The sequence below is a fragment of the Pimephales promelas genome, chromosome 11 (genome assembly GCF_988280905.1).
Source record: "Pimephales promelas chromosome 11, fPimPro1.hap1.1, whole genome shotgun sequence".
NCBI lineage: Eukaryota > Metazoa > Chordata > Actinopteri > Cypriniformes > Leuciscidae > Pimephales > Pimephales promelas.
In genome coordinates, this window is record NC_142779.1 from 35,304,120 (window position 1) to 35,373,917 (window position 69,798).

General features: G+C 40.7%; 6 protein-coding genes and 1 pseudogene across 7 annotated transcripts; 4 read left to right on the forward strand and 3 right to left on the reverse strand.

The window, feature by feature from the left end:
- Positions 1-25,364: 25,364 nt before the first annotated feature.
- Positions 25,365-27,739, reverse strand: LOC120492351 (zona pellucida sperm-binding protein 3-like). Its single transcript, XM_039690599.2, has 8 exons — positions 27,159-27,739; positions 26,552-26,670; positions 26,371-26,474; positions 26,114-26,291; positions 25,859-25,976; positions 25,696-25,778; positions 25,519-25,610; positions 25,365-25,446 (listed from the first exon to the last, which is right to left on the reverse strand). The coding sequence occupies exons 1-8, from the start codon at positions 27,702-27,704 to the stop codon at positions 25,379-25,381; spliced, it is 1,308 nt and encodes a 435-aa protein (XP_039546533.2). The 5' UTR covers positions 27,705-27,739; the 3' UTR covers positions 25,365-25,378.
- A 3,448-nt stretch (positions 27,740-31,187) lies between these two features.
- On the forward strand, positions 31,188-33,603 carry LOC120492354 (zona pellucida sperm-binding protein 3-like). The gene is made up of 8 exons (XM_089117340.1): positions 31,188-31,832; positions 32,284-32,402; positions 32,480-32,583; positions 32,679-32,856; positions 32,994-33,111; positions 33,195-33,277; positions 33,355-33,446; positions 33,518-33,603. The coding sequence occupies exons 1-8, from the start codon at positions 31,275-31,277 to the stop codon at positions 33,583-33,585; spliced, it is 1,320 nt and encodes a 439-aa protein (XP_088973466.1). The 5' UTR covers positions 31,188-31,274; the 3' UTR covers positions 33,586-33,603.
- Positions 33,604-35,756: 2,153 nt separating this feature from the next.
- LOC120492347 (zona pellucida sperm-binding protein 3-like) lies at positions 35,757-38,042 on the reverse strand. The gene is made up of 8 exons (XM_089117338.1): positions 37,453-38,042; positions 36,914-37,032; positions 36,733-36,836; positions 36,490-36,667; positions 36,235-36,352; positions 36,076-36,158; positions 35,908-35,999; positions 35,757-35,840 (listed from the first exon to the last, which is right to left on the reverse strand). Exons 1-8 carry the CDS (start codon positions 37,996-37,998, stop codon positions 35,773-35,775), a joined length of 1,308 nt encoding a protein of 435 aa, XP_088973464.1. The 5' UTR covers positions 37,999-38,042; the 3' UTR covers positions 35,757-35,772.
- Positions 38,043-41,186: 3,144 nt separating this feature from the next.
- On the forward strand, positions 41,187-43,398 carry LOC120492353 (zona pellucida sperm-binding protein 3). Its single transcript, XM_039690601.2, has 8 exons — positions 41,187-41,781; positions 42,059-42,177; positions 42,256-42,359; positions 42,446-42,623; positions 42,761-42,878; positions 42,962-43,044; positions 43,154-43,245; positions 43,317-43,398. Exons 1-8 carry the CDS (start codon positions 41,236-41,238, stop codon positions 43,382-43,384), a joined length of 1,308 nt encoding a protein of 435 aa, XP_039546535.2. The 5' UTR covers positions 41,187-41,235; the 3' UTR covers positions 43,385-43,398.
- Positions 43,399-47,062: 3,664 nt separating this feature from the next.
- Positions 47,063-49,338, reverse strand: LOC120492350 (zona pellucida sperm-binding protein 3-like; annotated as a pseudogene). Its single transcript, XR_016145615.1, has 8 exons — positions 48,747-49,338; positions 48,241-48,359; positions 48,059-48,162; positions 47,801-47,978; positions 47,546-47,663; positions 47,384-47,466; positions 47,217-47,308; positions 47,063-47,144 (listed from the first exon to the last, which is right to left on the reverse strand). The product of XR_016145615.1 is annotated as a zona pellucida sperm-binding protein 3-like (transcript).
- A 2,692-nt stretch (positions 49,339-52,030) lies between these two features.
- On the forward strand, positions 52,031-54,478 carry LOC120492355 (zona pellucida sperm-binding protein 3). Its single transcript, XM_089117337.1, is given in 9 exon segments — positions 52,031-52,624; positions 53,167-53,285; positions 53,364-53,467; positions 53,562-53,739; positions 53,877-54,006; positions 54,008-54,058; positions 54,060-54,160; positions 54,233-54,324; positions 54,395-54,478. Coding segments are annotated over 9 exon segments (1,389 nt in total). The 5' UTR covers positions 52,031-52,078; the 3' UTR covers positions 54,463-54,478.
- Positions 54,479-57,125: 2,647 nt separating this feature from the next.
- On the forward strand, positions 57,126-59,431 carry LOC120492349 (zona pellucida sperm-binding protein 3). The gene is given in 7 exon segments (XM_089117341.1): positions 57,126-57,719; positions 58,110-58,228; positions 58,306-58,409; positions 58,498-58,675; positions 58,813-59,097; positions 59,185-59,276; positions 59,345-59,431. Coding segments are annotated over 7 exon segments (1,392 nt in total). The 5' UTR covers positions 57,126-57,173; the 3' UTR covers positions 59,413-59,431.
- The last annotated feature ends 10,367 nt before the right edge of the window (positions 59,432-69,798 follow it).

The following is a 69,798-nucleotide window of genomic DNA, read 5'->3' on the forward strand; positions in this document are numbered from 1 at the left end:
ACTCTGGATTCTGATAGAGGGCCATGAGACTTAGACCTGAGTGCAAAAATGGAGGCTCTAGCCCCTTCCAGAGCTGAGATATTGAAACTCAAAAATTCGGCCCGAAAAAACAACAACAACAGTGGTACCCCTTACGTTTTTTTTTTTTTGGGCGAAAAATTAAGTTTCTCCAATCTTCCCAAAACTCTGGATTCTGATAGAGGGACATGAGACTTAGACCTGAGTGCAAAAGTGGAGGCTCTAGCCCCTTCCAGAGCTGAGATATCGAAATTCAAAAATTCGGCCAGAAAAAAAAAACGACAGTGGTACCCCTTACGTTTTTTTTTTCTAGCAAAAAATTAAGTTTCTCCAATCTTCCTAAAACTCTGGATTCTGATAGAGGGCCATGAGACTTAGACCTGAGTGCAAAAATGGAGGCTCTAGCCCCTTCCAGAGCTGAGATATCGAAACTCACAAATTCGGCCCGAAAAAAAAAAACGACAGTGGTACCCCTTACGTTTTTTTTTCGAGGGCGAAAAATTAAGTTTCTCCAATCTTCCCCAAACTCTGGATTCTGATAGAGGGCCATGAGACTTAGACCTGAGTGCAAAAATGGAGGCTCTAGCCCCTTCCAGAGCTGAGATATCGAAATTCAAAAATTCGGCCAGAAAAAAAAAAACGACAGTGGTACCCCTTACGGATTTTTTTTTTGGGGCAAAAAATTAAGTTTCTCAAATCTTCCTAAAACTCTGGATTCTGATAGAGGGCCATGAGACTTACACCTGAGTGCAAAAATCGAGGCTCTAGCCCCTTCCAGAGCTGAGATATCGAAACTCAAAAATTCTGCCCGAAAAAAAAAAACGACAGTGGTACCCCTTATGTGTTTTTTTTTTCGGGCGAAAAATTAAGTTTCTCCAATCTTCCCAAAACTCTGGATTCTGATAGAGGGCCATGAGACTTAGACCTGAGTGCAAAAATGGAGGCTCTAGCCCCTTCCAGAGCTGAGATATCGAAACTCAAAAATTCGGCCCGAAAAAAAAAACGACAGTGGTACCCCTTATGTGTTTTTTTTTGGGGGGCGAAAAATTAAGTTTCTCTCATCTTTCCAAAACTCTGGATTCTGATAGAGGGCCATGAGACTTAGACCTGAGTGCAAAAGTGGAGGCTCTAGCCCCTTCCAGAGCTGAGATATCGAAATTCAAAAATTCGGCCAGAAAAAAAAAAACGACAGTGGTACCCCTTACGTTTTTTTTTTCTAGCAAAAAATTAAGTTTCTCCAATCTTCCTAAAACTCTGGATTCTGATAGAGGGCCATGAGACTTAGACCTGAGTGCAAAAATGGAGGCTCTAGCCCCTTCCAGAGCTGAGATATCGAAACTCACAAATTCGGCCCGAAAAAAAAAAAAACGACAGTGGTACCCCTTACGTTTTTTTTTTTGGGGGGCAAAAAATTAAGTTTCTCAAATCTTCCTAAAACTCTGGATTCTGATAGAGGGCCATGAGACTTACACCTGAGTGCAAAAATCGAGGCTCTAGCCCCTTCCAGAGCTGAGATATCGAAATTCAAAAATTCGGCCAGAAAAAAAAAAACGATAGTGGTACCCCTTACGTTTTTTTTTTCTAGCAAAAAATTAAGTTTCTCCAATCTTCCTAAAACTCTGGATTCTGATAGAGGGCCATGAGACTTAGACCTGAGTGCAAAAATGGAGGCTCTAGCCCCTTCCAGAGCTGAGATATCGAAACTCAAAAATTCGGCCCGAAAAAAAAAACGACAGTGGTACCCCTTACGTTTTTTTTTCGAGGGCGAAAAATTAAGTTTCTCCAATCTTCCCAAAACTCTGGATTCTGTTAGAGGGCCATGAGACTTAGACCTGAGTGCAAAAATGGAGGCTCTAGCCCCTTCCAGAGCTGAGATATCGAAATTCAAAAATTCGGCCAGAAAAAAAAACGACAGTGGTACCCCTTACGTTTTTTTTTTTTGGGGCAAAAAATTAAGTTTCTCCAATCTTCCTAAAACTCTGTATTCTGATAGAGGGCCATGAGACTTACACCTGAGTGCAAAAATCGAGGCTCTAGCCCCTTCCAGAGCTGAGATATCGAAACTCAAAAATTCTGCCCGAAAAAAAAAACGACAGTGGTACCCCTTATGTGTTTTTTTTTTGGGGGGCGAAAAATTAAGTTTCTCTCATCTTTCCAAAACTCTGGATTCTGATAGAGGGCCATGAGACTTAGACCTGAGTGCAAAAGTGGAGGCTCTAGCCCCTTCCAGAGCTGAGATATCGAAATTCAAAAATTCGGCCAGAAAAAAAAAACGACAGTGGTACCCCTTACGTTTTTTTTTTCTAGCAAAAAATGAAGTTTCTCCAATCTTCCTAAAACTCTGGATTCTGATAGAGGGCCATGAGACTTAGACCTGAGTGCAAAAATGGAGGCTCTAGCCCCTTCCAGAGCTGAGATATCGAAACTCAAAAATTCGCCCCGAAAAAAAAAAAAACGACAGTGGTACCCCTTACGTTTTTTTTTTTTTTGGGCGAAAAATTAAGTTTCTCCAATCTTTCCAAAACTCTGGACTCTGATAGAGGGCCATGAGACTTAGACCTGAGTGCAAAAGTGGAGGCTCTAGCCCCTTCCAGAGCTGAGATATCGAAATTCAAAAATTCGGCCCGAAAAAAAAAAAACGACAGTGGTACCCCTTACGTTTTTTTTTCGAGGGCGAAAAATTAAGTTTCTCCAATCTTCCCAAAACTCTGGATTCTGATAGAGGGCCATGAGACTTAGACCTGAGTGCAAAAGTGGAGGCTCTAGCCCCTTCCAGAGCTGAGATATCGAAATTCAAAAATTCGGCCAGAAAAAAAAAACGACAGTGGTACCCCTTACGTTTTTTTTTTCTAGCAAAAAATGAAGTTTCTCCAATTTTCCTAAAACTCTGGATTCTGATAGAGGGCCATGAGACTTAGACCTGAGTGCAAAAATGGAGGCTCTAGCCCCTTCCAGAGCTGAGATATCGAAACTCACAAATTCGGCCCGAAAAAAAAAAAAACGACAGTGGTACCCCTTACGTTTTTTTTTCGAGGGCGAAAAATTAAGTTTCTCCAATCTTCCCAAAACTCTGGATTCTGATAGAGGGCCATGAGACTTACACCTGAGTGCAAAAATGGAGGCTCTAGCCCCTTCCAGAGCTGAGATATCGAAATTCAAAAATTCGGCCAGAAAAAAAAAACGACAGTGGTACCCCTTACGTTTTTTTTTCGAGGGCGAAAAATTAAGTTTCTCCAATCTTCCCAAAACTCTGGATTCTGATAGAGGGCCATGAGACTTAGACCTGAGTGCAAAAATGGAGGCTCTAGCCCCTTCCAGAGCTGAGATATCGAAACTCAAAAATTCGGCCCGAAAAAACAACAACAACAGTGGTACCCCTTACGTTTTTTTTTTTTGGGCGAAAAATTAAGTTTCTCCAATCTTCCCAAAACTCTGGATTCTGATAGAGGGCCATGAGACTTAGACCTGAGTGCAAAAGTGGAGGCTCTAGCCCCTTCCAGAGCTGAGATATCGAAATTCAAAAATTCGGCCAGAAAAAAAAAACGACAGTGGTACCCCTTACGTTTTTTTTTCTAGCAAAAAATTAAGTTTCTCCAATCTTCCTAAAACTCTGGATTCTGATAGAGGGCCATGAGACTTAGACCTGAGTGCAAAAATGGAGGCTCTAGCCCCTTCCAGAGCTGAGATATCGAAACTCACAAATTCGGCCCGAAAAAAAAAAACGACAGTGGTACCCCTTACGTTTTTTTTTCGGGCGAAAAATTAAGTTTCTCCAATCTTCCCCAAACTCTGGATTCTGATAGAGGGCCATGAGACTTAGACCTGAGTGCAAAAGTGGAGGCTCTAGCCCCTTCCAGAGCTGAGATATCGAAACTCACAAATTCGGCCCGAAAAAAAAAAAACGACAGTGGTACCCCTTACGTTTTTTTTTCGAGGGCGAAAAATTAAGTTTCTCCAATCTTCCCAAAACTCTGGATTCTGATAGAGGGCCATGAGACTTACACCTGAGTGCAAAAATGGAGGCTCTAGCCCCTTCCAGAGCTGAGATATCGAAATTCAAAAATTCGGCCAGAAAAAAAAAACGACAGTGGTACCCCTTACGTTTTTTTTTTCGGGCAAAAAACTAAGTTTCTCCAATCTTCCTAAAACTCTGGATTCTGATAGAGGGCCATGAGACTTACACCTGAGTGCAAAAATGGAGGCTCTAGCCCCTTCCAGAGCTGAGATATCGAAACTCAAAAATTCGGCCCGAAAAAAAAAACGACAGTGGAACCCCTTATGTGTTTTTTTTTCGGGCGAAAAATTATTTTCCCAAAACTCTGGATTCTGATAGAGGGCCATGAGAGTTAGACCTGAGTGCAAAAATGGAGGCTCTAGCCCCTTCCAGAGCTTAGATATCGAAACTCAAAAATTCGCCCCGAAAAAAAAAAAACGACAGTGGTACCCCTTACGTTTTTTTTTTTTTTGGGCGAAAAATTAAGTTTCTCCAATCTTTCCAAAACTCTGGACTCTGATAGAGGGCCATGAGACTTAGACCTGAGTGCAAAAGTGGAGGCTCTAGCCCCTTCCAGAGCTGAGATATCGAAACTCAAAAATTGGGCCCGAAAAAAAAAAAACGACAGTGGTACCCCTTACGTTTTTTTTTCGAGGGCGAAAAATTAAGTTTCTCCAATCTTCCCAAAACTCTGGATTCTGATAGAGGGCCATGAGACTTAGACCTGAGTGCAAAAATGGAGGCTCTAGCCCCTTCCAGAGCTGAGATATCGAAACTCAAAAATTCGGCCCGAAAAAACAACAACAACAGTGGTACCCCTTACGTTTTTTTTTTTTGGGCGAAAAATTAAGTTTCTCCAATCTTCCCAAAACTCTGGATTCTGATAGAGGGCCATGAGACTTAGACCTGAGTGCAAAAGTGGAGGCTCTAGCCCCTTCCAGAGCTGAGATATCGAAATTCAAAAATTCGGCCAGAAAAAAAAAACGACAGTGGTACCCCTTACGTTTTTTTTTTCTAGCAAAAAATTAAGTTTCTCCAATCTTCCTAAAACTCTGGATTCTGATAGAGGGCCATGAGACTTTGACCTGAGTGCAAAAATGGAGGCTCTAGCCCCTTCCAGAGCTGAGATATCGAAACTCACAAATTCGGCCCGAAAAAAAAAAACGACAGTGGTACCCCTTACGTTTTTTTTTCGAGGGCGAAAAATTAAGTTTCTCCAATCTTCCCCAAACTCTGGATTCTGATAGAGGGCCATGAGACTTAGACCTGAGTGCAAAAATGGAGGCTCTAGCCCCTTCCAGAGCTGAGATATCGAAATTCAAAAATTCGGCCAGAAAAAAAAAAAACGACAGTGGTACCCCTTACGTATTTTTTTTTTGGGGCAAAAAATTAAGTTTCTCAAATCTTCCTAAAACTCTGGATTCTGATAGAGGGCCATGAGACTTACACCTGAGTGCAAAAATCGAGGCTCTAGCCCCTTCCAGAGCTGAGATATCGAAACTCAAAAATTCTGCCCGAAAAAAAAAACGACAGTGGTACCCCTTATGTGTTTTTTTTTCGGGCGAAAAATTAAGTTTCTCCAATCTTCCCAAAACTCTGGATTCTGATAGAGGGCCATGAGACTTAGACCTGAGTGCAAAAATGGAGGCTCTAGCCCCTTCCAGAGCTGAGATATCGAAACTCAAAAATTCGGCCCGAAAAAAAAAACGACAGTGGTACCCCTTACGTTTTTTTTTCGAGGGCGAAAAATTAAGTTTCTCCAATCTTCCCAAAACTCTATATTCTGATAGAGGGCCATGAGACTTAGACCTGAGTGCAAAAATGGAGGCTCTAGCCCCTTCCAGAGCTGAGATATCGAAATTCAAAAATTCGGCCAGAAAAAAAAAACGACAGTGGTACCCCTTACGTTTTTTTTTTTTGGGGCAAAAAATTAAGTTTCTCCAATCTTCCTAAAACTCTGTATTCTGATAGAGGGCCATGAGACTTACACCTGAGTGCAAAAATCGAGGCTCTAGCCCCTTCCAGAGCTGAGATATCGAAACTCAAAAATTCTGCCCGAAAAAAAAAACGACAGTGGTACCCCTTATGTGTTTTTTTTGGGGGGGCGAAAAATTAAGTTTCTCTCATCTTTCCAAAACTCTGGATTCTGATAGAGGGCCATGAGACTTAGACCTGAGTGCAAAAGTGGAGGCTCTAGCCCCTTCCAGAGCTGAGATATCGAAATTCAAAAATTCGGCCAGAAAAAAAAAACGACAGTGGTACCCCTTACGTTTTTTTTTTCTAGCAAAAAATTAAGTTTCTCCAATCTTCCTAAAACTCTGGATTCTGATAGAGGGCCATGAGACTTAGACCTGAGTGCAAAAATGGAGGCTCTAGCCCCTTCCAGAGCTGAGATATCGAAACTCACAAATTCGGCCCGAAAAAAAAAAAACGACAGTGGTACCCCTTACGTTTTTTTTTTTTGGGGGCAAAAAATTAAGTTTCTCAAATCTTCCTAAAACTCTGGATTCTGATAGAGGGCCATGAGACTTACACCTGAGTGCAAAAATCGAGGCTCTAGCCCCTTCCAGAGCTGAGATATCGAAATTCAAAAATTCGGCCAGAAAAAAAAAAACGATAGTGGTACCCCTTACGTTTTTTTTTTCTAGCAAAAAATTAAGTTTCTCCAATCTTCCTAAAACTCTGGATTCTGATAGAGGGCCATGAGACTTAGACCTGAGTGCAAAAATGGAGGCTCTAGCCCCTTCCAGAGCTGAGATATCGAAACTCAAAAATTCGGCCCGAAAAAAAAAACGACAGTGGTACCCCTTACGTTTTTTTTTCGAGGGCGAAAAATTAAGTTTCTCCAATCTTCCCAAAACTCTGGATTCTGTTAGAGGGCCATGAGACTTAGACCTGAGTGCAAAAATGGAGGCTCTAGCCCCTTCCAGAGCTGAGATATCGAAATTCAAAAATTCGGCCAGAAAAAAAAACGACAGTGGTACCCCTTACGTTTTTTTTTTTTGGGGCAAAAAATTAAGTTTCTCCAATCTTCCTAAAACTCTGTATTCTGATAGAGGGCCATGAGACTTACACCTGAGTGCAAAAATCGAGGCTCTAGCCCCTTCCAGAGCTGAGATATCGAAACTCAAAAATTCTGCCCGAAAAAAAAAACGACAGTGGTACCCCTTATGTGTTTTTTTTTTGGGGGGCGAAAAATTAAGTTTCTCTCATCTTTCCAAAACTCTGGATTCTGATAGAGGGCCATGAGACTTAGACCTGAGTGCAAAAGTGGAGGCTCTAGCCCCTTCCAGAGCTGAGATATCGAAATTCAAAAATTCGGCCAGAAAAAAAAAAACGACAGTGGTACCCCTTACGTTTTTTTTTTCTAGCAAAAAATGAAGTTTCTCCAATCTTCCTAAAACTCTGGATTCTGATAGAGGGCCATGAGACTTAGACCTGAGTGCAAAAATGGAGGCTCTAGCCCCTTCCAGAGCTGAGATATCGAAACTCAAAAATTCGCCCCGAAAAAAAAAAAACGACAGTGGTACCCCTTACGTTTTTTTTTTTTTTGGGCGAAAAATTAAGTTTCTCCAATCTTTCCAAAACTCTGGACTCTGATAGAGGGCCATGAGACTTAGACCTGAGTGCAAAAGTGGAGGCTCTAGCCCCTTCCAGAGCTGAGATATCGAAATTCAAAAATTCGGCCCGAAAAAAAAAAAACGACAGTGGTACCCCTTACGTTTTTTTTTCGAGGGCGAAAAATTAAGTTTCTCCAATCTTCCCAAAACTCTGGATTCTGATAGAGGGCCATGAGACTTAGACCTGAGTGCAAAAGTGGAGGCTCTAGCCCCTTCCAGAGCTGAGATATCGAAATTCAAAAATTCGGCCAGAAAAAAAAAACGACAGTGGTACCCCTTACGTTTTTTTTTTCTAGCAAAAAATGAAGTTTCTCCAATTTTCCTAAAACTCTGGATTCTGATAGAGGGCCATGAGACTTAGACCTGAGTGCAAAAATGGAGGCTCTAGCCCCTTCCAGAGCTGAGATATCGAAACTCACAAATTCGGCCCGAAAAAAAAAAAACGACAGTGGTACCCCTTACGTTTTTTTTTCGAGGGCGAAAAATTAAGTTTCTCCAATCTTCCCAAAACTCTGGATTCTGATAGAGGGCCATGAGACTTAGACCTGAGTGCAAAAATGGAGGCTCTAGCCCCTTCCAGAGCTGAGATATCGAAATTCAAAAATTCGGCCAGAAAAAAAAAAACGACAGTGGTACCCCTTACGTTTTTTTTTTCGGGCAAAAAACTAAGTTTCTCCAATCTTCCTAAAACTCTGGATTCTGATAGAGGGCCATGAGACTTACACCTGAGTGCAAAAATGGAGGCTCTAGCCCCTTCCAGAGCTGAGATATCGAAACTCAAAAATTCGGCCCGAAAAAAAAAACGACAGTGGAACCCCTTATGTGTTTTTTTTTTCGGGCGAAAAATTATTTTCCCAAAACTCTGGATTCTGATAGAGGGCCATGAGAGTTAGACCTGAGTGCAAAAATGGAGGCTCTAGCCCCTTCCAGAGCTGAGATATCGAAACTCAAAAATTCGCCTCGAAAAAAAAAAAACGACAGTGGTACCCCTTACGTTTTTTTTTTTTTGGGCGAAAAATTAAGTTTCTCCAATCTTTCCAAAACTCTGGACTCTGATAGAGGGCCATGAGACTTAGACCTGAGTGCAAAAGTGGAGGCTCTAGCCCCTTCCAGAGCTGAGATATCGAAACTCAAAAATTCGGCCCGAAAAAAAAAAACACCAGTGGAACCCCTTACGTTTTTTTTTCGAGGGCGAAAAATTAAGTTTCTCCAATCTTCCCAAAACTCTGGATTCTGATAGAGGGCCATGAGACTTAGACCTGAGTGCAAAAATGGAGGCTCTAGCCCCTTCCAGAGCTGAGATATCGAAACTCAAAAATTCGGCCCGAAAAAACAACAACAACAGTGGTACCCCTTACGTTTTTTTTTTTTTTGGGCGAAAAATTAAGTTTCTCCAATCTTCCCAAAACTCTGGATTCTGATAGAGGGCCATGAGACTTAGACCTGAGTGCAAAAGTGGAGGCTCTAGCCCCTTCCAGAGCTGAGATATCGAAATTCAAAAATTCGGCCAGAAAAAAAAAAACGACAGTGGTACCCCTTACGTTTTTTTTTTCTAGCAAAAAATTAAGTTTCTCCAATCTTCCTAAAACTCTGGATTCTGATAGAGGGCCATGAGACTTAGACCTGAGTGCAAAAATGGAGGCTCTAGCCCCTTCCAGAGCTGAGATATCGAAACTCACAAATTCGGCCCGAAAAAAAAAAAACGACAGTGGTACCCCTTACGTTTTTTTTTCGAGGGCGAAAAATTAAGTTTCTCCAATCTTCCCAAAACTCTGGATTCTGATAGAGGGCCATGAGACTTAGACCTGAGTGCAAAAATGGAGGCTCTAGCCCCTTCCAGAGCTGAGATATCGAAATTCAAAAATTCGGCCAGAAAAAAAAAAAACGACAGTGGTACCCCTTACGTTTTTTTTTTTTTTTGGGCGAACAATTTAGTTTCTCCAATCTTCCCAAAACTCTGGATTCTGATAGAGGGCCATGAGACTTAGACCTGAGTGCAAAAGTGGAAGCTCTAGCCCCTTCCAGAGCTGAGATATCGAAATTCAAAAATTCGGCCAGAAAAAAAAAAACCGACAGTGGTACCCCTTACGTTTTTTTTTTTCGGGCAAAAAACTAAGTTTCTCCAATCTTCCTAAAACTCTGGATTCTGATAGAGGGCCATGAGACTTACACCTGAGTGCAAAAATGGAGGCTCTAGCCCCTTCCAGAGCTGAGATATCGAAACTCAAAAATTCGGCCCGAAAAAAAAAACGACAGTGGTACCCCTTATGTGTTTTTTTTTCGGGCGAAAAATTATTTTCCCAAAACTCTGGATTCTGATAGAGGGCCATGAGAGTTAGACCTGAGTGTAAAAATGGAGGCTCTAGCCCCTTCCAGAGCTGAGATATCGAAACTCAAAAATTCGCCCCGAAAAAAAAAAAACGACAGTGGTACCCCTTACGTTTTTTTTTTTTTGGGCGAAAAATTAAGTTTCTCCAATCTTTCCAAAACTCTGGACTCTGATAGAGGGCCATGAGACTTAGACCTGAGTGCAAAAGTGGAGGCTCTAGCCCCTTCCAGAGCTGAGATATCGAAATTCAAAAATTCGGCCCGAAAAAAAAAAAACGACAGTGGTACCCCTTACGTTTTTTTTTCAAAGGGGCGAAAAATTAAGTTTCTCCAATCTTCCCAAAACTCTGGATTCTGATAGAGGGCCATGAGACTTAGACCTGAGTGCAAAAATGGAGGCTCTAGCCCCTTCCAGAGCTGAGATATCGAAACTCAAAAATTCGGCCCGAAAAAAAAACAACAACAGTGGTACCCCTTACGTTTTTTTTTTTTTTGGGCGAAAAATTAAGTTTCTCCAATCTTCCCAAAACTCTGGATTCTGATAGAGGGCCATGAGACTTAGACCTGAGTGCAAAAGTGGAGGCTCTAGCCCCTTCCAGAGCTGAGATATCGAAATTCAAAAATTCGGCCAGAAAAAAAAAAACGACCGTGGTACCCCTTACGTTTTGTTTTTTTTCGGGCAAAAAATTAATTTTCTCCAATCTTCCTAAAACTCTGGATTCTGATAGAGGGCCATGAGACTTACACCTGAGTGCAAAAATGGAGGCTCTAGCCCCTTCCAGAGCTGAGATATCGAAACTCAAAAATTCGGCCCGAAAAAAAAAACGACAGTGGTACCCCTTACGTTTTTTTTTTTCGGGCGAAAAATTAAGTTTCTCCAATCTTCCCAAAACTCTGGATTCTGATAGAGGGCCATGAGAGTTAGACCTGAGTGCAAAAATGGAGGCTCTAGCCCCTTCCAGAGCTGAGATATCGAAATTCAAAAATTCGGCCCGAAAAAAAAAAAACGACAGTGGTACCCCTTACGTTTTTTTTTCAAAGGGGCGAAAAATTAAGTTTCTCCAATCTTCCCAAAACTCTGGATTCTGATAGAGGGCCATGAGACTTAGACCTGAGTGCAAAAATGGAGGCTCTAGCCCCTTCCAGAGCTGAGATATCGAAACTCAAAAATTCGGCCCGAAAAAAAAACAACAACAGTGGTACCCCTTACGTTTTTTTTTTTTTTGGGCGAAAAATTAAGTTTCTCCAATCTTCCCAAAACTCTGGATTCTGATAGAGGGCCATGAGACTTAGACCTGAGTGCAAAAGTGGAGGCTCTAGCCCCTTCCAGAGCTGAGATATCGAAATTCAAAAATTCGGCCAGAAAAAAAAAAACGACCGTGGTACCCCTTACGTTTTGTTTTTTTTCGGGCAAAAAATTAATTTTCTCCAATCTTCCCAAAACTCTGGATTCTGATAGAGGGCCATGAGACTTAGACCTGAGTGCAAAAGTGGAAGCTCTAGCCCCTTCCAGAGCTGAGATATCGAAATTCAAAAATTCGGCCAGAAAAAAAAAAACCGACAGTGGTACCCCTTACGTTTTTTTTTTTCGGGCAAAAAACTAAGTTTCTCCAATCTTCCTAAAACTCTGGATTCTGATAGAGGGCCATGAGACTTACACCTGAGTGCAAAAATGGAGGCTCTAGCCCCTTCCAGAGCTGAGATATCGAAACTCAAAAATTCGGCCCGAAAAAAAAAACGACAGTGGTACCCCTTATGTGTTTTTTTTTCGGGCGAAAAATTATTTTCCCAAAACTCTGGATTCTGATAGAGGGCCATGAGAGTTAGACCTGAGTGTAAAAATGGAGGCTCTAGCCCCTTCCAGAGCTGAGATATCGAAACTCAAAAATTCGCCCCGAAAAAAAAAAAACGACAGTGGTACCCCTTACGTTTTTTTTTTTTTGGGCGAAAAATTAAGTTTCTCCAATCTTTCCAAAACTCTGGACTCTGATAGAGGGCCATGAGACTTAGACCTGAGTGCAAAAGTGGAGGCTCTAGCCCCTTCCAGAGCTGAGATATCGAAATTCAAAAATTCGGCCCGAAAAAAAAAAAAACGACAGTGGTACCCCTTACGTTTTTTTTTCAAAGGGGCGAAAAATTAAGTTTCTCCAATCTTCCCAAAACTCTGGATTCTGATAGAGGGCCATGAGACTTAGACCTGAGTGCAAAAATGGAGGCTCTAGCCCCTTCCAGAGCTGAGATATCGAAACTCAAAAATTCGGCCCGAAAAAAATACAACAACAGTGGTACCCCTTGCGTTTTTTTTTCGAGGGCGAAAAATTAAGTTTCTCCAATCTTCCCAAAACTCTGGATTCTGATAGAGGGCCATGAGACTTAGACCTGAGTGCAAAAATGGAGGCTCTAGCCCCTTCCAGAGCTGAGATATCGAAACTCAAAAATTCCGTCTGAAAAAAAAAAAACGACAGTGGTACCCCTTACGTTTTTTTTTTTCGGGCGAAAAATTAAGTTTCTCCAATCTTCCCAAAACTCTGCATTCTGATAGAGTGCCATGAGACTTAGACCTGAGTGCAAAAATGGAGGCTCTAGCCCCTTCCAGAGCTGAGATATCGAAACTCAATAATTCGGCCCGAAAAAAAAAAACGACAGTGGTACCCCTTACGTTTTTTTTTTCGAGGGCGAAAAATTAAGTTTCTCCAATCTTCCCAAAACTCTGCATTCTGATAGAGGGCCACGAGACTTAGACCTGAGTGCAAAAATGGAGGCTCTAGCCCCTTCCAGAGCTGAGATATCGAAACTCAATAATTCGGCCCGAAAAAAAAAAAACGACAGTGGTACCCCTTACGTTTTTTTTTCGAGGGCGAAAAATTAAGTTTCTCCAATCTTCCCAAAACTCTGGATTCTGATAGAGGGCCATGAGACTTAGACCTGAGTGCAAAAATGGAGGCTCTAGCCCCTTCCAGAACTGCGATATCGAAACTCAAAAATTTGGCCCGAAGAAAAAAACGACAGTGGTACCCCTTACGTTTTTTTTTTTGGGGGCAAAAAATTAAGTTTCTCCAATCTTCCTAAAACTCTGGATTCTGATAGAGGGCCATGAGACTTAGACCTGAGTGCAAAAACGATATCTCAGCTCTGAAAGGGGCTAGAGCCTCCATTTTTGCACTCAGGTCTAAGTCTCATGGCCCTCTATCAGAATGCAGAGTTTTGGGAAGATTGGAGAAACTTAATTTTTCGCCCGAAAAAAAAAAAAAACGTAAGGGGTACCACTGTCGTTTTTTTTTTCGGGCCGAATTTTTGAGTTTCGATATCTCAGCTCTGAAAGGGGCTAGAGCCTCCATTTTTGCACTCAGGTGTAAGTCTCATGGCCCTCTATCAGAATCCAGAGTTTTAGGAAGATTGGAGAAACTTAATTTTTTGTCCAAAAAAAAAAACGTAAGGGGTACCACTGTCGTTTTTTTTTTCTGGCCGAATTTTTGAATTTCGATATATCTCAGCTCTGGAAGGGGCTAGAGCCTCCACTTTTGCACTCAGGTCTAAGTCTCATGGCCCTCTATCAGAATCCAGAGTTTTGGGAAGATTGGAGAAACGTAATTGTTCGCCCAAAAAAAAAAAAACGTAAGGGGTATCACGGTCGTTTTTTTTTTTTTTTCGGGCCGAATTTTTGAGTTTCGATATCTCAGCTCTGGAAGGGGCTAGAGCCTCCATTTTTGCACTCAGGTCTAAGTCTCATGGCCCTCTATCAGAATCCAGAGTTTTAGGAAGATTGGAGAAACTTAATTTTTCGCCAGAAAAAAAAAAAACGTAAGGGGTACCACTGTCGTTTTTTTTTCGGGTTGAAATTTTGAATTTTAATATCTCAGCTCTGGAAGGGTCTAGTGCCTCCATTTTTGCACTCAGGTGAAAGTCTCATGGCCCTCTATCAGAATCCAGAGTTTTGAGAAGATATGAGAAACTTAATTTTTTGCCCGAAAAAAAAAAACGTAAGGGGTACCACTGTCGTTTTTTTTTTTTCGGGCCGAATTTTTGAGTTTCGATATCTCAGCTCTGGAAGGGGCTAGAGCCTCCATTATTGCACTCAGGTCTAAGTCTCATGGCCCTCTATCAGAATCCAGAGTTTTGGGAAGATTGGAGAAACTTAATTTTATGCCCTCGAAAAAAAAACGTAAGGGGTACCACTGTCGTTTTTTTTTTTCGGGCCGAATTTTTGAGTTTCGATATCTCAGCTCTGGAAGGGGCTAGAGCCTCCATTTTTGCACTCAGGTAAAAGTCTCATGGCCCTCTATCAGAATCCAGAGTTTTGAGAAGATTGGAGAAACTTAATTTTTCGCCCGAAAAAAAAAAACGTAAGGGGTACCACTGTCGTTTTTTTTTTCGGGCCGAATTTTTGAGTTTCGATATCTCAACTCTGGAAGGGGCTAGAGCCTCCACTTTTGCACTCAGGTCTAAGTCTCATGGCCCTCTATCAGAATCCAGAGTTTTGGGAAGATTGGAGAAACTTAATTGTTCGCCCAAAAAAAAAAAAACGTAAGGGGTATCACTGTCATTTTTTTTTTTTTCGGGCCGAATTTTTGAGTTTCGATATCTCAGCTCTGGAAGGGTCTAGAGCCTCCATTTTTGCACTCAGGTCTAAGTCTCATGGCCCTCTATCAGAATCCAGAGTTTTAGGAAGATTGGAGAAACTTAATTTTTTGCCAGAAAAAAAAAACGTAAGGGGTACCACTGTCGTTTTTTTTTTTCGGGCCGAATTTTTGAGTTTCGATATCTCAGCTCTGGAAGGGGCTAGAGCCTCCATTTTTGCACTCAGGTCTAAGTCTCATGGCCCTCTATCAGAATCCAGAGTTTTGAGAAGATTGGAGAAACTTAATTTTTCGCACGAAAACGAAAAAAAAACGAAAGGGGTAACACTGTCGTTTTTTTCTCGAGTCGAAATTTTGAGTTTCGATATCTCAGCTCTGGAAGGGTCTAGAGCCTCCATTTTTGCACTCAGGTCTAAGTCTCATGGCCCTCTATCAGAATCCAGAGTTTTGGGAAGATTAGAGAAACTTAATTTTTCGCCCTCGAAAAAAAACGTAAGGGGTACCACTGTCGTTTTTTTTTTTCGGGCCGAATTTTTGAGTTTCGATATCTCAGCTCTGGAACGGGGTGGAGCCTCCATTTTTGCACTCAGGTCTAAGTCTCATGGCCCTCTATCAGAATCCAGAGTTTTGAGAAGATTGGAGAAACTTAATTTTTCGCCCGAAAAAAAAAAACGTAAGGGGTACCACTGTCGTTTTTTTTTTTCGGGCCCAATTTTTGAGTTTCGATATCTCAGCTCTGGAAGGGGCTAGAGCCTCCATTTTTGCACTCAGGTCTAAGTCTCATGGCCCTCTATCAGAATCCAGAGTTTTGGGAAGATTGGAGAAACTTAATTTTTCGTCCTCGAAAAAAAACGTAAGTCGTACCACTGTCGTTTTTTTTTTCTGGCCGAATTTGTGAGTTTCGATATCTCAGCTTTGGAAGGGGCTAGAGCCTCCATTTTTGCACTCAGATGTAAGTCTCATGGCCCTCTATCAGAATGCAGAGTTTTGGGAAGATTGGAGAAACTTAATTTTTCGCCCGAAAAAAAACAACGTAAGGGGTACCACTGTCGTTTTTTTTTTGGGCCGAATTTTTGAGTTTCAATATCTCAGCTCTGGAAGGGGCTAGAGCCTCCATTTTTGCACTCAGGTCTAAGTCTCATGGCCCTCTATCAGAATGCAGAGTTTTGGGAAGATTGGAGAAACTTAATTTTTCGCCTGAAAAAAAAAAACGTAAGGGGTACCACTGTCGTTTTTTTTTTCGGGCCGAATTTTTGAGTTTCGATATCTCAGCTCTGGAAGGGGCTAGAGCCTCCATTTTTGCACTCAGGTCTAAGTCTCATGGCCCTCTATCAGAATCCAGAGTTTTGGGAAGATTGGAGAAACTTAATTTTTCGCCCTCGAAAAAAAAACGTAAGGGGTACCACTGTCGTTTTTTTTTTCGGGCCGAATTTTTGAGTTTCGATATCTCAGCTCTGGAAGGGGCTAGAGCCTCCATTTTTTCACTCAGGTGTAAGTCTCATGGCCCTCTATCAGAATCCAGAGTTTTAGGAAGATTGGAGAAATTTAATTTTTTGCCCGAAAAAAAAAAACGTAAGGGGTACCACTGTCGTTTTTTTTTCTGGCCGAATCTTTGAATTTCGATATCTCAGCTCTGGAAGGGGCTAGAGCCTCCACTTTTGCACTCAGGTCTAAGTCTCATGGCCCTCTATCAGAATCCAGAGTTTTGGGAAGATTGGAGAAACTTAATTTTTCGCCCAAAAAAAAAAAAACGTAAGGGGTACCACTGTCGTTTTTTTTTTCGGGCCGAATTTTTGAGTTTCGATATCTCAGCTCTGGAAGGGGCTAGAGCCTCCATTTTTGCACTCAGGTCAAAGTCTCACAGCCCTCTATCAGAATCCAGAGTTTTGAGAAGATTGGAGAAACTTAATTTTTCGCCCCAAAAACGAAAAAAAACAAAAGGGGTACCACTGTCGTTTTTTTTTTCTGGCCGAATTTTTGAATTTCGATATCTCAGCTCTGGAAGGGGCTAGAGCCTCCACTTTTGCACTCAGATCTAAGTCTCATGGCCATCTACCAGAATCCAGAGTTTTGGGAAGATTGGAGAAACTTAATTTTTCGCCCAAAAAAAAAAAACGTAAGGGGTACCACTGTCGTTTTTTTTTTCTGGCCGAATTTTTGAGTTTCGATATCTCAGCTCTGGAAGAGGCTAGAGCCTCCATTTTGCACTCAGGTCTAAGTCTCATGGCCCTCTATCAGAATCCAGAGTTTTGAGAAGATTGGAGAAACTTAATTTTTCGCCCGAAAACGAAAAAAACGAAAGGGGTAACACTGTCGTTTTTTTCTCGAGTCGAAATTTTGAGTTTCGATATCTCAACTCTGGAAGGGTCTAGAGCCTCCATTTTTGCACTCAGGTCAAAGTCTCACAGCCCTCTATCAGAATCCAGAGTTTTGAGAAGATTGGAGAAACTTAATTTTTCGCCCGAAAACGAAAAAAAACGAAAGGGGTAACACTGTCGTTTTTTTTCGGGTCGAAATTTTGAATTTCGATATCTCAGCTCTGGAAGTGTTTAGAGCCTCCATTTTTGCACTCAGGTAAAGTCTCGTGGCCCTCTATCAGAATCCAGAGTTTTGAGAAGATTGGAGAAACTTAATTTTTCGCCCGAAAACGAAAAAAAAAACGAAAGGGGTAACACTGCCGTTTTTTTTTTTCGGGCCGAAATTTCGAGTTTCGATATCTCAGCTCTGGAAGGGTCTAGAGCCTCCATTTTTGCACTCAGGTCAAAGTCTCACAGCCCTCTATCAGAATCCAGAGTTTTGAGAAGATTGGAGAAACTTAATTTTTCGCCCCAAAAACGAAAAAAAACAAAAGGGGTACCACTGTCGTTTTTTTTTTCTGGCCGAATTTTTGAATTTCGATATCTCAGCTCTGGAAGAGGCTAGAGCCTCCACTTTTGCACTCAGATCTAAGTCTCATGGCCCTCTATCAGAATCCAGAGTTTTGGGAAGATTGGAGAAACTTAATTTTTCGCCCAAAAAAAAAAAACGTAAGAGGTACCACTGTCGTTTTTTTTTTAGGGCCGAATTTTTGAGTTTCGATATCTCAGCTCTGGAAGAGGCTAGAGCCTCCATTTTGCACTCAGGTCTAAGTCTCATGGCCCTCTATCAGAATCCAGAGTTTTGAGAAGATTGGAGAAACTTAATTTTTCGCCCGAAAACGAAAAACAAAACAAAAGGGGTAACACTGTCGTTTTTTACTCGAGTCGAAATTTTGAGTTTCGATATCTCAACTCTGGAAGGGTCTAGAGCCTCCATTTGTGCACTCAGGTCTAAGTCTCGTGGCCCTCTATCAGAATACAGAGTTTTGAGAAGATTGGAGAAACTTAATTTTTCGCCCGAAAACGAAAAAAAACGAAAGGGGTAACACTGCCGTTTTTTTTTTCGGGTCGAAATTTCGAGTTTCGATATCTCAGCTCTGGAAGGGTCTAGAGCCTCCATTTTTGCACTCAGGTCAAAGTCTCACAGCCCTCTATCAGAATCCAGAGTTTTGAGAAGATTGGAGAAACTTAATTTTTCGCCCAAAAACGAAAACAAAAAAACAAAAGGGGTAACACTGTCGTTTTTTTTCGGGTTGAAATTTTAAATTTTAATATCTCAGCTCTGGAAGGGTCTAGTGCCTCCATTTTTGCACTCAGGTGAAAGTCTCATGGCCCTCTATCAGAATCCAGAGATTTGAGAAGATTGGAGAAACGTAATTTTTCGCCCAAAAATGAAAAAAAAAAAACGAAACGGGTAACACTGTCGTTTTTTTTTTCTGGCCGAATTTTTGAATTTCGATATCTCAGCTCTGGAAGGGGCTAGAGCCTCCACTTTTGCACTCAGATCTAAGTCTCATGGCCCTCTATCAGAATCCAGAGTTTTGGGAAGATTGGAGAAACGTAATTTTTCGCCGGAAAAAAAAAACGTAAGGGGTACCACTGTCGTTTTTTTTTTTCGGGTCGAAATTTTGAGTTTCGATATCTCATCTCTGGAAGGGTCTAGAGCCTCCATTTTTGCACTCAGGTCAAAGTCTCACAGCCCTCTATCAGAATCCAGAGTTTTGAGAAGATTGGAGAAACTTAATTTTTCGCCCAAAAACGAAAAAAAAACAAAAGTGGTAACACTGTCTTTTTTTTTTTTCGGGTCGAAATTTTGAGTTTCGATATCTCAGCTCTGGAAGGGAAAGAGCCTCAATTTTTGCACTCAGGTGTAAGTCTCATGGCCCTCTATCAGAATCCAGAGTTTTGGGAAGATTGAGACTTAATTTTTCGCCTGAAAAAAAAAACGTAAGGGGTACCACTGTCGGTTTTTTTTTCGGGCCGAATTTTTGAGTTTCGATATCTCAGCTCTGGAAGGGGCTAGAGCCTCCATTTTTGCACTCAGGTGTAAGTCTCACGGCCCTCTATCAGAATCCAGAGTTTTAGGAAGATTGGAGAAACTTAATTTTTTGCCCGAAAAAAAAAACGTATGGGGTAACACTGTCGTTTTTTTTTTCTGGCCGAATTTTTGAATTTCGATATCTCAGCTCTGGAAGGGGCTTGAGCCTCCATTTTTGCACTCATGTCTAAGTCTCACAGCCCTCTATCAGAATCCAGAGTTTTGAGAAGATTGGAGACACTTAATTTTTCGCCCGAAAACGAAAAAAAACCGAAAGGGGTAACACTGTCGTTTTTTTCTCGAGTCGAAATTTTGAGTTTCGATATCTCAGCTCTGGAAGGGTCTAGAGCCTCCATTTTTGCACTCAGGTCAAAGTCTCACAGCCCTCTATCAGAATCCAGAGTTTTGAGAAGATTGGAGAAACTTAATTTTTCGCCCAAAAACGAAAAAAAAAACGAAAGGGGTAACACTGTCGTTTTCTTTTTCGGGTCGAAATTTTGAGTTTCGATATCTCAGCTCTGGAAGGGTCTAGAGCCTCCATTTTTGCACTCAGGTTAAAGTCTCACAGCCCTCTCTCTGAATCCAGAGTTTTAAAAAGATTGGAGAAACTTAATTTTTAACCCAAAAACGAAAAAAAAACAAAAGGGGTAACACTGTCGTTTTTTTTTTCGGGTCGAAAATTTGAGTTTCGATATCTCAGCTCTGGAAGGGTCTAGAGCCTCCATTTTTGCACTCAGGTGAAAGTCTCATGGCCCTCTATCAGAATCCAGAGTTTTGAGAAGATTGGAGAAACTTAATTTTTCGCCCAAAAACGAAAAAAAAAACAAAAGGGGTAACACTGTCGTTTTTTTTTCGGGTCGACATTTTGAATTTTGATATCTCAGCTCTGGAAGGGTCTAGAGCCTCCATTTTTGCACTCAGGTGAAATTCTCGCGGCCCTCTATCAGAATCCAGAGTTTTGAGAAGATTGGAGAAACGTACTTTTTCGCCCAAAAATGAAAAAAAAAAAACGAAAGGGGTAACACTGTCATGTTTTTTTTCGGGTCGAAATTTTGAATTTTGATATCTCAGCTCTGAAAGGGTCTAGATCATCAATTTTTGCACTCAGGTCAAAGTCTTGTGGCCCTCTATCAGAATCCAGAGTTTTGAGAAGATTGGAGAAACTTAATTTTTCGCCCGAAAACGAAAAAAAAAAACGAAAGGGGTAACACTGTCGTTTTTTTTTTCGGGTCGAAATTTTGAGTTTCGATATCTCAGCTCTGGAAGGGTCTAGAGCCTCCATTTTTGCACTCAGGTCAAAGTCTCACAGCCCTCTATCAGAATCCAGAGTTTTGAGAAGATTGGAGAAACTTAATTTTTTGCCCGAAAATGAAAAAAAAAAAACGAAAGGGGTAACACTGTCGTTTTTTTTTTTCGGGTCGAAATTTTGAGTTTCGATATCCCAGCTCTGGAAGGGTCTAGAGCCTCCATTTTTGCACTCAGGTGAAATTCTCGCTGCCCTCTATCAGAATCCAGAGTTTTGAGAAGATTGGAGAAACTTAATTTTTCGCCCGAAAATGAAAGAAAAAAAACGAAAGGGGTAACACATTCGTTTTTTTTTTTTCGGGTCGAAATTTTGAGTTTCGATATCCCAGCACTGGAAGGGTCTAGAGCCTACATTTTTGCACTCAGGTCTAAGTCTCATGGCCCTCTATCAGAATCCAGAGTTTTGAGAAGATCAGAGAAAATTAATTTCTCGCAGGAAAAAAAAAACCGTAAGGGGTACCACTGTCGTTTTTTTTTTTTCAGGTCGAAATTTTGAGTTTCGATATCTCAGCTCTGGAAGGGTCTAGAGCCTCCATTTTTGCACTCAGGTCTAAGTCTCATGGCCCTCTATCAGAATCCAGAGTTTTGAGAGGATTGGAGAAATTTAATTTCTTGCCCGAAAAAAAAAACCGAAAGGGGTACCACTGTCGTTTTTTCTTCGTGTCGAAATTTTGAGTTTCGATATCCCAGCACTGGAAGGGTCTAGAGCCTCCATTTTTGCACTCAGTACTAAGTCTCATAGCCCTCTTTTAGAATCCAGAGTTTTGAGAAGATTGGAAAAACTTAATTTCTCGTCCAAAAAAAAACCGAAAGGGGTACCACTTTCGTTTTTTTTTTTTCGGGTCGAAATTTTGAGTTTCGATATCTCAGCTCTGGATGGGTCTAGAGCCTCCATTTTTGCACTCAGTTCTAAGTATCATGGCCCTCTATCAGAACGCAGAGTTTTGAGAAGATCGGAGAAACTTAATTTCTCGTCCGAAAAAAAAAAACTAAAGGGGTACCTCTGTCGTTTTTTTTTCCCGGTCCAAATTTTGAGTTTCGATATCTCAGCCCTGGAAGGGTCTAGAGCCTCCATTTTTGCACTCAGATCTAAGTCTCATGGCCCTCTATCAGAATGCAGAGTTTTGAGAAGATCGGAGAAACTTAATTTCTCGCCCGAAAAAAAAACAAAGGGGTACCACTGTCGTTTTTTTTTTCGGGTCCAAATTTTGAGTTTCGATATCTCAGCTCTGGAAGGGTCTAGAGCCTCCATTTTTGCACTCAGGTCTAAGTCTCATGGCCCTCTATCAGAATCCAAAGTTTTGAGAGGATTTGAGAAACTTAATTTCTCGCCCGAAAAAAAAAACGAAAGGGGTACCACTGTCGTTTTTTTTGGGGGGTCGAAATTTTGAGTTTCGATATCTCAGCTCTGGAATGGTCTAGAGCCTCCATTTTTCCACTCAGGTCTAAGTCTCATGGCCCTCTACTAGAATGCAGAGTTTTGAGAAGATCGGAAAAACTTAATTTCTCGCCCAAAAAAAAAAAAACTAAAGGGGTATCACTGTCGTTTTTTTTTTTTTTCGGGTCGAAATTTTAAGGTTTCGATATCTGAGCTCTGGAAGGGTCTAGAGCCTCCATTTTTGCACTCAGGTCTAAGTCTCATTGCCCTCTATCATAATCCAGAGTTTTGAGAATATAGGAGAAACTTAATTTCTCGCCCGAAAAAAAAACCTAAAGGGGTACCACTTTTTTTTTATTTCGGGTCGAAATTTTGAGTTTCGATGTCTCAGCTCTGGAAGGGACTCAATACATGCAAAGTGAGATATTTCAAGCCTTTATTTGTTATAATGTTGATGATTATGGCTTACAGATATGAAAACCTTTTCACAATATTATTATATATATAATTTTGTAGCCATAATCATCACAATTATAACAATAAAGGCTTGAAATATCTCACTTTGCATGTAATGAGTCTATATAATATATTAGTTTCACCTTTTAAGTTGAATTACTGAAATAAATGAACTTTTGCACCATATTTTAATTTGTCGAGTTTCACCCGTACTCTTTCACTCCACTGGCAATATATGCCAAACATTGTGTGTTGACCAAGACATCTGTTTAATGTTCATGGTGGATTTTTTAGACAATTAAGCCAACACATACTACCTAAAGGATGACCATAAGACACATAGTAATAGGGACGACCACATATATAAAGTATATTCCCCTCATTAATAAGATCATATCCAACACTTGAGTGTCCTCATCATCCACTGACTGTCATGAAACCATCTTCAGAAGATTGTAGAGCCCGACCGATAAAGGATTTTGAAGGCCGATACAGATACAAATATTTTTTGGTTTTACAATCCGATATATCGGGCAACAAAACATTAACAGATTTCCCCAACATTAGTTATTTGTAGTTATTTATGAGTTTTAACTAAAATAATATGATAATGCATTTTAAAAAGAAACTTGTTTCTTTTATTGTCACAACAGAACAGACTGATGATAGTGGCATTAGCTAGCTTTGTGGTTAGCTAGTCTATGAAGAGCCATATTTAGTAATGGATAACGTCATCCTGCAAATTGTAAAACATACATTTTCAATATAACAGGCCAAGGAGAGATGATAAGTCTCATTGCTATAGCTGTCACGCGCTGTAGTGCCTTCCAGTAAGTCACTTCGACGCCTCAGGGGTTTCAATAGATTGTTCGTTTTATTCCAGTATAGTGTTTGATCCTCTTGATAAATACACTGACAAGTAAATAAATTGAAAACCATATGCCTGCTGGCGTCCATGCATTTCCAACGTCCAATTCCAAAAACTGTTCAACACATGGGTTCCACGTTTGTCTACCTTATGCCACTAATTGGCACAGGTGTGCAAATTTAACTCCTTCAATCTGTTCCAAGGCCTTCCAAGACCGCAAGATCATGGTCCACCAGCAGGGGTCATTAAATAAACTTCAACGTAAATGTCACAATCACAAAATGGCTCCTACACACGCTATTAAAGAAATACTTCAGTCAGATTGTCAAAAGTTAAAAGGACAGTCAGTCAACTACACTGTAACAACGTAACGAATTATTACTAGCTAATTCCGCTTCACTCTCGGCTTATTTAACAGCAGCAAAACTTGTCATAATAGTCACAGATTTTGTCCTGCTTATTTGAGTTAAGAGAACTGATGGGGATCAGAGAATGTCTAATTGAAGAGAATTGGCACTGGTTACTTGCGGTTTCTGGACTGGCTGCAGTAACGCGTCTCTGTCCATGCAAGGGGTGCTCGCGGTCGAGTGCAGAATGAATGGGAGTCAATGGGGTTTCACCCCCAGAAATCCACTTTTCTCAGGATTGCAATTTTAAGTTCACTTATCTGTTCTAAAAATCCGTTCAAAAATGTGATGACGTCCCATAATAGCAGAATACTAGCGTGTTCCAGCCAACAACTGCCTAACCTGTAAGAAATCAAAAGGACATAAGTACTCGTTCATTCGACTTTTGGCCTATAATCTATATTGAACTTGCGGAATCAACAATAAAATCTGTTGATTTAACGACAAGCAGGTGAAAGAGACACATTTAGCTGTTTAGCCCCATAGACTCCCATTCATTCTGCACTCGCCCGTGATCACCTCCAGGGGAATTCTAATGGAACTGCAACCAAGATAATAGACAATAGGGCTAATAGGAAATACCAAGGCTCTCCGTTAGATGGGCTCCAGTATAACCATGGAGTATAAAATTCAGTATAAATTCTCGGTATTGCATTGGACTCTACGATCAAGCATCCTTAGACCTTCACCGGAAATACCTCCGTGCATAGAGCCCATTGGCAAGGACGAGCCGTGGGCCGCCATCTTAAACCGGTCATCTGCTCAGCGCAGTCTGATCTGTTTGGCAGGAGACATGAGCTGTCAGTGCATTTAATGAATCATCTCACTGAATACCAAACTGATTTTCATACAGGGTTTTTTGCTGCAAAGGTCATACATGTATCTATGATACAGGACACATGGGATATTAAATACAAACTTTAGTCAGGGAATGTTAAATTTTACTTGTGAAAAGTAATTCCCGAGCGATAGTCCGCCAATTTGAGCAGGAATATGCTTCATCTACTGCTGCTATGCAACACAATAGGAATAGGACCGGTTTAAGATGGCTGCCGCATTTCTCCTGTGACTAGTGCCAATAGGGCATCTAGTCACAGGAGTGTGTTCCCGAACACGACAGCATTTACTGTGTTTCTTCCTGACGCTCAACACTTTTATTACTGATATGATTTCTCTAGTGTCGAAGAAAGTGATGATTTTGTTCACACAAGAGTACGAAGTACAAGTTCTTGAAACGTGGAAACGACGTCTCTCATGACATTGAAACAACGTTGATTTGCTCATCGAATTAACGTTGAACCAACGTCAGACGCGGCATTCTTCAAAGCTAAATGAAAATCGAAAATTGGTTGGCTTTCATAACGTACAAACAACGCGTTGATTTCAAGTTGATTTTCCGTTAGTTTTGAAAGAATGACGCGTCTGACGTTGGTTCAACGTTAATGCGATGAGCAAAACAATGTCAGATCAACGTTGTTTCGATGTCATATTTCCACGTTGATTCAATGTCAGTTTGCTATCTGGGAAGCCCGTGCCAATAGTGACCTCCTATTAGTCCCCATCCATTTAATTGGCTCCTTAACTCCTCTCCACCTATAGCTGGTGTGGTGAGAACACCGGCACTGTTCTGTGGCTGCCATTGCATCATCCAACTGGAAGCGGCACACTGGTGGTTAAGGAGACCTCCCCTGACTGAAGCGCTTTAGATGTACAAATGAAAGCACTATATAAATGCCTCAGTGGTAATGACTCACCAGGAATTCATCTGTTAAATTGTGACAAACGAATTGTTTCAAAAGCATAACATGAGCTTCCACTAATGTCTTGAAACGGTTTATTAAAAAAAAAAAAAAAAAAACTTACTTAAGTTGGGGAAACCAATGATTACATGCTATATGGGAATTGAAAGGGACAAGACCACTATCAGATTATCCACATCAGCAGAATAAGGCACTTTCAAAGCCAAAAGTAGTTCAATCAGACATGCAGCAAAATGACAAGTCAAGTGCAACCAAGGATTGATTTGTCAGTTTTATTGAGAACTCTTTTGCCCTTGAACCATTACAGGACCAAGTGAAGCCTTTCCTTCCCACTGAATGCCTAGATAGAAGAAAAAGCAAAGTTAGAGCACTTGAATCAAAAGCAACCTTAGAAAGAGCAAACGCTACCAACCTCCATAGGGAGAAGCAGCAAATTCACCATCAGGACCACATGTTGAGTCACAGCAACCACAAACTTGGTCGTTTCCATCAGCAGCAAACCATCTGAAACAATACAAAGAGATGGAGCCTTCAACATAGACAAAAAAAAAAAAAAGTCAACTTGATAAAACCCACACAACTCACTTACCCATTGGCAAAGGAACAGGATTTGCGCTGAGCATCACTGGGTGCAGAAGCAATAGTTGCCTTCAGGATACATGTTATGTAGATCTGAAAGAGAGAACAGACAGGTCACAAAACCAAAGCAGACGGGAGGAGAAGTCAAGTTAACTCATATTTGTAGTACATACAGAAGGACTGTTGCCCTCCTGGAACATGAACGCCTCCAGCTGGAACTGGATCTTGTCAGCTTGGGACCGAGGCATGAAGCGGGAGCTGGAAGCTGTAGTTTTGGCATCCACAAAGCACCTGACGACAAAACCATCACAAAGAGCAAATCATGAATGTTAACTGTAGAGCATCAAGCAACTTGACCTTACCCATAACTGTGACAGTTACAAAAGGCAACTTAAACAGTCCTACCACATCAAGGGCCATGACCTTACCCATGATTCTCAATGAAGGAATATCTCGGAAGGGAGTTCACATCAGGTACTTGAGTGGCCACACAGCGATCCACAAACACACGCAGAGGCACATGATTGTACTGCTTCACAGATGCCTCGATGTTTATAACACCACCCAGGAAATACGAGTATGAAGGCCTCTCATATATCCAATCATCTAAACAAAAAAATTAAACACTTTAGGCACAGCCAAAATAGCAAGGGTAAAAGTTTATTTTAGAAAAAAAGGTACCAACCCATCATGATCTTCAGGGAGAAGACCAAGACTTCTTCACCAGCCTCTGTTGAGGCATAAGGGACCCATGTTGGCCTCAAGGCATCACTGCTTACATTTTGGAGTCTGCAGTTCATGAAAGTACCCATTAAATGATCTCCCAGTTGAATGAGAAAGTGCAGAAAGTCACAGAGATCCCCTACCTTTGATAATGGCATTGAACACCAACAGTTGCACCATCGGCCCGGGTAATCGGAGTACCTGCAAGCGCCTCAGGGGTGTAGGTAAGAGAGAAGGTGTACACGAGCTCATCCTCATTCATCTGTAAAGAGACTATGGTTACAAAGAGTGTCTCCCAGAGACTTGACATACACCAAGATCATGCACTCATATTGCCATGAACAGGAGATGGTGCTCTGTGCAATATGGTGGAATTCCTAAAGAGCAAATTACCAAATAGAAAAGTCTCATCACCACAGCTGCCCTAAGAAGCTCTGGTGTTTCCAGAGATATTCAATACTTTGAAAACATGCATGAAGCAAACATTTTCCAGTGTAAAGAACAGTTAACACCATTAAGGCCCAAGATTTAGTGTTCTTGTTTCTTAAGCTCATTTCACACCACATGGGACAGTTTACATCAAATGTTGGTTTGAAGAGTTTTTTTTAAAGAAAAATAGCTTGAAAATGCATCAAATCAAATAGATAAATGGTCTTCGCTGCCCTGACATTGTTAAACCAAGTACACTGACTTTCCTTGAAAAGGTCCTCTGCCACAACAAATAATCCATTAAGATGCTTCTGCTCTTACCATCAGTACACTGTTGCAGTCCTGTAATTCATACTCAAAGATGAGCACTCTTGCCCCAGGATCCTGACCAACAACAGGACATCCACCTAAAGACAGACCAGTTGGCTGGATCAACTGACCATTGCTGAAGAAGTCCTGCTGGACCTCTACGAGAACCCGGTTCTCTCCACATTGAACCGCTACGCTGCTGGGAGTCACGGGTTGTCTCAACTGGAAGTCCACCGCCACCTCGCTCTGCACCTCTGGAACGATGGGATACCTCCAATCCAAAGGCTTCACTGGACCCTGCAACAGCAGCTTCTCCTGAAGGCCAAAAGGATCCTGTGCAAGGCTTTTGGAGTCGGGACCCAGAGGACTCTGAAACTGAGAAGCCACTTGCAAAGGGTTCCAGAGCCCTAGAGGAGAAAGGGCAGGACTTCTGGAAGCTGGATCTGATTTTGGCCCCATGCTTCTCGGACTATGACTATACCTCAAACTTCCCAAGACATCAGGCAGATCAAATGCAGCAATCACAGCCACCACTAACACAACTTTAAGGAATTCCATCCTAACAAACTTTGACACAAACTCCAGCACTTGGCTTTGCCATTTTGTACAGCTTTGAGTTAAGGTGGCCCCACCCCTTTTACCTTAATTGATTATTCTTGATTCTCCTCTGGACCTGTAGAGTGTATGCATTTTGAGGACGCACCATTCTGCCCTTTTTTTCTCCGCCTGTAGAAATTCCCACACTTGCTGTCTTTGTACTTGACCACTTGTCTACTTACATGACCTACAGTATTTCCCAACTTTGATCCATGTATTGAAGTGAGTTGAAGACCGCAAGTGTGTGTAGAACTTTTGATTACCCAAAGGGACACACTTTTTACGAAGCTTTATTTACACATTTTGATTCCAAGTACTTTGCATTTTAAAATAAACGTCTGTTCAGTAGTCCCTATGTAACAAAAGACCCATTTTAAAAAGATTGATGTTTGTATCAACCCTCTGGGGTCTGCTGTGTTTTCTGGGCCCTGGAGGTGTTCTGACATGCTCTGACATTTGTGCTTATTTCTGTACTTGTAATATTTTCATTGCTAAAGTCTGATTACACTGTCTTCAGCACAAACTCTGCAACAATGAAATGTGAGCAGCATGTACAGTTGTGGTCAGAAAAAAAATGTTAACCCTGGTAACTATGATTTAAAAAATGGCTGTAAAAATACAATAAATCTGCATTTTGATCTTCAATTTAAAAACATGGACAAATAAAACCTTTCATTTAAGTAAAAGATTTAAAAGTGGGGGGAAATCACATTATGAAATAAATGTTTTTCTCCAAAACACGTTAGCCACAATTATTGGAAGAACGTTTTATGAGTAAAATATATCTGAAGTATATTCCCATTAATATTTACCTTTTTTAGCCCATCAGGGTGACTAGAAACACAAAATTGTCAAGCTAAGACTTCTTGTTTCATAGGAGTTTATGAGGAATATGAGAAAACACAAAGGCCAAATTCCCTAAATCATCCATCACAATATATAACACAGAGGAATACAGTTCTGATGTGCATCAAAAGATTGACAAGCATCACAAAATACAGAGTGGCTGTAAGGAAAATTGCTAAAGAATTGAAAATCCCCACATTGACCATCAGTAATTAAAGAGTTCCAATCACTAAAGATGTTACGAATCTGCCAGGAAGAGGACATGTGTCTATATTGTTCTTAGGCCTCGTTTACACTGCATGGTTCAAGTGACCCAAATCCGATTTTTTCCTCTCATGTGGCACAGATCGGATATGATCAGTGAACGTGTAAGCAGGAAAAAAATGCATGGATTCCGATTTTCTCAGATTGGATTCAGGCCTCATTCATATGTGGTAATAAATCGGATATGAATCGGATACGTGCATTTGCGTGTGCCATGTAGACAAATCGGATATTCCCCAGTAATGCGAGTCGTACGTCATTAAAAAGTGCGCGATGGAAGAAAGGATACACACAGTGGAGCAATGCGGAGGTTTCATGTCTTTTGAGTGTTTGGGGTGAAGAGTGCAGGCAAAAATGCAGGGTTGTTACAGAAATAAATCCTTTTTTTTAAAGACATTTCACATGATATGAGACATGGCTACAGTGCCTCTCCTCTTTTTTTTCTCTGCCGTACGAGACCAATGTTTTGATGACTTATTGAAAAATTGTGGAAAGAAAACACTGGATAATTTTATTCGCATCTGCATCCATTGAATTTCGTGCAGTTTTGCTTAATTTCGTGCTGTTATGATTAATTTAATCAATTTCAGCAGTGTATAGTGTAAATGCAAAAATCGGATATGGGTCACTTTTAAAAGATGATGTAAGCGGGTCATCAAAAAAATCGGATATAGTCAGAAAATCGGATTTGGGCATCAAGACCTGCAGTGTAAATACAGCCTATATGCTCTGTGAGGAGGAAAGTTTGAGTGGCTAAAGACTCTCAAAGGATCACAGATGGAGAATTGCAGAGATTACTTGAGTCTTGGAGGTCAGGAAGCCTAAAGAAATATTTCAAACAACCCCTACATCACCACATGTTGTTTGGGGGGGTTTCAAGAAAAATCCTTCTTGCTCCTCCAAAAACAAACTCCAGCAATTCAGTTGTCAGACATGACTGGAACTTCAAGAGGGACCGGATTCTATGCTCAGATGAGACAAAAAAGGGCCTTTTATCAGCAAACCCACCAGATGTGTTTGGTGCAAACAGAGATAAAACTACCCTATTCTAGCAAATACCAACTGATGAAAAAATCAAAACTTGACTGCCTCTGCTAGAAATCCTATAATGGGCTGTGGTTGGACAGCGTACCAAAACAACCACAAAAATGGGTAACTGAGCACAAAATGAAGCTTCTGCCATGACCATCCCAGTCCCCTAAACTGAACCCAATGAAAATGAGTGGGGTGAAGACTAACAATCTCTTACGAGAGGTTCTCTTGAACTGCGTAATATCTCACGCTAGGGGAAAACCTCTTTTCCACGAGATCTTGAAGCCAAAAATTATCCGTAATTTTGAATTAGTGTAAAACGTGTTCCGGCAGCATGCAGACATAGGCAAGGCGGCTTAGCGCGACTATTGGCTGTTCTGCAGCAACTGAGGCAGCCTATCGAGAGTCCCTTTGGTGACGGTCCAATGGGGGTGCTTCACGCTCATTGCGTCATGAAGCAGGCATGGCCTAGCCCTATTATATAGCTTGATGGGCTGATATAACTGATTTTTAATTTCTTCAGCAAAGCTCACTCCCTACTGGATCCGGATTGAAAAGCCACACCGTCTGGTCAGTTGTTTTGGAGGAAAATTGCAGACCATATTGGCAATATTCTGGGAATGATAATTAATGTTGATCTTTGTTAATTTATTATAGGTCTGCTGACTAGTATTATTTATAATAAATTTCATAAGAGACTTTTTAGTATTTTAACTTTTGCTGCAAGAAAGAACATTTTGATGTTCTAGATAAGTGAGGAAGCTCCTTCAATCAAAAATGGCCTAACTTTGTGAAAGAACTCACATGCATATTACATTCTTCTACAGACGTATTCAGTTGGATATGGACCCTATTTGGATCATGTTTGTCTCATCTTGCTCTATTGCTTACATTTCTCCTGAAAGCTGTTGTGAAGCTCAAAACAATAACCATATTCACGTGAATGTTTATCTATCTTCCTCTGTAATCTATCTAAATCTTTGATTTTATTTGATTAATAATTTATTCAATAATTGTACATTTAAGGTTTGCCTGAGCTGTTGTACTTTTTCTGTTTTGTTTAGTTTGCTTTGTTTGTTCTGTTGGAACTTCATCAACAAAAATGTTAATGCAAATATTAAAAAATAAAAAATTGTGTCTTTTGTAATTAAAAATGTAAATAAAGCTCTGTAAGTAGAGAAGTCGTCAAGTACAAAGATGGCAAGTTTGGGGATTTGGACAGGCGCATAAAAAATGTGCAGACTGGTGCTTCCCCAAGATACAACACTCTACAGGTCCAGAGGAGAATCAAGAATAATCAATTAAGGTAAAAGGGGTGGAGCCACCTTAACTCAAAGCTGTACAAAATGGGAAAGCCAAGAGCTGGTGTGTGTTGAGGTGTTTGTGTTAATGATTGTTAGGATGGGGGCTTTGAAAGTTGTGTTAGTGGTGGCTGTAATTGCTGCATTTGATCTGCCTGATGTCTTGGGAAGTTTGAGGTACAGTCATAGTCCAAGAAGCATGGGGCCAAAATCAGATCCAGCTACCAGAAGTCCTGCCCTTTCTCCTCTAGGGCTCTGGAACCCTTTGCAAGTGGCTTCTCAGTTTCAGAGTCCTCTGGGTCCCGACTCCAAAAGCCTTGCACAGGATCCTTTTGGCCTTCAGGAGAAGCTGCTGTTGCAGGGTCCAGTGAAGCCTTTGGATTGGAGGTATCCCATCGTTCCAGAGGTGCAGAGCGAGGTGGCGGTGGACTTCCAGTTGAGGCAACCCGTGACTCCCAGCAGCGTAGCGGTTCAATGTGGAGAGAACCGGGTTCTCGTAGAGGTCCAGCAGGATTTCTTCAGCAATGGTCAGTTGATCCAGCCAACTGGTCTGTCTTTAGGTGGATGTCCTGTTGTTGGTCAGGATCCTGGGGCAAGAGTGCTCATCTTTGAGTATGAATTACAGGACTGCAACAGTGTGCTGATGGTAAGAACTGAAATCTAATTTGATTATTTGTGGTGACCTTTGAAAGAATGTCAGTTCACTTGGTTTTACAATGCCAGTTAAGACAAAGTTCTATCTATTTGAATGGGTAAATCCTCTTATTTTCAAGCTACTTGCCTTTTAAATAACCCTTCAAACCAACATCTTCTGTAAACTATCCCATAAATAGTATGGAAGAAGCTTAGAAACAAAGTATGCATGTTCAATCTTAAGTGCATATCTGTAAATCATTGACGATATCTGGCAACACGGGTGCTTCTGAAGGGAGCTTTGGTGATGTGAAATTACTAATTAGTGTTTTTTTTTTCTCTCTTTAAGAGTTCCACCATATTGCACAGTGCCCCTTCTCTTATTCATAGAAATATTAGTGCATAGTCTTTTTGTGTATTAAATCTCTGGGATGACCCTCTTGGTAACCACAATCTTTTTACAGATGAATGAGGATGAGCTTGTCTACACCTTCTCTCTTACCTACACCCCTGAGGCGCTTGCAGGTACTCCGATTACCCGGACCAATGGTGCAATTGTTGGTGTTCAATGCCATTATCAAAGGTAGGGGATCTCTGTGACTTTCTGCACTTTCTTGTGTAACTGGGAGACAATTTAATGGGTACTTCCATGAACCGCAGGCTCCAAAATGTAAGCAGTGATGCCTTGAGGCCAACATGGGTCCCTTATGCCTCAACAGAGGCTGGTGAAGAAGTCTTGGTGTTCTCCCTGAAGATCATGATGGGTTGGTACCTTTTTTTTTTTTCAATTAAAAAAAACACTTTTACCCTTGCTATTTTGGCTGTGCCTAAAATGTTTTTTTTTTGTGTGTGTGTGTAGATGATTGGTTGTATGAGAGGCCTTCATACTCCTATTTCCTGGGTGGTGTTATTAACATCGAGGCATCTGTGAAGCAGTATAATCATGTGCCTCTGCGTGTGTTTGTGGACCGCTGTGTGGCCACTCAAGTACCTGATGTGAACTCTCTTCCGAGATATTCCTTCATTGAGAATCATGGGTAAGGTCATGGCCCTTGATGTGGTAGGACTGTTTATGTTGCCTTTTGTAACTGTCACAGTCATGGGTAAGGTCTAGTTGCTTGACGCTCTGCAGTTGACGTTCATGAGTTGCTCTTTGTGTTGGTTTTGTCGTCAGGTGCTTTGTGGATGCCAAAACTACAGCTTCCAGCTCTCGCTTCATGCCTCGGTCCCAAGCTGACAAGATCCAGTTCCAGCTGGAGGCGTTCATGTTCCAGGAGGGCAACAGTCCTTCTGTATGTACTACGAATATCACGAGTTAACTTGACTTCTCCTCCCATCTGCTTTGGTTTTGTGACCTGTCTGTTCTCTCTTCCAGATCTACATAACATGTATTCTGAAGGCAACTATTGCTTCTGCACCCAGTGACGCTCAGCGCAAATCCTGTTCGTTTGCCAATGGGTATGTGATGTTTTTGGTGGGGCTGGTGTTAAGTGTACTTCTCATGCTGAAGGCTCCGTGTCTTTGTATGGTTCCAGATGGTTTGCTGCTGATGGAAACGACCAAGTTTGTGGTTGCTGTGACTCAACATGTGGTCCTGATGGTGAATTTGCTGCTTCTCCCTATGGAGGTTGGTAGCGTTTGCTCTTTCTAAGGTTGCTTTTGATTCAAGTGCTCTAACTTGGCTTTTCTTCTCTCTAGGCATTCAGTGGGAAGGCAAGGCCTCACTTGGTCCTGTAATGGTTCAAGGGCAAAAGAGTTCTCAATAAACTGAAATCAATCCTCGATTTGTTTGACTTGTCATTTTGCTGCATGTCTTGTTGAACTTAGCTTGGCATTCCAGACTTACATCAAGATGTTTGGTCTGGGAAGTCATCATTGACCGGGCTCAATTTGAGGGGCGGGATAAATGGGTATCTTTCAAATTCTCTCTGCATGCAATTTGATAGCGCTACAATCAATCAGAGCAACTGAGGTATTTAGTCAGAGGAGCAAGTTGATATATTAAACTTTTACAGCATCCAGTCCATTGCTGTCAACATTGAAAATAAGGGAGATTTCCCAAAATCCATCACCAAAATAAGGGATTTCAGTTTTTACATAACCACAAACTTTAAGAATAAAACCCTAATCACTGAAAGTCTAAAGAGTTTATCACTAGCCTATATGTATGAGAGGGAAAGAGACAGTGTGTCATTAAAAAATGTCATAGAGAATGTTTAAATGCCAATATAAGGTAAATGGAGGTGGAGAAGGGGTACTTTGGAGGCTGAGTGCTGGAGCTTATTCGGAGATCGGTTACGGATCAAAGCGTGTGCTGACATGGAGTAAATAAAGCCTTTTTACTTGATGCGTCTCCACGAGCATGGCTAAAATGACAAATGGGCTCTATGCACGGCGGTATTTCCGGTGAAGCATTAGGGATGCTCGATAACTTCCGCCGATCGTAGAGTCCAATGCAATACCGAGAATTTATATTGAATTTTATACTCCATGGTTATACTAACGAAACGTTAGTCACAAAAACAGATAAAACAGACACCCCTCGTTGTGTTTATGCTTCTTTTTAAAATTATATTAAATAAATATAACTATATATAAAATTACATCTAAACGCATGTACGTTTCATTTCAAAGACTGGAGAACAGTAAATTTTGAAGACGCTGCCATAATCCCGTTTTCCTCGGTTTTCCTCCGCTTTAATCTCCACAAAAGCCCATTGGACATTTTGCCAAAGCTTTTTTGTAACCCCGTGTGTGGCGCCACCTCCGAGGATGAACGACTTCAAACCAAATGTCAGAGTTTGCTCTGACTGTCGCAACTCTGTCATTATGTTAAGCCTGCCCGCCGACATGATAAGATTGAGTTGGGTGTTTCCAGTTAAAGCATCTATGAAGAGTTGCTAGACCACACTGGCAGCAAAATGATTTTCACTGCTGCTAGAGTGCTTCTAGATCAGGTTGAACTGCTTTTGGCTATCAAAAATTACCCCATTCTGCCAATGTGGTGAAACCGTTAGTTGTCATGTACTCTTCAAATCCCATATAGCATGCAATGCATGCATATTCAGTATTGGAAACAATGTGGGTTTGGTGGACATTAAGGTCACTGAGCTTTTTTAAGACATGAGACAGTCCTGTGCATGCACTTTATCCCATGAAAGTATGGTCAAGTGGGTAAGACATCAAGTTTGGATTTTTGCACAGGCACTTTGGCTCTCTTATCTGACACATTGAGGGGGCATTTACATAATTTTCAAATAAAAACAAATGGTTTCTTTACATGAAATCATTTTAGGGGGCCTAAAAAAAGTTCACACTTTTGAAAAATGTATTTAAGTGCAAGTTTTTAAAAGTTTGTACAAAAGTACATTATACACCCACATATTTAGTCTGTATAAGTCAGTGAGTTGAATAAACCACCAATTATAAATATGCAGAGACAAGAGAAAAGGACTATTAAAAGACTGACTACATTACAAAACCCACAGTGCTTGATGGGACAACCCTTTAGAGCTATTTTGGAAAGATTTGCTTGCTAATTTAAGAGCATTCAATTTCAGATCTGACATTAACTGAGAGCTTCCCCTCTGTGGTCGTTAAAAATCCAATGGCACTTCTGGTAAAGAGTGTCCCTACACCTATAAGTCCTGTGTGGTGCACACACTGGCACCACTGTACAATGAATGCTGGTGGTGTTTGAATTCGGGATAGGAATTCGGTTAAACAGGTAACAAGCCAACAGCATTAGAAGCACAACCTTGAGCTTTCTCTAGCGGTCTTTAAAAGGTTCTTCATTCCCTATGGAGGAGAGTGAAGTTAAGAACTTCAACAACCCAATGGCTGCATGCTATATGGGACAGTTAGTTTCACCACATTTACAAAGCCAAAAGTAGTTCAACCAGACATGCAGCAAAATGACAATTCAGGAACAACCAAGGATTGATTTGTCAGTTTTATTGAAAACTCTTTTGCCCTTGAACCATTACAGGACCAAGTGAGGCCTTTCCTTCCCACTGAATGCCTAGAGAAAAAAGCCAAGTTAGACCACTTGAATCAAAACAACCTTAGAAAGAGCAAACGCTACCAACCTCCATAGGGAGAAGCAGCAAATTCACCATCAGGACCACATGTTGAGTCACAGCAACCACAAACTTGGTCATTTCCATCAGCAGCAAACCACCTACAAGACAAAGAAATGGAGCCTTCAACATGAAGTCATCTTAGCATGCAAATAAAGATAAAAAAAAAAAGTATACCCGTTAGCAAAGGAACAGGATTTGCGCTGAGCATCACTGGGTGCAGAAGCAATAGTTGCCTTCAGGATACATGTTATGTAGATCTGCAAGAGATAAGACAGGTCACAAAACCAAAGAAGATGGGAGGAGAAGTCAAGTTAACTCATTCATAGTACATACAGAAGGACTGTTGCCCTCCTGGAACATGAACGCCTCCAGCTGGAACTGGATCTTGTCAGGTTGGGACCGAGGCATGAAGCGGGAGCTGGAAACTGTAGTTTTGGCATCCACAAAGCACCTGACAACAAAACCATCACAAAGAGCAAATCATGAGTATCAACCTTAGAGCATCAAGCAACTAGACCTTACCCATGACTGTGACAGTTACAAAAGGCAACATAAACAGAACTACCACATCAAGGGTCATGACCTTACCCATGATTCTCAATGAAGGAATATCTCGGAAGAGAGTTCACATCAGGTACTTGAGTGGCCACACAGCGATCCACAAACACACGCAGAGGCACATGATTGTACTGCTTCACAGATGCCTCGATGTTAATAACACCACCCAGGAAATAGGAGTATGAAGGCCTCTCATATATCCAATCATCTACACAAAAAAAATATATAATCACGGCAAAGGTTTATTTTATTGGAAAAAAAAGGGGTACCAACCCATCATGATCTTCAGGGAGAACACCAAGACTTCTTCACCAGCCTCTGTTGAGGCATAAGGGACCCATGTTGGCCTCAAGGCATCACTGCTTACATTTTGGAGCCTGTGGTTCATGAAAGTACCCATTAAATGATCTCTCAGTTGCAGGAGAAAGTGCAGAAAGTCACAGAGATCCCCTACCTTTGATAATGGCATTGAACACCAACAGTTGCACCATTGGTCCGGGTAATCGGAGTACCTGCAAGCGCCTCAGGGGTGTAGGTAAGAGAGAAGGTGTAGACAAGCTCATCCTCATTTATCTGTAAAAAGACTGTGGTTACAAAGAGGGTCATCCCAAAAACTTAAACCAAGAGAAGATGCAATATGTGGGAATTCCTAAACAGCAAATCACCAATTAGTAAATTCTATATATCAGCACAACTGCCCTCAGAAGCTCCAGTGCTGCCAGAGATCCTCAATGGTTTGGAGACACGCACTAAGGACTGAACATGCACATTTCGCTGTTCCAGGTTAAAAACTAGCTTGAACACTATTAAGGCCCAATATGTGCCGTTCTTGTTTTATTCTTTAATGGGAGAGTTTAAGTCAGATATTGGTTGGCATAGACAGACAGAACTTGGTCTTAGCTGCCATAGCATTGTAAATGCAAGAGAACTGGCTTTCCTTGAAAAAGGTCTACTGCCACAACAAATAATCCATTAAGATGTATCTGTTCTTACCATCAGCACACTGTTGCAGTCCTGTAATTCATACTCAAAGATGAGCACTCTTGCCCCAGGATCCTGACCAACAACAGGACATCCACCTAAAGACAGACCAGTTGGCTGGATCAACTGACCATTACTGAAGAAGTCCTGCTGGACCTCTACGAGAACCCGGTTCTCTCCACATTGAACCGCTACGCTGTTGGGAGTCACGGGTTGCCTCAACTGGAAGTCCACCGCCACCTCGCTCTGCACCTCAGGAACGATGGGATACCTCCAATCCAAAGGCTTCACTGGACCCTGCAACAGCAGCTTCTCCTGAAGGCCAAAAGGATCCTGTGCAAGGCTTTTGGAGTCGGGACCCAGAGGACTCTGAAACTGAGAAGCCACTTGCAAAGGGTTCCAGAGCCCTAGAGGAGAAAGGGCAGGACTTCTGGAAGCTGGATCTGATTTTGGCCCCATGCTTCTTGGACTATGACTGTACCTCAAACTTCCCAAGACATCAGGCAGATCAAATGCAGCAATTACAGCCACCACTAAAACAACTTTCAGGAACCCCATTTTAACAAATTTAGACCCAAACACCTCAACACACACCAGTGCTTGGCTTTTCCATTTTGTACAGCTTTGAGTTAAGGTGGCCCCACCCCTTTTACCTTAATTGATCATTCTTGATTCTCCTCTGGACCTGTAGAGAGTATGTATCTTGGGGAAGCTCCAGTCTGCACATTTTTTATGCGCCTGTCCAAATAGTACCCAACAGTATTTAACAAAAGACCCATTTTAAAAATGTTGATGTTTCTATTAACCCTCTGGGCTCTGCTGTGTTTTCTGACATGCTCAGATATTTGTGCTTATTTCTTTTAATTGTAACATTTTCATGGCTAAAGTCTGATTACACTGCATTCAGCCAAACTCTGAAACAATAATAAGTAAGCAGCATGTGCAGTTGTGGTCAGAATAAATGGTACCCCTGGTAAATATGATAAATCTGCATTGTTTATCTTTCTGATCTTGCATTAAAAAAATTGCACAAATCGAACTTTCGTTGAAGTAAATGTCTGTGCGGGGGGGGGGGGGGGGGGGGGTGAAAGTGGGTGGAAAATCACATTGTGAAGTAAATATTTTTCTCCAAAGCACATGGTCAGCTTTATTGGCACCCCTAGAATGTTTTGCGAGTAAAATATCTCTGAAGTATATTCCTATTAATATTTACCTTTTTCTTAGCCCACCAGGGTGACTAGGAACACAATATTGTCTAGCTATGACTTCTTGTTTCACAGGAGTTTAAATATGAGGAAACACAAAGGCCAAATTCCCTTAATCAGTCATAACAATGAGTAAAACCAAAGACTGTGCATTGAAACAATGTTATTGCTAAAGAATTGAAAATCCCCATTTTGACCATCAGTAATTAAGAAGTTCCAATCAACTTAAGATGTTACGAATCTGCCAGGAAGAGGACATGTGTCTATATTGTCTTAATTCTCTGTGAGGAGGAAAGTTTGAGTGGCTAAAGACTCTCCAAGGATCACATATGGAGAATTGCAGAGATTACTTGAGTCTTGGGGGTCAGGAAGCCTAAAGAAATATTTCAAACAACCCCTACATCCCCACATGTTGTTTGGGAGGGTTTCAAGAAAAATCCTTCTTGCTCCTCTAAAAATAAACTCAAGCAATTCAGTTGTCAGACATTACTGGAACTTCAAGAGGGACCGGATTCTATGCTCAGATGAGACAAAAAAGGGCTTTTTGGAAGCAAACGGTTAAATACTGATGGATCTTGTTTTTTTTTTTTTTTTTTTGCTGGAGGTCCTGGACATCTTGTTCAGAGACATGGCATTATGGATTCTAGCAAATACCAACAGATAAAAAAAACCCTGACTGCCTCTGCTAGAAATCCTATAATGGGCTGTGGTTGGATCTTCCAACAAGATAGCGGTCTAAAAACATCCATCTTTATCAACACAAAAAATGGAGATAAAATAAAGATGGTCCTCACTGCAGAACACGAAATCCAGGGCAACTTCCCACACAGTCCCACCTGATAAAGCCATTATGGGAGGGTCTTTGTCATCCCAATTGTGAAACACATCAATATTCATGATGATTCAAGTCTGTTCGCAGAGAGCTTTACACAAAACATGCCTGTAACTAGGTGTGATGTTGTGGGAAGAAGGAGGTGGGAACCGGAGAACAATCAACAATTTTTATAATAAATAAACAAATACAAAAACAAAAGTAAAGAGCCAAACGTAATTAATCAAACCATCAAATAAAATCCCGGTCGGGCCTCTCTCGATCTCCACTGTCGTCGCTCCTACTCTAGATTGAATCTAGACTACATGATACACGTTTTAAAAGTCTTGTGAACAAATAGTCAGTATGGGTTTTATGGCCTTATATCAGTGACAATTTTTTTTCCACCACAAACAACACATAAACGTCATCTCAAAACTAAAATTTTTTAAAATACTTGCTGTTGACATTATTGTTTCAGAGTTTGTGCTGAAGCCAGTGTAATCAGACTTTAGCCATGAACATGTTACAATTAAAAGAAATAAGCACTAATGTCTGAGCATGTCAGGACCCCTCCAGGACCCAGAAAACAGAGCAGACCCCAGAGTGTTAATACATACATCAATCTTTTTAAAATGGGTCTTTTAGACACAGAAATTCTTAGACAGATGTGGAAAAATGATTTTGCAGTAAATATCTCTGGAGAGGATTGGGATTTAGTCTGGGATCATGCCAAAAGAGTATCAGTGTGTAACAGAGCATGTGCTATTCAATTCAAAATAATATGTAATACTACAAATCATATCAATAATACTACATATCACCCCTTTTATCAGAAATAAAAATGGAGCCAAAACTTTCCCCCAACTGCTCAAACTGCAAAATATCAGTCGTAATTATATTCACTGTATCTGATCTTGTCACAGAATTCAGTTGTGAAGAAAATTGCAGACCATATTGGCAATATTCTGGAAATGATAATTAATGTTGATCTTTTTTAATTTATTATAGGTCTGCCGACTGGTATTAAAATACTAAAAAGTCTTTTATGAAATTTTTTATAAATAATAATAAAAAATTTCATAAAAGACTTTTTAGTATTTTAATTTTTGCTGCAAGAAACAACATTTTGATGTTCTGATGCTCTTGAAAGGTGTTGTGAAGCTCAAAACAAGAAACCTTTTCATGTGAACATTTATCTATCTTCCTCTGTAACCTATCTAAATCTTTGATATTATTTGATTAATAATTTATTCGATAATTGTACATTTAAGGTTTGCCTGAGCTGTTGTCCTTTTTCTGTTTTGTTTAGTTTGCTTTGTTTGTTCTGTTGGAACTTCATGAACAAAAATGTCAATACTAATATTCAAAAAATAAAAAAAGGTGTCTTTTCTAATTTAAATTTAAATAAAGCTCTGTAAGTAGAGAAGTGGTCAAATGCAAAGATGGCAAGTGTGGGGATTTGGAAAGGCCCATAAAAAAATGTGCGGGGGTGCTTTTCCCGAAAGCATTGTTAGCCAACTATGGTCGCAAGTTGGTCGCAATTTCCATTGAACTCTATTGGGAACGACGTAACTTGCGACCATAGTTGGCTAACGATGCTTTCTGGAAACGCACCCCAGACTGGTGCTTCCCCAAGATAAAACACTCTACAGGTCCAGAGGAGATGTAATGATCAATTAAGGTAAAAGGGGTGGAGCCACCTTAACTCAAAGCTGTATAAAATGGGAAAGCCAAGCACTGGAGTGTGTTGAGGTGTTTGGGTCAAAATTTGTTAAAATGGGGTTCCTGAAAGTTGTGTTAGTGGTGGCTGTAATTGCTGCATTTGATCTGCCTGATGTCTTGGGAAGTTTGAGGTACAGTCATAGTCCAAGAAGCATGGAGCCAAAATCAGATCCAGCTTCCAGAAGTCCTGCCCTTTCTCCTCTAGGGCTCTGGAACCCTTTGCAAGCGGCTTCTCAGTTTCAGAGTCCTCTGGGTCCCGACTCCAAAAGTCTTGCACAGGATCCTTTTGGCCTTCAGGAGAAGCTGCTGTTGCAGGGTCCAGTGAAGCCTTTGGATTGGAGATATCCCATCGTTCCAGAGGTGCAGAGCGAGGTGGCGGTGGACTTCCAGTTGAGGCAACCCGTGACTCCCAGCAGCGTAGCGGTTCAATGTGGAGAGAACCGGGTTCTCGTAGAGGTCCAGCAGGACTTCTTCAGCAATGGTCAGTTGATCCAGCCAACTGGTCTGTCTTTAGGTGGATGTCCTGTTGTTGGTCAGGATCCTGGGGCAAGAGTGCTCATCTTTGAGTATGAGTTACAGGACTGCAACAGTGTGCTGATGGTAAGAACAGATGCATCTTAATGGGCTTTTAGTTGTGGTAGAGTACCTTTTCAAGGAAAGTTAGTTTACTACAATGCCAGGGGAGCTGAGATTAATTTTGATATTTGAATGGGTAATTCCTGAATTTAAGCTATTTGCCTTTTAAATAACCCTTCAAACCAACATCTCATGTAAACCATCCCATTATTGGTATGAAAGGAGTTTAAGAAACAAGAGCACTAAATCTTGGGCCTTAATGATGTCAATGGCCTTCTTGGTAACCACAATCTTTTTACAGATGAATGAGGATGAGCTTGTCTACACCTTCTCTCTTACCTACACCCCTGAGGCGCTTGCAGGTACTCCGATTACCCGGACCAATGGTGCAATTGTTGGTGTTCAATGCCATTATCAAAGGTAGGGGGATCTCTATGACTTTCTGCACTTTCTCATTCAACTGGGAGATCATTTAATGGGTACTTTCATGAACCGCAGGCTCCAAAATGTAAGCAGTGATGCCTTGAGGCCAACATGGGTCCCTTATGCCTCAACAGAGGCTGGTGAAGAAGTCTTGGTCTTCTCCCTGAAGATCATGATGGGTTGGTACATGTTTTTCTTTCGTTCAAAAAAATAACATTACCCATGCTTTTGTGGCTGTGCCTAAAATGTGACTATTTTTGTTTAGATGATTGGATGTATGAGAGGCCTTCATACTCCTATTTCCTGGGTGGTGTTATTAACATTGAGGCATCTGTGAAGCAGTACAATCATGTGCCTCTGCGTGTGTTTGTGGACCGCTGTGTGGCCACTCAAGTACCTGATGTGAACTCTCTTCCGAGATATTCCTTCATTGAGAATCATGGGTAAGGTCATGGTTCTTGATGTGGTAGGACTGTTTATGTTGCCTTTTGTAACGGTCACAGTCATGGGTAAGGTCTAGTTGCTTGACGCTCTACAGTTGACATTCATGATTTGCTCTTTGTGATGGTTTTGTCGTCAGGTGCTTTGTGGATGCCAAAACTACAGCTTCCAGCTCCCGCTTCATGCCTCGGTCCCAAGCTGACAAGATCCAGTTCCAGCTGGAGGCGTTCATGTTCCAGGAGGGCAACAGTCCTTCTGTATGTACTATGAATATAACGAGTTAACTTGACTTCTCCTCCCATCTGCTTTGGTTTTGTGACCTGTCTGTTGTCTCTTCCAGATCTACATAACATGTATCCTGAAGGCAACTATTGCTTCTGCACCCAGTGATGCTCAGCGCAAGTCCTGTTCTTTTACCAATGGGTATGGGAGTTGTGTTGTGTGTGTGTGTTTTTTATTTTTTTTTTATTTTGGGGGGGGGGGGGGGTGGTATTAAGGTGAGAAAAAGTTCCATGTCTCTGTATTGTTTCAGATGGTTTGCTGCTGATGGAAACGACCAAGTTTGTGGTTGCTGTGACTCAACATGTGGTCCTGATGGTGAATTTGCTGCTTCTCCCTATGGAGGTTGGTAGCTTTTGCTCTTTCTAAGATTGCTTTTGATTCAAGTGCTCTAACTTGGCTTTTCTTCTCTCTAGGCATTCAGTGGGAAGGAAAGGCCTCCCTTGGTCCTGTAATGGTTCAAGAGCAAAAGAGTTCTCAATAAAACTGACAAATCAATCCTTGGTTGTACCTGACTTGTCATTTTGCTACATGTCTGGTTGAACTTCTTTTTGGCTTTCAAAAATTGCCTCATTCTGCCAATGTGGTAAAACTGTGTCCTGTACTCAAGTGCCATATAGCATGCAAGCATAGGGTTCCAGATGTTAACTTCACTTTCTCCATAGGGAGTTTGAAATGACCCTTTTAGACCATTAGTGAAATCTCAAGGTTATGCTTTTGAAGCAATTGGTTTTAAACTATTTAACAGAACAATTCCTGGTAAATCTTCACCATTGGAAAATGTACATCATGCTTTTCATTTGTACTACTGTACATCCAAAGTACTTCAATCATTTCAGAGGATCTCTCAACCATGACCAGTGTGCAGTTTCCACTTTTTTGGATTTTTGCACCGGTACTTTGGCTCTTGTAACTGACGCATTGAGGGGACATTTACACAATTTAATATATGTTCACTGAAATAATGACATTTTGGGAGCCTAAAAAAGCTAACTTATTGAAAAATGGATCTTGATAAAGTTTTTGAAGCGTTTAAAATGTGAACTTTGAGTTTTAGTTTGAGTGTTTAAAATTTTAGAAGTATCAAAACATGCAGAGATAAGAGAAATGGATTTTAAAGACTAAGATTACATTACAACCACAGTGCTTGTTGGGACAAAGGTGTTCCCTGTAGAGCTATTTTGGAAAAATTTGTTCACCAATTTAAGAACATTTAAATTTCAGATGTGATGTTAAACTGAGGTCCTTCATCTGTGGTCCTAATCCCACTTCTGGTAAAGAGTAGGAGTGTCACCTGTGTCCAGGGGCAGACTGGGACCAAAAAGTGGCCCTGGACTTTCTGGCCCACAGCAGGCCAGACAACATTGTCTGGCCAAAAAACATTGTCATCAGTTTCACAACACATGTGTGCTCCAAATACAGAAATGCACTGCAAAAGTTCACAACACAACCAAATACAGAAACGCGCTGCAAATAACACAGACCACAACAGAAATGTTTCCAGGTAAACAAAATAAGTGATGAAGCGCTAAAATATGTGTGTCTCAACTTTAAAACTTTGGACCCTACATTACCTAATATTTCTTATGAAACATTTCTTTATGAAAAATTTAAACATAACATGAAACATTTTTTTTAAGTTTAACAGATTAAAGATAAATATCTTTCCTTCATGTTCTTCTTCACTATCTTTATTTATTTAGTTAAGTTTTCAGCTCATTGTTCTTTTCTCATTTGTATTCTGATGACATTGAACATATTGTTAATACATTTTGAATATTGTATACAAGTTGTGTGTCATAAAAATGTAATCTCTGTACGTTTTGAAAAAAAATAAATAAATACATAAAGTAGAATTTTAAGCTGTAAGGGTTAGTAACTTATTTGGTTCCCCTGGAAAGATTTCCATTGTGGTCTGTGTTTTTTGCGCGTTTCTGTATCTGGGTAGTGTTGTGAGTATTTGGTGCACACGTGTGTTGTGAAACTGATGAAGATGTTTTCTTAATTCGCAGGTGTTTATTCTATTTACATGCGTTTTCATTCAGATGCAACGCGTTGAGCTTTCTCGGCCCCCCTACCACCACATCATAACAAATTTATGGAAGCTTGTTTCCGCCATTGAATAAAAAATATTATAAAGAATTGTGACTTTTTATCTTACAATTCTGACTTTTTTTCTCACAATTCTGACTTTTTTTCTCACAATTGCGAGTTTATATCTCACAATTCTGACTTTATTTCTCAGAATTGCGTGATATAAAGTCGCAATTGCGAGTTATAAAGTCAGAATTGTGTGTTATAAAGTCAGAATTGCGAGATATAAAGTCAGAATTGCGAGATATAAAGTCAGAATTGCGTGATAAAAAGTCAGAATTGTGAGATATAAAGTCGCAATTCTGAGAAAAAAAGACAGAAGTGTGACTTTTTTTCTCACAATTGCGAGTTTACATCTCGCAGTTCTGACTTTATAACACATAATTGCGAGTTTATATGTCGAAATTCTGACATCTTTTCTCAGAATTGTGAGATATAAACTCGCAATTGCGACTTATTAGGCCAATTCTTTTTCCCCCATCAGAAGAGTTTAAATCTCACAATTCTGACTTTATATCATGCAATTCTGACTTTAAAACTCGCAATTGCGACTTTATATCACGCAATTCTGACTTTATAACTCGCATTGCGACTTTATATCACGCAATTCTGACTTTATGTCTCGCAATTCTGACTTTATAACTCGCAATTGCGACTTTATATCACGCAATTCTGACTTTTTATCTCGCAATTCTGACTTTATAACTCGCAATTGCGACTTTATATCTCGCAATTCTGACTTTTTATCTCGCAATTGCGACTTTATATCACGCAATTCTGACTTTATATCTCGCAATTCTGACTTTATAACTCGCAATTGCGACTTTATATCACGCAATTCGGACTTTTTATCTCGCAATTGTGAGAAAAAAAGTCAGAATTGTGAGATAAAAAGTCGCAATTATTTATTTTATTTTTTTATTCAGTGGCGGAAACAAGCTTCCATACAAATTGGCTCATTAATGTGCAGAATATTTTTAACACCACTTATAACATAAAAATATAAACACAATATAAAACTATATGCAATTTAAACATTTATTTTAAATAACACAACGCTAGTCAGGGGAAGCTAACTTTCGCCTTCAGAACCATGTTCAGAACCTGTTGAACTACTCTTCGCGCCAAATGTATAATTTAATTTGAAGCATTTCACACATAGATTTCACAGCATTTACCTCTAGCTTACAGTTGCCTGTAGTTCTCTCGGTGTTCAAATGGAGCTTTTTTTCCCGCGACACAGGTAACGAGGCGAGGGAGTCGGCTTTCATCTGCGCGCCGCGGCTGTGTTGTGTTTTTACAGGACGTGAAAGGGGGCGTGTTTCAAGATACGCAACCGAGCAGACCAAACAAATTAACAGGGAGAGACAGTCACATTCATTCACACGAAACGCACTCTTTGTCGGCCGCGCGATCGATTCCCTTATACATTTGCGTAGAAAAGAAATGTAATATTATGATTTCCGTCATTGTTTTATATATAGCCTATTTTTGATACTTGATATCTGTACTGGGCCGGCCCACTTTGGCCAGCGGCCCACCGGGAAAAGTCCCGGTGCTCCAGATGGCCAGTCCACCCCTGCCCATGTCCCAGATAAATGGCCCTTGCCAATCACAACCTCATAAGACCCATTGCATGGCTCAACTCCTCTACCTATAGCTGGTGTGTGGTGAGCACACTGGCACTATTGTACCGTGAATGCTGTTGCATAATCCAAGCAGAAGCTGCACACTGATGGTGGTGGTTGAGGAGAGCGCCCCCATTTGATTGTAAGCACATTGGGGTGTACAGTAATAAAATGAAAACACTATACATGTGGTAAGTATTTCTACTACAATTCTTTTAAACAACTAACTGCTTCAAAAGCATAACCTTGAGCTTTCACTAGCGGTCTATAAAATGTTCTTCATTCCCAATGGAATAAAGTGAAGTTCATAACTTCAACAACCCAATGGTTGCATGCTATATGGGACTTGAAAAGTGTTAGACAGTTTCACCACATTTTGCAAAGCCAAAAGTAAGTGAACCAGACATGCAGCAAAATGACAATTCAGATACAGTCAAGGATTGATTTGTCAGTTTTATTGAGAACTCTTTTGCTCTTGAACCATTACAGGACCAAGTGAGGCCTTGCCTTCCCACTGAATGCCTAGAGAGAAAAAAAAGCCAAGTTAGAGCACTTGAATCAAAAGCAACCTTAGAAAGAGCAAAAGCTACCAACCTCCATAGGGAGAAGCAGCAAATTCACCATCAGGACCACATGTTGAGTCACAGCAACCACAAACTTGGTCGTTTCCATCAGCAGCAAACCACCTGCTACAATACAAAGATATGGAGCCTTTAAATTAATACCCCTCAAAATAAAAATAACCCACACAACTCCCTTACCCATTGGTAAATGAACAGGATTTGCGCTGAGCATCACTGGGTGCAGAAGCAATAGTTGCCTTCAGGATACATGTTATGTAGATCTGGAAGAGAGGACAGACAATTTAAAAACCAAAGCAGATGGGAGGAGAAGTCAAGTTAACTCATATTTGTAGTACATACAGAAGGACTGTTGCCCTCCTGGAACATGAACGCCTCCAGCTGGAACTGGATCTTGTCAGCTTGTGACAGAGGCATGAAGCGGGAGCTGGAAGCTGTAGTTTTGGCATCCACAAAGCACCTGACAACAAAACCATCACAAAGAGCTAATCATGAATGTCAACTGTAGAGCATCAAGCAACTAGATCTTACCCATGACTGTGACCGTTACAAAAAGCAACATATACAGAACTACCACATCAAGGGCCATGACCTTACCCATGATTCTCAATGAAGGAATATCTCGGAAGAGAGTTCACATCAGGTACTTGAGTGGCCACACAGCGGTCCACAAACACACGCAGAGGCACATGATTGTACTGCTTCACAGATGCCTCAATGTTAAGAACACCACCCAGGAAATAGGAGTATGAAGGCCTCTCATACATCCAATCATCTACAAAAAATAAATAAATAAGGCAGAGCCACACTAGCAAGGGTAAAGGTTACATTTAATTGAAAAAAATCTGTACCAACCCATCATGATCTTCAGGGAGAAGACCAAGACTTCTTCACCAGCCTCTGTTGAGGCATAAGGGACCCATGTTGGCCTCAAGGCATCACTGCTTACATTTTGGAGCCTGAAAGTTCATGAAAGTACCCATTAAATGATCTCCCAGTTGCAGGAGAAAGTGCAGAAAGTCACAGAGATCCTCTACCTTTGATAATGGCATTGAACACCAACAATTGCACCATTGGTCCGGGTAATCGGAGTACCTGCAAGCGCCTCAGGGGTGTAGGTAAGAGAGAAGGTGTAGACGAGCTCATCCTCATTCATCTGTAAAAAGATTTGGTTACCAAGAGGGTCATCCCAAAGATTTAATATACAGAGACTGTGCACTCATATTGCCATAAATGGAGAAGGTGCAATATGGTGGAGTTCCTAAAGAGCAAATCACAAATTAGTAAATTCTTCGACATCATTAAGGCCCAAGATTTATTGTTATGGTTTCTTAAGCTCCTTTCATACCACTTATGGGATGGTTTACACCAGATGTTGGTTTGAAGGGTTATTTAAAAAGGCAGGTAGCCTAAATTAAGAATTTGCCCATTCAAATAGATCAAAATTTGTCTCAGCTGCCCTGGCATAGTAAAACCAAGTGAACTCACTTTCCTTAAAAGTTCCTCTACAACAAAAAACCCATTAAGATGTATCTGTTCTCACCATTAGCACACTGTTGCAGTCCTGTAATTCATAGTCAAAGATGAGCACTCTTGCCCCAGGATCCTGACCAACAACAGGACATCCACCTAAAGACAGACCAGTTGGCTGGATCAACTGACCATTGCTGAAGAAGTCCTGCTGGACCTCTACGAGAACCCGGTTCTCTCCACATTGAACCGCTAGGCTGTTGGGAGTCACGGGTTGCCTCAACTGGAAGTTCACCGCCACCTCGCTCTGCACCTCTGGAACAATGGGATACCTCCAATCCAAAGGCTTCACTGGACCCTGCAACAGCAGCTTCTCCTGAAGGCCAAAAGGATCCTGTGCAAGGCTTTTGGAGTCGGGACCCAGAGGACTCTGAAACTGAGAAGCCACTTGCAAAGGGTTCCAGAGCCCTAGAGGAGAAAGGGCAGGACTTCTGGAAGCTGGATCTGATTTTGGCCCCATGCTTCTTGGACTATGACTGTACCTCAAACTTGCCAAGACATCAGGCAGAGCAAATGCAGCAATCACAGCCACCACTAAAACAAATTTCAGGAACCCCATTTTGACCAAAACACCTCAACACACACCAGCTCTTGGCTTTCCCATTTTGTACAGCTTTGAGTTAAGGTGGCCCCACCCCTTTTACCTTAATTGATTATTCTTGATTCTCCTCTGGACCTGTAGAGTGTTGTATCTTGGGGACGCACCATTCTGCAAATTTTTTATGGGCCTGTCCAAATCCACACACTTGCCATCTTTGCACTTGACCACTTCTCTACTTACAGAGCTTAATTTACATTTTAATTACAAAAGACACATTTTTTTATTTTTTGAATATTTGTATTGACATTTTTGTTAATGATGTTCCAACAGAACAAACAAAGCAAACTAAACAAAACAGAAAAAGGACAACAGCTCAGGCAAACCTTAAATGTACAATTATCGAATAAATTATTAATCAAATAATATCAAAGATTTAGGTTACAGAGGAGGATAGATAAATGTTCACATGAATAGGTTTCTTGTTTTGAGCTTCACAACACCTTTCAAGATCATCAGAACATCAAAATGTTCTTTCTTGCAGCAAAAGTTAAAATACTAAAAAGTCTCGTATAAAATCATAATACCAGCCGGCAGAACTATAATAAAATAACAAAGATCAACATTAATTATTATTCACAGAATATTGCCAATATGGTCTGCAATTTTCTTCCAAAACAACTGAATTCTGTGACAAGACCACATACAGTGAATATAATTACGACTGATATTTTGCAATTTGAGCAGTTGGGGGAAAGTTTTGGGTCCATTTTTATTTCTGATATAAGGGGTGATATGTAGCCAACGTATTATTTTGAATTGAATAGCACGTGCTCTGTTACACACTGCGTTTACATGCAGCCATTAACCCGTTCAAAACCGGGATATTAGCAATAACCCAGTCGCGAACTGCCATGTAAACACCGGCAAAAACCCGAAAGATGCTCATATCCCGGATTTTAAAAACCGAGATATTATACCTGCGGTACCCCTTTTCTAACCCGAATTTTTGGTCATATAAACGTGTATCGGCATATCCCCATATAGTGATTTGTGTTCTGCGCATGTTCTATTTACAAGGAATCTTGGTCTTTTGAGTAGAGAAACTTCTCGGCGCATACAAAAATCCGCGTGCTGTATACCGGAAGTAAACATGGCGAGACCAGGCGAGACACAGCACAGCATACTTTTGGAGCGAGCTCAGTAATGCCTAGTTCACACTACATGATTTTAAAATGTCGGGCTGAACTGTGCAGTTCACACTACATGACTTGCTCTCAGTGAAATCATGAGTGTTCAAGTTGTTAGCTGTTCACACCACACAACACAACGTGATTGATCCACAACAGGAGGTAACTCACTACACGAGTTAACAACGCACTACATAGAGATACAACCACGATCGGATGATAAGAGCATATCATTTGTGACTCAATGAGAGCTGTTTCAGTACTATAATACGGTCTAAATCCTGAAAATAATCAAACAAATAACGAGTTGACAACAACGCGATTCTATCTGGTCTAGAAACCATGTTTTGTAACGAAAAACCACGCAATAAAACGAACCAGAAATGACGCGAAACTGCAGAGAAGAACACAACACGCGAATATGGACGTCAGACAGAAACTAGTGCTGCACACTGTTTGCTCGACGATATGCTCTGAGAAAAAAAAATGCAAAAAAGAAAAAGTAGCAGATTTACCTGGTGTCCTCAACCCATGCGTTGCTATGATTGGCTGTACTCATAACATCACTGAGATTGAGTCGCGCGAGCATGCTAGATATTTTTCTGAGCTCGGTGACCTGTCTGCGAGCTGTCTGCGAGCTGTCTTTGATGCGTTGTTGGCTCTTTCAGACTAACTGATTGGCGAGCGTTAATCGCCCGCGATTTGCACGCGATAACACCCTGACTTGTCGGCGACTCAACGATTTGCAAATCGGGCTTAAATCGGGCTTAAAATCACGTAGTGTGAACTAGGCTTAACGTTACCAGCATCAAAGCGCAAACAAAGGCGATCGCTATCTGCCCCGAACTATTCATTATCCGCGTGCTGCTGCTGTTGTTGTCTTTGGATACAGGAAGAAGAATCGGAAATGACGCATTTTGCATCTTAAGGTTGTTCGTACGTCTTGACGCTAACCTTGCGTCGCCATTTACATCGGGATATTGCAATTCCACGTATACAGGAGAAACTCTCTCTGCTCACGCTCAGAAGTCATAGCTTGACAATATCGTGTTCCTAGTCACCCTGGTGGGCTAAGAAAAAGGTAAATATTAATAGGAATATACTTCAGAGATATTTTAATCGTAAAACATTCTAGGGGTGCCAATAAAGGTGACGATGTATTTTGGAGAAAATATTTACTTCACAATGCGATTTTCCACCCACTTTCACTTCTCCCCCACTTTTACTTCAATGAAAGGTTTGATTTGTACACATTTTTTTTTAATGCAAGATCAAAAGGATAAACAATGCAAATGTATCATATTTACCAGGGGTACCATTTATTCTGACCACAACTGCACATGCTGCTTACTTATTATTGTTTCAGAGTTTGGCTGAATACAGTGTAATCAGATTTAAGCCAAGAAAATGTTACAAATACTGTTGGGTATTTGGACAGGCACATACAAATGTGCAGACTGGTGCGTCCCTAAGATGCATACACTCTACAGGTCCAGAAGAGAATCAAGAATGATCAATTAAGGTAAAAGGGGTGGAGCCACCTTAACTCAAAGCTGTACAAAATGTCAAAGCCAGGCACTGGTGTGTGTTGAGGTGTTTGTGTCTAAATTTGTCAGGATGGGGTTCCTGAAAGTTGTTTTAGTGGTGGCTGTAATTGCTGCATTTGATCTGCCTGATGTCTTGGGAAGTTTGAGGTATAGTCATAGTCCGAGAAGCATGGGGCCAAAATCAGATCCAGCTTCCAGAAGTCCTGCCCTTTCTCCTCTAGGGCTCTGGAACCCTTTGCAAGTGGCTTCTCAGTTTCAGAGTCCTCTGGGTCCCGACTCCAAAAGCCTTGCACAGGATCCTTTTGGCCTTCAGGAGAAGCTGCTGTTGCAGGGTCCAGTGAAGCCTTTGGATTGGAGGTATCCCATCATTCCTGAGGTGCAGAGCGAGGTGGCGGTGGACTTCCAGTTGAGGCAGCCCGTGACTCCCAGCAGCGTAGCGGTTCAATGTGGAGAGAACCGGGTTCTCGTAGAGGTCCAGCAGGACTTCTTCAGCAATGGTCAGTTGATCCAGCCAACTGGTCTGTCTTTAGGTGGATGTCCTGTTGTTGGTCAGGATCCTGGGGCAAGAGTGCTCATCTTTGAGTATGAATTACAGGACTGCAACAGTGTGCTGATGGTAAGAACAGATGCATCTTCATCTTAACACCTCTGTGTTTTCCCAATTTAAAAAGTTTCACAAGTAGTGAAACTCAACCAAGAATGGTGACAAAGTAAGTGTGTACAGTGGAGAACTAATGGATGGCAGAATAGTTGTGATGGTGAAATGAAGCTTTTTGAAGCACTAAGGCTTTCCCCTCAAGTGTTTCGTAAATTGGTTCATTATTCGAAGCTTTTCAACACAGTACACACTAACGACATCTTGTCGTCAAAAGGTGGAAAAGCTACCTTTCCCAATTTTTTTGTTGTTGTAATAAATCACTTAGTGTTATGAAAACCACAAAGCACTTATAAAAATCAGTGTTTGCTTAGATTTTTACACAATGTATGAACAAAATAAAACTATTGTTGAATAGTTAAGAGCTGGGTAGTGAAAGTGCTTGTGAACTGAATCTCAGACGGTCTCAATTCACTACTGAAGTGCATGACCCTTGAAACCTGCGTCTGGGTGTATGTTAAGTCTTTGGGATGACCCTCTTGGTAACCTCAATCTTTTTACAGATGAATGAGGATGAGCTCGTCTACACCTTCTCTCTTACCTACACCCCTGAGGCACTTGCAGGTACTCCGATTACCCGGACCAATGGTGCAATTGTTGGTGTTCAATGCCATTATCAAAGGTAGGGGGATCTCTGTGACTTCCTGCACTTTCTTGTGTAACTGGGAGACAATTTAATGGCTACTTTCATGAACCGCAGGCTCCAAAATGTAAGCAGTGATGCTTTGAGGCCAACATGGGTCCCTTATGCCTCAACAGAGGCTGGTGAAGAAGTCTTGGTCTTCTCCCTGAAGATCATGATGGGTTGGTACAGATTTTCTTTCTATAAAATGTAACCTTTACCCTTGCTTTTGTGGCTGTACCTTATTATTATGATCATTATTTTTATTTTGTGTAGATGATTGGTTGTATGAGAGGCCTTCATACTCCTATTTCCTGGGTGGTGTTATTAACATCGAGGCATCTGTGAAGCAGTACAATCATGTGCCTCTGCGTGTGTTTGTGGACCGCTGTGTGGCCACTCAAGTACCTGATGTGAACTCTCTTCCGAGATATTCCTTCATTGAGAATCATGGGTAAGGTCATGGCCCTTGATGTGGTAGTTCTGTTTAAGTTGCCTTTTGTAATGGTCACAGTCATGGATAAGGTCTAGTTGCTTGATCCTCTACAGTTGCCATTCATGATTTGCTCTTTGTGATGGTTTTGTCGTCAGGTGCTTTGTGGATGCCAAAACTACAGCTTCCAGCTCCCGCTTCATGCCTCGGTCCCAACCTGACAAGATCCAGTTCCAGCTGGAGGCGTTCATGTTCCAGGAGGGCAACAGTCCTTCTGTATGTACTATGAATATCACAAGTTAACTTGACTTATCCTCCCATCTTCTTTGGTTTTGTGACTTGTCTGTTGTCTCTTGCAGATCTACATAACATGTATTCTGAAGGCAACTATTGCTTCTGCACCCAGTGACGCTCAGCGCAAATCCTGTTCATTTGCCAATGGGTATGGGAGGTTTTTGGTGGGGCTGGTGTTAAGTTTACTTCTCATGTTGAAGGCTGCATGTCTTTGTTACAGGTGGTTTGCTGCTGATGGAAATGACCAAGTTTGTGGTTGCTGTGACTCAACATGTGGTCCTGATGGTGAATTTGCTGCTTCTCCCTATGGAGGTTGGTAGCGTTTGCTCTTTCTAAGGTTGCTTTTGATTCAAGTGCTCTAACTTGGCTTTTTTTTCTCTAGGCATTCAGTGGGAAGGAAAGGCCTCCCTTGGTCCTGTAATGGTTCAAGGGCAAAAGAGTTCTCAATAAAACTGACAAATCAATCCTTGGTTGTACCTGACTTGTCATTTTGCTGTGTGTCTGGATGAACTTCTTTTTGGCTTTCAAAAATTGCCTCATTCTGCCAATGTGGTGAAACCGATAGTTGTCCTGTACTCTTTAAGTCCCATGTAGCATGCAAGCATAGGGTTCCAGAAGGTAACTTAACTTTCTCCATAGGGCGTTTTAAAAGAACCTTTCAGGCCACTATTGAGTGAAAGCTCAAGGTTGTGCTTTTGAAGCATTTACTTTGTTACAATTTGTTTAACAGCACAATTCCTGGTAAATCTTCACCACTAAAAAAAAATGTATATCATGCTTTCATTTGTACTGCTGTACACTCAAAGCATTTCAATCATTTTAGGGGATCTCTCAACCAAGACCAGTGTGCAGTTTCCACTTTTTTGGATTTTTGCACAGGCACTTTGGCTCTTTTAGCTGATGCATTGAGGGGACATTTACACAACACAATTTTAAAATAATGTATGCATGGTTCACTGTAATAACCTTTTGGGCCCAAAAACGCAAACTTTTGAAAAATTAAATTTATCAAGTTTTTGAAAAGTATACCATTATGTACACAACAAATGTAAATTTGTGCAAAGTACATAGCCTGGCTAATGACCACACACACAAACCACATGTTAAATTTCTTGTATTTGAGGCGTGGTTTACGAATGTCCAGAGCCGTATTATTGGGTGCTACGAATGTCTATCAAATGTGCTATGCTCCCACCCCATTCTGTGATTGGTTCCCTATTTCTGGGGAAAATTTGGTTCTGGTATCCGGCTGCCTAGCAGCACGACTAAAATCGTGCTGCGGCAAGGCAGAATGGGGAAACCCAGGCTATTGTGTACATGCATATTACATGTTCAGGCTATAGAGTGTTGGAGGCATGACACAAGAGCAAGTCGCTGCTGGTTCATTCTGGATTTATATTTTGACATTCTGTTCAACACACGCCAAATGGGTTCTCGAATTAAAAACTTGCATTTTCATTTAAGAAAATTTGTCAATTTGTGCTGAAGGTGTGTAGAACATGTCACATTGAAAAATCCCAAAGGAAATCTTCTAATGAACCAGCAGCAGATTAGTCAGATTACAAGTTAGTGAGTTGAATAAGCAACCAAGTATTAAAATATGCAGAGATAAGAGTAACGGAATATTAAAAGACTGAATAAATTACAACACCCACAGTGCTTGATGCGAAAAAGGTGTTCGCTGTATAGCTCTTTTGGAAAGATTTGTTCAATTTAAGAATATTTAATTTTTAGATGTGACTTTAAGCTGAGGTCCTTCCTCTCTGTGGTCATTAATCCCACTTCTGGTAAAGAATAGGGGTGTAACCCCAGTATCCCAGACAAATCCCCTCCATTGGCCCTTGCCAATCACAACCTCCTAATAAGACCCATGCATTATATTGGCTCAACTCCTCTACCTATATAGCTGGTTTGTGGTGAGCACACTGGCACCATTGTACTGTGAATGCTGTTGCATAATCCAAGTGGAAGCTGCACACTGGTGGTGGTGGTTGAGGAGAGCTCCCCCATTTGATTGTAAGCACATTGGGTATACAGTAATAAAAATGAAAACACTGTATACATGCCTCAGTGGTAATTATTTTTACAAGAATTCTTTTAAACAACTAACAAACTAATTGCTTTAAAAGCATAACCTTGAGCTTTCACTAGCGGCCTTTAAAAGGTTCTTCATTCCCAATGAAAAAAGTGAACTTCACTGTAACTTCGGCAACCCAATGGTTGCATACTATATGGGACTTGAAAAGTATAGGACATCAGTTTTACCACATTTTGCAAAGCAAAAAGTAGTTAATTCAGACATGCAGCAAAATGACAAGTCATGTACAACCAAGAATTGATTTGTCAGTTTTAATGAGAACCTCTCTTTTGCCCTTGAACCATTACAGGACCAAGCAAGCCCTTGCCTTCCCATTGAATGCCTAGAGAAAAGAAAAAAGCCAAGATAGAGCACTTGAATCAAAAGCAACCTTAGAAAGAGCAAATGCTACCAACCTCCAAAGGTTGAGGTAGGAAAAATTCACCATCAGGACCACATGTTGAGTCACAGCAACCACAAACTTGGTCGTTTCCATCAGCAGCAAACCACCTACAACATACAAAGACATGGAGCCTTAAACTTAATACCCCCAAAAAAAAAAAATATATATATATATATATATATATATATATATATATATATATTCACAACTCCCATACCTATTGGCAAAGGAACAGGATTTGCGCTGAGCATCACTGGGTGCAGAAGCAATAGTTGCCTTCAGAATACATGTTATGTAGATCTGGAAGAGATGACAGACAGGTCACAAAACCAAAGAAGATGGGAGGAGAAGTCAAGTTAACTCGTGATATTCGTAGTACATATAGAAGGACTGTTGACTGTTGGAACATGAACGCCTCTTTTGTGTCTTTTGTAATCAAAATGTAAATAAAGCTCTGTAAGTAGACAAGTGGTCAAGTACAAAGACAGCAAGTGTGGGTATTTGGACAGTCGCATAGAAAATGTGCAGAATGGTGCTTCTCCAAGATGCATACATACACTCTACAGGTCCAGAGGAGAATCAAGGATAATCAATTAAGGTAAAAGGGGTGGAGCCACCTTAACTCAAAGCTGTACAAAATGGCAAAGCCAAGAGCTGGTGTTTGTGTCAAAGTTTGTTAGAATGGGGTTCCTGAAAGTTGTGTTAGTGGTGGCTGTAATTGCTGCATTTGATCTGCCTGATGTCTTGGGAAGTTTGAGGTACAGTCATAGTCCAAGAAGCATGGGGCCAAAATCAGATCCAGCTTCCAGAAGTCCTGCCCTTTCTCCTCTAGGGCTCTGGAACCCTTTGCAAGCGGCTTCTCAGTTTCAGAGTCCTCTGGGTCCCGACTCCAAAAGCCTTGCACAAGATCCTTTTGGTCTTCAGGAGAAGCTGCTGTTGCAGGGTCCAGTGAAGCCTTTGGATTGGAGGTATCCCATCGTTCCAGAGGTGCAGAGTGAGGTGGCGGTGGACTTCCAGTTGAGGCAACCCGTGACTCCCAACAGCGTAGCGGTTCAATGTGGAGAGAACCGGGTTCTCGTAGAGGTCCAGCAGGACTTCTTCAGCAATGGTCAGTTGATCCAGCCAACTGGTCTGTCTTTAGGTGGATGTCCTGTTGTTGGTCAGGATCCTGGGGCAAGAGTGCTCATCTTTGAGTATGAATTACAGGACTGCAACAGTGTACTGATGGTGAGAACAGATGCATCTTAATGGGGTTTTTTTTTTCTTGTAGAGGACCTTTCAAGGAAAGTTTGTTCACTTGGTTTTACAATGCCAGGGCAGCTGAGACAAATTTTGATCTATTTGAATGGGCAAATTCTTAATTTAAGATGCGTGCCTTTTTAAATAACCCTTCAAACCAACATCTGGTGTAAACCATCCCATTAATGGTATGAAAGGAGCTTAAGAAACCATAACAATAAATCTTGGGCCGTAATGATGTCGAAGAATTTACTAATTTGTGATTTGCTCTTTAGGAATTGCACCATATTGGACCTTCTCCATTTATGGCAATATGAGTGCACAGTCTCTGTATGTTAAATCTCTGGGATCTTCTTGGTAACCACAATCTTTTTACAGATGAATGAGGATGAGCTCGTCTACACCTTCTCTCTTACCTACACCCCTGAGGCGCTTGCAGGTACTCCGATTACCCGGACCAATGGTGCAATTGTTGGTGTTCAATGCCATTATCAAAGGTAGGGGATCTCTATGACTTTCTGCACTTTCTCATTCAACTGGGAGACCATTTAATGGGTACTTTCATGAACCGCAGGCTCCAAAATGTAAGCAGTGATGCCTTGAGGCCAACATGGGTCCCTTATGCCTCAACAGAGGCTGGTGAAGAAGTCTTGGTCTTCTCCCTGAAGATCATGATGGGTTGGTACAGGTTTTTCTTTCTTTTAATAAAATAACATTACCCATGCTTTTGTGGCTGTGCCTAAAATGTGTGACTATTTTTGTTTAGATGATTGGTTGTATGAGAGGCCTTCATACTCCTATTTCCTGGGTGGTGTTATTAATATTGAGGCATCTGTGAAGCAGTACAATCATGTGCCTCTGCGTGTGTTTGTGGACCGCTGTGTGGCCACTCAAGTACCTGATGTGAACTCTCTTCCGAGATATTCCTTCATTGAGAATCATGGGTAAGGTCATGGCCCTTGGTATGGTAGTTCTGTTTAAGTTGCCTTTTGTAACGGTCACAGTCATGAATAAGGTCTAGTTGCTTGACGCTCTACAGTTGACATTCATGATTTGCTCTTTGTGATGGTTTTGTCGTCAGGTGCTTTGTGGATGCCAAAACTACAGCTTCCAGCTCCCGCTTCATGCCTCGGTCCCAAGCTGACAAGATCCAGTTCCAGCTGGAGGCGTTCATGTTCCAGGAGGGCAACAGTCCTTCTGTATGTACTATAAATATAACGGGTTAACTTGACTTCTCCTCCCATCTTCTTTGGTTTTTTTGACATGTCTCTCATCTCTTCCAGATCTACATAACATGTATTCTGAAGGCAACTATTGCATCTGCACCCAGTGATGCTCAGCACAAATCCTGTTCCTTTGCCAATGGGTATGTGAAGTTTTTTTTTTTTTTTTTTGGGGGGGGGCTGGTGTTAAGTTTACTTCTCATGCTGAAGGCTCTATGTATTTGTTGCAGGTGGTTTGCTGCTGATGGAAACGACCAAGTTTGTGGTTGCTGTGACTCATCATGTGGTCCTGATGCTGAATTTGCTGCTTCTCCCTATGGAGGTTGGTAGCGTTTTCTCTTTCTAAGGTTACTTTTGATGCAAGTGCTCTAACTTGGCTTTCTTCTCTAGGCATTCTGTGGGAAGGCAAGGCATCACTTGGTCCTGTAATGGTTCAAGGGCAAAAGAGTTTTCAATAAAACTGACAAATCAAGCCTTGGTGGTTCCTGACTTGTCATTGCATGCTGCATGTGTGTAACTATTTTTGGAATTTATAAACTTGCAAGTTTCAGAACATTTTGATCACAATTCTTAAGCTTTTATTTTAACTGTATAACATGTAATTGCAAATTTCTCACAATTAAGGGAAAAGGCTAGAATTGCAATATGTAATCTCACAATTGCAAGAATCTGAATTGAGAAGTTAAAATTACTTATTTTATCGTCAAACAAAGCTTCCATAGAAAAAAGGGAACATCCACTGTGTATGTTGGAGTATATTTTGTTGGTTAGTGGCAGGTCTATGTTCCTACTTGAGAGTTGGTGCCATCTGCTGTTCTGAACCTGCATTGCATTAAATGGAGACAATGTGTCATTGACAACAATCTGCATGTTCTTGTCAGTATATATGATAATGAATCCTCAGATACCAATGTTGGGAAAGTTCATTTTTCTACACGTTCAGTTCACAAGTTAAATAACATACTTAAAAAAAATCAATAAGTTCATACTTCTTTTTTCCATATGTTGCTGTGAGTTTTTTTTTTTTTTTTTTTTTAAATAATTATTGCCACAGCCCATATACCACAGACAATTATTTTATCGACAGGCAAAGTTTGCCCGAAAGTGTAAGATTTTTTCCCATCCTCACCAACCTTGTCATAAAATCCGTTTAAATGATCGATCGCCTCCTCGCTCGCTGCTTCGTCGATGGCCGGGGTGTGAAACTGACGTCTTGTGTTGTCAGATTTTTTTTTTCCCCCGCTACATATTAAGGCTGGGTCTTCGCCTCGAAGGCTCAAAAGGTGGTTTGCAGTCACGTGATTGTGATCAGCGCAAGGAGATGGAGCGCAAGGAGTTTAGAGCGCAATGGACGAGATGGAGGAAAATCCATACTGTACTACTTTAGACGCTATTACAAGAGAAATATATAAACAGAAAATCGAAACATATGTTGGACGTGATCCTTACGTTATGAAGAGGACCGATTTTCAACTGAATTGAGAGATTTGCCTGCCATCGAGGCTATATCAGCAACTAACTCGTCTTACAAACATGCTTTGACTTTACAAAATTCGGAAACTGGTACGTTACACAAACAGCCACATAAGTGTATAAGTGTATTTAAACACTCGAATAATGTAATTATCAGCCACATAAATAATGTATACTCACATTTGACGAAGTGATCACTGCACACACACACACACACACACAGGCATTTTCCCATTCGGTTGCTCCCGACCGCAGACGTTACGTTACGTTATTCTGAAAGTCAAAAATGTCGCAGTTTGTCATACAACACAAGAGTAACATTTAGTTTTATGTGAAAATCGCTCTATGAACTACATCTCCCGGAAGAAACGAGATCCGCTGCTCGTGTGTGTGCTGTCTGGTACAAAACACTCGGGTATGACGGCGTAACGTTACGATTATAATGTAAGACTGTAGAAACAATGACAGACATCAGCCTCAGTAAAGCTTCATTCATTGGGAGAAAATGTGCGCCTTTGGGGTTTGTAGTCTTTGTAATTAATAAGGTCCCATGGTGGTCGACCGGAAGGGGAGGGACTTAGGCTCTCTATAGACGAATCCGACGAGCGTTCTTGTGTAGGCTGCCATCTTGTGGCGACGCCATTACTGAGCTGTTACACCGGCATAGACATATGCACCGGCATGTAAACAAACCTCGGAGATAAGGTGATAACGCACCCTCGATGACAGCTACAGCCAGGCAGACTTGTTGGGTTGATGATGTTAGACATTGGCCTCCAGTCACAGATGAAGGTACAAACGATCTTACAGATTATTTATGAAAATAGCTTGGCAAGCAAGCTAGGCTAACGTTTGCTACCGAGGAAACTAAAAAAAGATCTGTCCATTTGGCAACAATAAATAAATAAATGAAATCAAATAAACAATTTCATGTTTTTCATTTGTGTCCATTATTTATCTCATTTTTACATTGCAACGGGCATGGGTAAGGTAACGTTACAGCTAGAAAGTATACATAATATCGACCAACTACTGTTTTTAAACCATGGAAAGAGGTCAATATAACAGCAGGAGAACAATTATGTCACATAACGTTACATTTAGCTCAGGAAAGCCATTTAATGACCATAGCATGTAAATTGAATAGAAAAAATAACAAGAGAGGAGATTTTGCTGATATCACACATTTATTATATTTTTTTATTTATGTCATTAAATAATTGTTATTATACGCGAATGTCCGCGTCTTGTACTCGCCCAGGAAATCTTTGTAAACCGTACGGCTCCAGACAGGGGCAGTCGACCCCGGGTATTCACAATGTTTTCTCTTCAAAATTGAAATTTTACTGCCACCATTGAAACAATTTATAACGGAAACTGTTTACCCACTCGACATTATACAAGGGCTAACGTTGTAACGTTAGTGACAGTCGTAAATCGCGAGCTGTTTATTCCAGTGGACGCAAGTTGCAACTAAAACAATAGAAGGCAATGGCGCAACGCTACCCAGCAACAGCTCAGTAATGGCGCCCGCTTACTTCCGGTAGTTTCGCCGGATTCGTCTATAGGGATCTTCGCCTGTGACGTCACGACGCAGTTACATGTGCTCTGGTTGGCAGAAAAGTAATTGCCCTTTGCCGCACAGACAATATTATAAAGTCATAATTTAACCCAATTTGGGTAGCCTACTGTACACTGTATCATCTGTGTACTCACCCTTATAGATTAAGGGCAAATTATTGTATTTTCTTTGATACATTTTTACGTATATGTTAAGCAATGTTATATATCAGAGGTAAGATAATTTTGATTCAAAATATAGTCCATGGACAAATTACACCTCTATTTTACTCTAGTTGTAACAAATTTACCAGTTATCCAGTTAACACAAGTAATATTTGTAATTATGACTTATAGGCATCTAAAGATTTGTACGCCTTCATTAACTCTCTGATAAACAGATGGCGTGTCGATGAGATACAGGTAGATGTCGCCGAATGTCAAATGTGGCCATGTGTTAGGGCTTTTGCAATTCTCACTCAGGCGATATGGATCAGGCATAGAACATGAACCATGGTTATATAAAAGATTTACCTTATATCTCCTTTTAGCTTTTTCGTACAAAGAATTATCATTTTGCTGGCAGAACACATAGACTGCTGAGTATGTTTTTCTTTCTGCCAACCAGTTCGCGCCCATTTCGTGACGTTACATATGACGCGGGCGAACATCCCTATAGAAATTTTGCATCTGATTGAAGAAGTTTACAGTACGTTAATTATGTCATCAGGCAGTAATACAGTACGTTCACGTTTGTCTAAAATATGAATGAGTTCATGGACTATCGTTTGTTGAACGCGTTCAGGCACAACACTGCATATATGAAAATCATACACTTCAGCACAGTGTTGTAGTACTCGAGACTCGGACTCGGTCTCGAGACCATATTTTAATGGTCTTGGTCTTATCATGGACTCGTGTGCATTTGGACTCGGAATTGACTCGGACTTGAACATTTTTTTTTAGGACTCGGAATTATTCCCGAGTCCACTCGAGTTCAATTAAAAATATTTTTCATGATTATTAATGTATGTTAATAAAATATTTCTTTAAATTGATTGACACGCCCAGTGATTGGTGATTTTCTAGTGCGCAACTGCGCATGACAAATTGTAATAAAATTACTTTTAACACCACCTACTATGTGGCCTTTTTACCCTAAACTGGTCATATTTTTTAAACTCTAAGTAAATTCAATAAAAAAAGTTATTTACTTAGATTTCTCTAAGTAAATAAAAGTAAATTAGGTAATCAACGCTCACTGGTCTCGGTCTCGACTCGGACTCGACTCTCTCTGGTCTCGGTGTCGACTCGGACTCAAGTGAGGTGGTCTCGACTACAACACTGCTTCAGCATGATTGCAGCTAATTCATTACGATGCATAAAATGGTGATCAAACATGAAGGTAATAAAAAAGAAAAAATGACCTTATTCGTGAACATGACTTGTGAATTCCATATACCTCTGGATGGAGAAAACATATCCCATCGTTCCCCTCTCCTTCATAGCATAGAGAGCCGTCTCGCCCCTCCGCTTTCGGCTCATGGGACCTTATTTCGGGAAAAAATATGAATGGTAGTCAATGGCGAGAGACAACTTATCTTTTTATTCCTTCTGAACTGTGCCCTCAAATACACATATGATGTTTGTCAATTTAAAAGATAATTCTGAAAGTCAAAAACGTCGCAGTTTGTCATAAAACAGAAGAGTAACATTTAGTTTTATGTGAAAATCGCTCTGTGAACTACATCTCCCGGGAAGCGAAACAACGAGTGAGATCCGCTGCTCGTGTGTGTGCAGTCTGGTACAAAACACTCAGGTATGACGGCGTAACGTTACGATTATAACGTAAGACTGTAGAAACAATGACAGACATCAGCCTCAGTAAAGTTAGCTTCATTCATTGAGAGAAAATGTGCGCCTGTGGGGTTTGTAGTCTTCTTTGTAATTACGTATTTTCAGTCTTATACCTCAACAGTTTTACATCAAACTGCGACTTTCTTAATTTAAAAGATGGACTGGAAGGACTCTGGAAGGATTTTACTGCTGTTATTTTCATTATTTTGGTGGACCAAGTTTGTTGGAATTGAAGGGGATGCTCCAAGTCTATCAGAACCGGTTTTGGATGTATATGAATGAGCTAAAGCAAAAGAAGAATGAGGGTCGATAAAACTCTTCGGCAAAGGAAACACCCGTGTATCCTCGCTCATGACTCCTCAGGAAGCTTCCCCCACGGTCCTTCAAGATGGCTGATCTCGAACGGTTTCTGGATCATAGGATGGAGGACAGGATGGAGGACGGAGGAGCGAGGAAACAAGGTGTGATATGGTCAAACCCTCTATGGTTTCACCAAGTACCATATTTGTTGATCCTGGAACAACTTTCCAGTCAACCAATCAGATTGAGTTTACAGTTTATGTCATGTTTAGGCTTAAAACCAGGATGAAGTACTTAAACATCAATGTTATTCACCCATCATTACCCTCTGATTATAGGGAAACGTTATGGGTAGGTTTAGGGTAAGGATTGGGTAAAGACTACATTTTGGGACAGGAATGTTTAACATGTCTTACTTGGTAAAATCACGGTAACCAAGGGGGGGGTACGAGAGTTGAGCACCATTTTGCTCTCCCGGAGAGTTCCCCTGTGAGTTCCTCCTTTAGCAGTCAGGCTTGGAGGAGGCATCGACACCAGGCCCAGTCCTTGAGATGCATGATGCCCGGTCAGCCAGTCCTTGTCCTGGGCTTCGACACAACTCGATTTGCCTACATGCAAAGAAAGAGCAGGATTAGTCAACCTAGAAACACCCCCATCTTAGCCGAGGAGAGCTCTTCGAGTCACCGGAGCTTGGAAATTAACTTTCTCTTTGTCTTAGCAATTGAAGGATCAGAGTTTTCTCTACCTCTCGCAATGTCAACTTTGCAAATAATTACACCCAAATAGCTCACTTGAGACTCAACAGGAATATTATACAAGGATAGGGCAGAACAAAGCAGTTCACATTTATCAAAATTAAAAGTTAGACCAGAAGTTTTAGAGAAAACTTTGATATGATCAAAATTATCATCATCATTATGAGAATATGTTTATCAGATACATTAATCCCTTGTTCTTTGTACAATTTGTGTTCAAGGGAATCAAAGGCTTTGTAAAAATCTAAAAAAAGGAATAAAGCTTTCCTCCTTAATCAGTAGCAAATCCAATACAAAGGCCTGTATTGTTAACAATATGCCTCTTTGGGATGAAACCTGACCTAATCAATCTGTTACTGTGACCAAAACACTTTCAGTCTTTTAGCAGAGGAGAGTCTGCTGGCAAAGAGTAACAAAGCTAATATCTTATAATCACAGTTTAACAGACGAACTGGGTGGCAGCTGTCTATCAAAATAATGTCTTTCTTAGGTTCAGGTATTAGAGTGTTTAAATGCCTTTAAAGACTGAAAAATGACCGCTTAATGTTTAGATTTGTAAAGATTAGAATAAAAGTTTGCACAAAATGGCCAAATTCTTTGAGATATTTTAGATCTGGTTTCCTGGAAAATTGCATACATACTGTATTTCACTTGCCTGTGCGTGTCTCATCATATCCTGGAATAAAGTTGCTCCGCCTGCTTTAACGCATGTCTGGTGTGTGTGTGTTTGTGTGTATCTGGTGTGGGAATCTCAGTTGAATGAGGTTAATTGAATGTATGTGTGTGTGTCTGGTGTGGGAGTTTCAGAGAATAGATGAGTGTGTCTGAGTGTGTGTGTGTGTGTATGTGTGTGTGTCTGGTATGGGAATGTCAGAGGTTAGTTGAGTAAGTGGGTGTGGGTGTGGGTGTGTGGGTGTGTGTGTGTGTTAGTTGTCACAGCAAAAGAGAAAAGTTGCTGCTAAATCTTCAACCTCCAGAGAATCAGTCGTTTTAAACAAACGCAGAAGAAAGAAAGGAGAAAAGAGAACGAGACAGAGCTCGTCATAAAACAAGAATCAACATTGGCTTGGCTTTTCAGAGATGGAGAACGGGGGATTTGAAATTTTGTAAAAGCTATGAAACATATTCATCCACACAGTCACACAGAGCCAAAGAACAGCCAAAACAATGTTCTTCGGCAGTTTTCTTTTTTAAGTGCTAGAGGAATAAAAGTTACATATAATGTACCTTTAAAAAACTGTACTGATGAACAGGCATAATAATAATAATAACTTTATTTTATGCGCCTTTTAAAGGTTCTTGTTTTGGTCCCAGTTAAATTTCTAACTACAGAATGTTTGACATGCTGTAGATGATTCACTAAGTAATCAATTAGGGAAAAACAAAATGATTTGAACTATTTTGCTACTGAAAGGGATAGCATGGGACACAATTTTGAAATATCTCTAAGATAAAAATGTCTTTACCACATTTTGAGGTCAAATGTCATTAAAGAATCAAAGATCACTCTTAAATTCCTCAATGGGCTTTATGCCCAGCTGCACTACTTCCTGAACTTCAGCCAGCTCCTTGTTTCCTGTCTGCCATTATTGGCCAAATTGATTAATTCAGGTGTGTCTGATTATTGTTGCCATGACTACTGAGGTCAGGTACACCTGAATTAATCAATTTGGCCAATAATGGCAGACAGGAAACAAGGAGCTGGCTGAAGTTCAGGAAGTAGTGCAGCTGGGCATAAAGCCCATTGTTTCTGGAACTCAAGTACAAAAAGGGTTTGGCACGCCTAAAAGCCGATGAGGAGAACCAATGAGCATGATCTCAGTATAATCACCATTTAAACAAAGAAAATTATTATCCATCCATGATTTTATCTCAGAAATACATTTAGTGAGCAATGAAACAGCCTGACTTTGACCATGTTTACACTGTAAAAAATAAACCGTAAATTTTACGGTAAAAAAACGGCAGCTGTGGTTGCCAGAACTTTACCGTTAAAAATATGGTAGGAACGTTACTGGTTTTACAGACTTAACTTAAAATTTACAGAAATAAACCGTATTTTATTTTCTGATAAAATGTTGATTTACCAATTTATTGATATCAGTTTTAGACCATTGTAATACACTGACAACCATCAATCATCACAGCAGTGATGAGAGTTACTTGAGCAATCACAGCTCATCACAAGTGAATACTTATTTAAGTAATACTTATATAAAGAAGCTGCACAGTGTCATTCACACAAACATTAAACACCATCATGGTAACACACATGAAATAAAAAAAATGCTATAAACATTAATTTAACAACATTAAATGTAACATAAAACCCTAATGTACATAACTGATTAGAAAAAAAATTCATAGTTATTTAAAAAAAAATACATCAAATGTGAAGTGTCACACAGGGAATTGTGGGAATGTCAATTTACGTTTTTTCACCGTAAATTATACAACGATTTGTTCTTTTTCACTTTCAAAAACTGTAAATTTAATGGTATTTTACTGTAAAATTATATCACAGTTATTTACCGTGTATAGTACGGAAACTTTCTGTTAACCAATTAACAGTTTTGCAATAGCATTTTTACAGTCTTTTACTGTTAAAATCACGGATATTTTTTACAGTGTACAGTGAATATGAATCTGTGTCATGTGCATTAAAATTATACTTAACATCTAGAGTTTGTAAAAGTTTGCCAAGCGGGAATAAAAAAGACTAAAAGTTAAGGGTCCTAAAATTGAGCCCTGTGGGATACCACAAGAAACTGGTCCAATCTCAGACCTATATACCCTTAAAGCAACAAACTGTCGGTGTCCGGTCAAATAAGATCTAAACCAGTTTAAAACTCTGCCATAAATATTAAGGCAATATAAAAAAATAATAATAATAATATGATCACAGTGTCAAATGCGGCCAAGAAGCCAAGAGTAAGTCATTAGTCGCTGTAAGCAGGGTTGTTCAATTAATAATACAATTCGCCTTTGGATTGTAGATTGACCAATCACAGCGCAGCCAAGAACGAGCTCCCACAGAGGTCCGACACTTTTTCACAGCGCTCCATTGACTTTCAACACAGTCGTCTCATATTTTTGGTCTCGGCAGGCTATTACCGTCTTAGTTTTATCAAAAATATGGTTAAACGTTGTGCCTCGGGCATTTGTAACACAGATACGCGTTTCCCACAGAGGTTGGAGGGGGTATCCGTTTTTTCCCCTTCCCAAAACCGAAGTCAAATCCTGACAAGTGTCGTATTTGGATTAAACTGTGTGGACGTCCTCAGTCAGATAAACCCCGCAAAGATCAACAAGCACATCTTTTTTACTTCTAACCTTACTGTGAGTGTGAAGTTATACTAGTTAGACCGTTTTATAATGTTTTAGGTTATGATTTCGGTTCTCACACCGGTTGTTGATACGCTAGCACACGCTGCTAATAAATACAACGTTATACAGTACTCGTGTAGTCCATTTGCTTTGTAATAACGATTATAGAAGTGAACAGAGACCTATAGCTTTGCATGAACAGTGTTGCTCCCTGATATTGTTAGTCCCAGCCTCCGTCTCCATTAGTAGGAGAATGCGGTGGTTCATTTTTTGACTGTGACCGCTAACGTTATGCTTATGCCTCTATTTGGATGCCTTGTTGTTTCTTGCGTTTCACCTGTATGTCTTGAATATAGCCTTCGAACGCATATTGAACGCCTTTTGCCCACTTCTATTGGACACTTTATTTGCAGCTTTATAAAAGTTTGATAACATTTCAGCAGGTAGAGCCATGTTGATACCAAACCAGAGCCCAGATGAAGTTTGACGGATGTAGCAACAGTAACTAAGGGGGGCGGGGCTTAGCCAAAGGTGAATTCTGGTAAAAATGATACAAAAAATGATTACACAGCTGATGTGAGGCTGCCAGTGTACTAACATACTTTCACAAATCTTATGAGGAACAAAAAAATCCAGGTTTGTAGCCAACGTATTATGTAGCTGTTAAAGTTCATCATCTAAGGACGTTGGGCCCAATTCAGTGAAAGAGGAAACAACAGCAGTTGCATATACGGTCTGATCCATTGATCCCCACTTTTGAAACTTGACCGTACAAGACTAGCTACACATGAAAATAATAAATCCAAGTTGAAAAATACAGCTAAATGGTTAGAAAGAGCAATATCAACACAACTCATTTGCAGTCAACGGGTCTGGTGTGTGACCTATTCTATGAGTAGACCCTTTACAAACTGAGTAAGACTGAAACAATCCAAAAGCACCAACAAATCTTTGGCCATTGTGGAATTGAAACATCTCAGAATAAGTATTCTCTTAAACTTAAAACTCAACAAAGACAGTAAGATTCCTTAATCTTTGGAGGTCTGAAATGACAGTAAATTGCAAGGCAGAGATACTCAAAACAACAAGACATTCAAAGGACGTAAACATTGGTTTAGACACAGAGCTGATGCTAATTACCAAATGAAGTAGCACAATGGTAACCCCGCCTCTCCCCGAAAGTCGAGGACAATCAAACAGTCCGTACCCAGGGGAGTAACTGTATTAAAAACAAAGTCCATTACTGTGTTCATGACAAGTTTCTGTTATAAACAAGTCCAGGTTGTTGCCTGTAATAATATCAGGCAAGCGAGACACCTTAGTATTCACCAGTGGTGGAGGAAGTACTGAATCTCAGTACTTAAGTAAAAGTACAAACAACCAGATAAATATTTACTTTAGTAAAAGTAGAAGTAACACAATGACAACCATACTTAAGTAAAAAGTACCTGATTTTAAATGTACTTTAAGTATTAAAAGTAAAAGTACTTGAATAACAATTGATTCTCTTAATTAATACTTTCTAATGATTAATAAAACATTTAATTCTAACTCATTCAACCCAATACTCCT

Bases quoted from the DNA above. Each gene is read 5' to 3' on its own strand.
- LOC120492351 (XM_039690599.2), bottom strand. From the start codon at position 27,704: ATGGAATTCCTTAAAGTTGTGTTAGTGGTGGCTGTGATTGCTGCATTT. The intron at 26,292-26,370 runs GTTGGTACCTTT...TTTTTTGTTTAG, and splicing joins CTCCCTGAAGATCATGATGG to ATGATTGGATATATGAGAGG. The intron at 25,447-25,518 runs GTTGGTAGCGTT...TCTTCTATCTAG, and splicing joins TGCTGCTTCTCCCTATGGAG to GCATTCAGTGGGAAGGAAAG.
- LOC120492354 (XM_089117340.1), top strand. From the start codon at position 31,275: ATGATTGTTAGGATGGGGGCTTTGAAAGTTGTGTTAGTGGTGGCTGTA. The intron at 33,112-33,194 runs GTATGTACTACG...TCTCTCTTCCAG, and splicing joins AGGAGGGCAACAGTCCTTCT to ATCTACATAACATGTATTCT. The intron at 33,447-33,517 runs GTTGGTAGCGTT...TCTTCTCTCTAG, and splicing joins TGCTGCTTCTCCCTATGGAG to GCATTCAGTGGGAAGGCAAG.
- LOC120492347 (XM_089117338.1), bottom strand. From the start codon at position 37,998: ATGGGGTTCCTGAAAGTTGTTTTAGTGGTGGCTGTAATTGCTGCATTT. The intron at 36,353-36,489 runs GTAAGGTCATGA...TTTTGTTGTCAG, and splicing joins TCCTTCATTGAGAATCATGG to GTGCTTTGTGGATGCCAAAA. The intron at 36,000-36,075 runs GTATACTTTTTT...TTTGTCTTGTAG, and splicing joins TCCTGTTCCTTTGCTAACGG to GTGGTTTGCTGCTGATGGAA.
- LOC120492353 (XM_039690601.2), top strand. From the start codon at position 41,236: ATGGGGTTCCTGAAAGTTGTGTTAGTGGTGGCTGTAATTGCTGCATTT. The intron at 42,879-42,961 runs GTATGTACTATG...TGTCTCTTCCAG, and splicing joins AGGAGGGCAACAGTCCTTCT to ATCTACATAACATGTATCCT. The intron at 43,045-43,153 runs GTATGGGAGTTG...GTATTGTTTCAG, and splicing joins TCCTGTTCTTTTACCAATGG to ATGGTTTGCTGCTGATGGAA.